The sequence below is a fragment of the Crassostrea angulata genome, chromosome 10, assembly GCF_025612915.1.
Source record: "Crassostrea angulata isolate pt1a10 chromosome 10, ASM2561291v2, whole genome shotgun sequence".
NCBI lineage: Eukaryota > Metazoa > Mollusca > Bivalvia > Ostreida > Ostreidae > Magallana > Magallana angulata.
This window is the reverse complement of record NC_069120.1, coordinates 10,242,981-10,299,673: the sequence shown is the minus strand read 5'-3', so window position 1 is coordinate 10,299,673 and position 56,693 is coordinate 10,242,981. Positions and strand designations below refer to the sequence as shown.

General features: G+C 34.8%; 3 protein-coding genes and 2 pseudogenes across 5 annotated transcripts; all 5 read left to right on the top strand.

The window, feature by feature from the left end:
• Positions 1 to 985: 985 nt before the first annotated feature.
• LOC128167790 (proteoglycan 4-like) lies at positions 986 to 6,343 on the top strand. The gene is made up of 2 exons (XM_052833702.1): positions 986 to 2,664; positions 5,753 to 6,343. Exons 1-2 carry the CDS (start codon positions 1,661 to 1,663, stop codon positions 6,177 to 6,179), a joined length of 1,431 nt encoding a protein of 476 aa, XP_052689662.1. The 5' UTR covers positions 986 to 1,660; the 3' UTR covers positions 6,180 to 6,343.
• An 11,553-nt stretch (positions 6,344 to 17,896) lies between these two features.
• Positions 17,897 to 30,073, top strand: LOC128166637 (suppressor of tumorigenicity 14 protein homolog; annotated as a pseudogene).
• A 539-nt stretch (positions 30,074 to 30,612) lies between these two features.
• LOC128166636 (suppressor of tumorigenicity 14 protein homolog) lies at positions 30,613 to 42,797 on the top strand (annotated as a pseudogene).
• Positions 42,798 to 43,348: 551 nt separating this feature from the next.
• On the top strand, positions 43,349 to 45,801 carry LOC128166638 (uncharacterized). The gene is made up of 3 exons (XM_052831929.1): positions 43,349 to 43,433; positions 44,380 to 44,484; positions 44,584 to 45,801. The coding sequence occupies exons 1-3, from the start codon at positions 43,386 to 43,388 to the stop codon at positions 45,259 to 45,261; spliced, it is 831 nt and encodes a 276-aa protein (XP_052687889.1). The 5' UTR covers positions 43,349 to 43,385; the 3' UTR covers positions 45,262 to 45,801.
• Positions 45,802 to 48,494: 2,693 nt separating this feature from the next.
• On the top strand, positions 48,495 to 55,384 carry LOC128167071 (PDZ and LIM domain protein 3-like). Of its 3 annotated transcripts, XM_052832587.1 has the most exons (9): positions 48,495 to 48,820; positions 49,838 to 49,989; positions 50,309 to 50,447; positions 51,901 to 52,097; positions 52,384 to 52,619; positions 53,251 to 53,359; positions 53,462 to 53,547; positions 53,766 to 53,903; positions 54,042 to 55,384. In XM_052832587.1, exons 1-8 carry the CDS (start codon positions 48,692 to 48,694, stop codon positions 53,864 to 53,866), a joined length of 1,149 nt encoding a protein of 382 aa, XP_052688547.1. In that variant the 5' UTR covers positions 48,495 to 48,691; the 3' UTR covers positions 53,867 to 53,903; positions 54,042 to 55,384. The 3 variants fall into 3 exon arrangements, with proteins under 3 accessions (XP_052688547.1, XP_052688546.1, XP_052688548.1); XM_052832586.1 differs by having other exon boundaries at positions 48,497 to 48,820; positions 53,766 to 55,384; XM_052832588.1 differs by having other exon boundaries at positions 48,499 to 48,820; positions 52,384 to 52,445; positions 53,766 to 55,384.
• Positions 55,385 to 56,693: the final 1,309 nt, after the last annotated feature.

Below are 56,693 nucleotides of genomic sequence, written 5' to 3'. Positions count from 1 at the left end.
TGTCGGAAGTAGAATAAATTTTAACAATGCATCGTAGAGAAGTGTTTCTCACCGAAGCTAGAATTTGTTTTGGTGCTAGTACCACCAATGGAAGAAATGGGATGTAGTGTAACAAAATAAAAGTCTTTCTAAATTATTGAAATATCTGACTTTATTTTCAATATCTTAATGCAAAAAAAATTCCGTCAAAAAAAAAAATACATTCCATGAATTACGGAAGGAAAACGTCACGTTTCACTGGTTGGGGACCAGCGATTTCCTGACTGACAACTCGATTTAAAATACCTTCTTAAGGCATTTGATAAATAGATTTGATAAGTTGTTATATAAATTGATTACAACCATTCTTGTCGAAATTGGATTTCCCCCAGACGTATTACGTCTAAACTATTCCGCGATAACTTCGATTTGCATAAAGAATTGGAAGTTAATTAACGAGACAAATATCTGCAACACTCTCTGGAAGGGAGAACTAATTTTTCACACCCGTTAACTCCAGAATTTTATGGTTTGGAACCAAGTCTATCAAACGCTTTGGTATCTGGTACAACCCAGGACGTACTCTGTGATAATGTTTGTTTTGAGTACACCACTTCGTCGCTCAATAAATCTATACAGCATGCATAATGAACCAGTGGGTTGTAAATGTTTGTGGGCAATATCTACGTTGTCAATTTCACAATTCGTCGGAAGGGTCGATATTGGCCCAATAGAAGAAAAAAAGTGTCCCCCTAATTCCACCGTGTGAAATTCAGCAGTTTTAGTCTGCGAAGGTCAGCCATGAATAACCATTCTTATCTTAGACATTGTCTCCCATTTTACGTTTTGTAAGGGCTTTTGAACTAAAACTTGAATTTTGCCCTATAATTGCACGTCATAAAATCATCTCTGATAATAAGCAAGTGTTACTATCATGAACAATGAGAAATCGATGGCTTTTATCAACGAAACCTGTAGTTTCAATGTATTTTTAAAGAGGCGAAGAGTTAGGATTTCCAGTGAAGGCACACTGCCGTCACCCAGACGTTCGTTCAAATATTGACTTAGTATGGTACTATTAAAATGTATCTTGTATACTTGTTTGTTTCATCGGGTCAGCTCTGGTAAGCCCCGACAGAAATTTAAAAAGACATTATCTTAAATGGATTGCAGTTTCTGTGTAGAACGGCGATAGATCTGTGTAAGTAAAGAGACGGGGTGCATTAAATGGACGGAATTATGTATGGGGCGTCCTTGGTTACAATGTGAAGAAACATACATCGAAAGACCGAACTGAAAAAAAATGAACAATCACGATTGTCCTTGTTTTGGTGAAAAACGTCTAGTTCCAAAACACGGTGTATTCTTTTAACTACAGTGCTTCACAGTTCACGGGAAATAGACTTGTGTTGTGGATTCACGGACTAACGGTCTGAAATAAGCTACAGAATTTCTTTTCAGATTATGGAGTAATCGTTTGATTAATTCCTTTCAAGCGCATAAAAAAGGATCTGTGCGCGCGAACACTGACTGTTTGCTAGTTTAAATAGATTTCTTCTCTGTGCTTATTTGAAAGGTTGCACCCGATAAGCGAGAATGACTTCCGACCAAGGAAGATATCTTGTTTGACATTTCATTGAAAGGCTGGATTCGGTGTTCATCTATAAAAAGGGATCGAATCATGGAATCGGATTCACTTCGCTGGGCCTTGTTCACCAACACTGCGGTTCAGGGACCGGCGAACCTTAGAGACCTCAGAATCACCGCGATGAAATTACAACAGCGGGCCTTGACAGGAAAAGCCCAGGACAGACGGAAAGGCCACCACTCCGACACTACAGTCCAAAAGAGGACATTGAGTAGCTATCCTATGCAACATACTAAAGAGGAATCTATGAAAATGGCCCAATCTCATCAACACTTACGGACACATTTGGACCGAAGAGTGAAGCAGGCTAGGATAGACAGTGGAAATCTTCGAGACTACAGTCAGAAGATGTTCGACTCAGTGATTCAAGCCAAGAAGCAGAATCTCCCGATTCGGCCGAGCACTGCGATTGTGCCAGATCACTTACCGAAGTACCACAACGGTAGTACAGGTCCGTCAAGGAGTGGAAGCATCATGTACAATGCCCGTAGTCAGATGCTAAATTCTATACGACTGCGTCCAAATTCAGAACCTCCCCTGAAATTCAAGCACGAACGTTCGACAGAGATTCGCACGGAAATACGCAAAACCCTCTCTCAGAGCAACAGCGATTTCCGAGTGGTAACTCCATTAACTTCAACTGCCAGATCCTCAACCTCTTCAACCAGCGAGTACCGCCTGATTCCTATGAATGGCAATTTGTCTGAGTTTTCCTCCATCCCTGACCTGGATGATAGCACTGCCCAGGACAGTGTTTTTAGTGACTGTGAATCCAAGAGCAGCACTGTCAAGTCGGAGTTCACCTATACCCGCCCTCATTGTGATGCCTCCGCCATCCGTTTCTATTCTCTAGAGGAAGAATCTTCCATCAGCTCCGTGGATAGCAAAAAGGAGGATTCGGCTCCCCCTCCTCCTGTGGAAGAACCTAAACCAGACCCCCCTCCGGAGCCGGAGAAGAGACCAAAAAGTGGGAAAAGACCAAAGAGTACGGGATCCCGAGGAAAAAGTCCAAAAGCCAGAGGGAAAAGTCCTAAAAAGTTAGTACTACATTGTTTCATATCTGTTAATTAAGATTCAAAAACCGAAGTACAAAAAAAATTAAGGTCTTTTTTTCCGTGATGAGCAAGGTGAAGTGTCACAGACGTGTTAATTTTAGTTCAATTTGCGAAAAAAGAAATGTTTAAAGACAACATTCACACTTTTGAGAGCCTTAAGCTTAAGCAATTCATTTATTCTATTCAAATCTGATTACTCACACAGTTCAAAACATGATCGGATTGTTCTCCCCAGAACTCGTATTGAAGCAAAACAAGTGCTAATGTTTACAGTACCTTATTGGCAATTCATGTCTCATGTTAGATAGTCCTTAATGGATTAATTCGGGGATCTCAAAAGACCTAACACGATCGTATTAAAAAGAAAAAGAGTAAGCCGGCATTAACGGGATAACAGATCGACTTATTAAAGTCCACAAACGGGAAAAGGGGCACATATCGTGCATGTCTAAAATTGTTTCTACAGGTAGACTGATTTTTGTTTTTTGGTACCTCTTTAGTTTTACCTTAGTATTGTTTAACTCTTCTAGTTTACACATTTCTGGGGGTTTTGCTCATTTAACAGTAAACAATCGTACATAAAGCGTAACAATGGTCTTCGAATTTTTTTGTATTTCAATCTTTTATGTATCAATTTAACCGACAGAAAATATTCACAAATAATGACAGCATTCATATTCACCTTAAGATTTTTAACGAGATTTTCAAAGCTTTTTGTGTATTGATAGATGTGACAAGGCCTGTTTATCTTTTCCAAACACATTATAAAACGTTCTTTTCTTCATTTCCCGATAAAAGCTCTCGTCTTGGATAGGTTTACCAGTATATTGCTTCAAGGGATCTCAGGAAACGACCTTGCGTCCCGGAGATCGTTTTTCTTTTATACAAAGAGATATCAATGTGTACATCTAAGAACGTGTTAAGAATTCCGCCAACGTTTCAAAATCTGAATCAACAATGAATCCATTAAAGTTTTTCAAAATTAAACCTGCATATTTGAAGAGGGCTTTTTCTTTTCATTTCGTTTTGTCTTCGAAATCTCCAACTTGTTCAGTTTGAAATTATGTGACGAATATTACCTTTTCTGTGGCTACTACGGTATGCAATATTGGAAATAATTTCAAAACTTCGAGATCCGTATCTGAAGATGAAAGAATTGTCACATATATCAATATGACCTCTTGTTTGTTTTTCTTATCACTGATCTCATTAAAGTGGCATAAAAGGTCCGAATTAAAACTCTGATTTGCACCGTAATTAATAAATAAATCTTAAAATTTGGCCGTAAAGCCTTTTTAAGTTTCTTGATAAGACTCAAATTTAATTTAACCTTTTTTAAACATTTTTGATCGTTCAACCGTGCACAAATTCTGTTCGAAACAGATAAATTATATCCTAAAGAAATAATAAAAAAGCGGCATTTTCATATCTTCTACACGAACTTTATATAAGGCTATTTTTGAATTAGCTCATTAATTGATATCTTCCCAGGAATCTGTCCTCTTGTTTTGTATTATGTTGTCCATCAAGGTGTCAGTGCAATGCCGTTGTATTTATTCTAACACCTGGTTTATTCCAAACATACACAATGACAACTGAATGCATCTTGGGACCACATTTTCTCATCTGTCTTACAAGTTTTACAACAGAAGGTGATAACCCTTTGACACGGACCAATTTGTTGCTCTTTTGTAACAAAGGAATCCAACGCAGATCTCTCGCAAATTCCTTTCTCTCTCGGGGTTTTACTTTTCACCAATTTATAATCATTACAGTTTATTCTTATTTACAGTTGAAACGATGTTTAAAGATATGTTCCGTATGCAAAACTAACAGTTTTTCTTTGAACAGAAAAAAACCTAAACAAAAACCAACAACCCACGTAGTTGTGGGATGTCTGCATGCTTTGTAAATAAACAGAGAATAAAACCAAGTTGATATGACATATCCAAAGAGACACATGAATCAATCGTCGTCTCTGACTTGCAATATGATGATAAATGTATAACAAAAAACAAAAAGGTACAGGCATAACGAAAACCTCCCAAATAGTAAACCTGTTTAATACAATGATAATTATAGTTTTGCTCAACATGGTTACTTACTTTCATTATAGACTTAAGTAGTTCTTAATAAATATGGGTCCAACAATTTTAACCTGCATTTAAAAAATGATATGATCCTTAACCGGAAAATGACCGAGGTTTGGTTTTTCTGAAATACCCTTTAAAGATCGATGAAAACCATTTACCAAATTGATAAATTTTTGCGATATTCATAAAGAATTTAATTTTTTTAAATAGGTCAAGGTATCAACAGTAATGGCTCATATTCTCGAGAGGGAGAAAATCATTTTAAAGGCTGTAGAGTTACCGTTTAATGCATCAGTATTATTATGAACGCACAAAAGCAAAATGCTAATGGTCCATTACATGACATAATGTACTGAATTATTCAAATTCTTCGACCGATTTTACGATGCTAACATGTACATTACCAGGGCATCCTTAAATGTACGGTAACCATATCATGGTGACTTGCAAACAAGTTTAAATTTTAAATGTTTCTACCCATCTGTGATTTCTCAGTACTGGGACTTCAAATCTACAGCGTACTGTTTATTAACATAAAGAACATTATATAAGTGGGTTATATTGAATGAAAACTTCACAAAAAGGACTAAAGATTAACATAGATCTGTTTAACCCAATAATTAATCCATAGTACATGTATACCCTTTCATTACCATCAAATAATCTTACCCACTAAACACAGTTAATATGGAGGTAATGCTATAGTTAATTAGTCACTGTAGATTGGTTCTTTCCCTATGGTTTCTAGCAATTAGTGTCCCAATCTACACCCGAAACTAGGGATAATAAACTTTTAAAGTTTAAATGCACTTAAGAAAGTATTGATGTAATCCTTAGAAAAAATAAGGCATTTTAAATTATGAACAGACTTTATATTTTATCTTCTATATACCTATTTACCGTCCCGAAGAAATATGCATATTGAAAACTCTTGTAGTATTTTCGCGATTGCTTATTTTATTTCTTTTATTTTTCAGGAGTGCAAAAGGAAAAAAGAAGGAGGAACCCGAACCCCCGCCCCCACCACCCCCGGAACCAGAGAAAGAGGAGAAAAAGCCCGAGGTTAAAAAACCCCTGAAGGGTCCACATTGTTGGGTGGACGACATGACGATTACAAGTGAACCGGTGAACGAGCCAGGCGACGACACGCAACAAAACGCAGGGGAGGGAACTCAGTCCCGTCTTAACAGCGCCAAATCAAACGAAAGGAAAACCCCGGGACAGGAAGACAAAGAAAATCTACCCGTTGTCATTACGAATGCGGATGACGTCATAGAGGACCATATAGAATTGCCCAAATTTCTGTGCCCTAGTTCGGAATTAAAATCAAAACAAGCTGCAATAAAGGACTGGTTGGCAAGGACTAATTTCAATCACTCCAGTCGATGTGTGCCATTGATTTAGTCAATCCTAGCTTACTTCATTACACCCCCAGCAATATAACCCTATTATTTAATTATACATGTATATATGATATTACTTTCAGGAGCATGCAAGAAAATTGAATTGTGTGTTCCTATTTACTGAGTGTAGAAAAACTGCCTTTCATAAATGGATACTATATAAAATTTTGAATTTTTTTATTTTTCTGGAAAAAAATTGACCCATATCTTCATCCCACACAATATTAATGTGGTTGTTAATCTTTATAGTGGCATCCATAACTGTCCAAATAAAAATTCTCGAAGGAGGTTTCGTAGAGACCTAACAGAAATCATGTTCGAAGATTTAAAAGAAATGGTGTGGCATTTATGAATGAATATATGCTAGTAGTTAATTATGTTACGCATATAGACATTTCTTTTAAGTAGACCAAAAAACAACAATAATTTTTATGTTCCTTGCTTGCATATCGTAAGAACGGAAAACAAAAGGTTTAAAAGTACGCAGGAGGTGAAAAGAATCCCGACTGGAGAGCAGACGAGGTCCTCCAAGACCAGATGATATGGTTGCCGGTATTTAAATGATAATTCAGGTGATGTAGGTTTTATTAATCTAATTGTTAGCCCAATTTAGATCATCCATAAAGATTAAATGTATGACCATGCATTCAAAGATGAAATGTCCTTGAATACAACACGCCAGATTCACACATTGCCAAGAGTGAGGTGTTAAAGACGCTCATACATGTAGCTTAGCATGACATTGCCACACTAGAAAAATATGATTCAGGGAAAATGGCAGTGTCTACACTTGAGAGATAGGTATGCCTGAGTCTATGACGAGCATAAGATATTATGATCAATAAAACTTACATTTTTAAATAGAAATTAACAAACAAAGCAATTTTAACCCCCCCCCCCCCCCCCCCCCCCCCCGTTGCTAGAAAAAAAGTATGTTGAAGGAAATGAAATGAAAAATTATCTTTAACCATTTCAACAATCATTCCACGAATCGTCTGGTCGTTGAACTTTTTAGACTTTACACAGGGGTATCTTATCTGTATATTAATATAAATAATATTGATGTCAAAGAGAGCAGAGCGATAAGGTGCTCCTGTGGACTTTATTAATCGTCTTGAGCAGAAGAATATATAAAGATCAGGGGAAATATTTAAATTTGTAAAATATGTATATAGGTTTTCTTTACTAAATTATAGTTTACAGTTTTAAAGCTCATATCCAAAATTTAAGGGCTAATTTGTTGAACACCTTGCCCCCTTTAACTGATAACTAATCGACAAAGAGCGATAACTTTTGTTGTGACGTGTTTGAAGAGACCTTGACAGAATGTTTATATCTGCATGATCTAATTTAGAGGCCACTCTCTCGTAACACTGACATACATTTACTTATACGATTCACTCAATGTTTGTTTAACAGATTTTTTAAAATCAAAAATGAATTCAAAAATATAACAAACTACTTGATTGGGAAAAAAAATTGCGAAATGTGGGTCCCTACATAAACTAAGCATTTTTTTGGCTAAAGCGATGGTTTTTTTCTCTTTCTTGAAATCAAACCTTATGTGATAAAAACTCCAAAAACCATATCTTACTACTGACATTTGTACCTTCTCTACAACACATACACTAGTACCCAATTTTTCACAACAGGTTCCAGCCAATTTCCTTTTTTTTTTTTTTGGTGTTTTAAAATCATTCTTCAAGTAAAATACGTTTTAAATATATATAATTTTAAATCAGAGGTACACATTGCAGTTGTTATTTTTATTCATAAGTTGATAAAAAAAATTATGTAGGAATAGATAGTATACCACATGAAAAAAAAAAAGATTATTACAATATTTGAAATAGCTATACTACGGAAACGTATTAGTGCCACATATACACTTCACATTTTTTTATTTTCTACACTTTAAAGTGTAAATTTTACATTTTAATCTGTAAATTTAACACTTTAATCTGTAAAATTCACACTTATATCTGTAAAATTTATACTTTAAAGTGTAAAATTCACACTTTAATCTGTAAAATTTACACTTTAATCTGTATATTTTACACTTTTATCTGTAAAATTTACACTTTAATCTGTAGATTTTACACTTTAATCTGTAAAATTCACACATATGTAAAATTCACACTTTAAAGTGTAAAATTCACACGTTAATCTGTAAAATTCACACTTTAATCTGTAAAATTCACACTTTTAAGTGTAAAATTCACACTGTAATTTGTAAATTTTACACTTTAATCTGTAAATTTTACACTTTAAAGTGTAAAATTCACACTTTAATCTGTAAAATTTACACTTTAAAGTGTAGAATTCACACTTTAATCTGTAACATTTACACTTTAATCTGTAAATTTTACACTTTAATCTGTAGATTTTACAATTTAATCTGTAAAATTTACACTTTAATCTGTAAATTTTACACTTTAATCTGTAAAATTCACACTTTAATCTGTAAAATTCACACTTTAATCTGTAAAATTTACACTTTAATCTGTAAAATTCACACTTTAAAATGTAAAATTCACACTTTAATCTGTAAATTTTACACTTTAATCTCTAAATTTTACACTTTAATCTGTAAATTTTACACTTTAATATGTAAATGTTACACTTTAATGTGTATAATTCACACTTTAATCTGTAAATTTTACACTTTAATCTGTAAATTTTACCCTTTAAAGTGTAAAATTCACACTTTAAAGTGTAAAATTTACACACTATCTTGTAAAATTGGCTCATATATACACATACATTGGAGAGTATTTATCATTTCCGATGGTTTGATCGAAGCATTATGGACTGAAATATTTTAATTAGTTAATATTTCAAACTTTGTCTTCAATACAGTGACATCATTACACAGTGATATTTTTAAAAAACCGTAGATTTTTCAAATAGATATCAGTGGTTTTATGCCTCGGCTTTCTTCCACACTGTTTTATGATGATTTTACAATCAAAATAACAAATAGTGTTGAATTACTGATCATTCAAAGAATATACATTATGTAGCATTCTGTCTAAACCTCGATTTAGCATGTGTACGTTCAGTACTTTGAGTTGTGTACGTACTACAAAAACTTGATTAAATAAAATTGTACTGTATACAAATGAATAAAATTGATGCTTTAAACTAGTAAAAGTCTTGTATACATTTAGCAGGCTTGAAGACTGTGTATTTGCATAAAAGTGAACAAAAAGTCAAAACCCCAAAACATTGTTACAGACAATTCTACATTTTATGTTGCGGCCACCATATAAATATAATTATGTGGTGGCCGGCTGGCCGTCAGATAAATAAGTGGTGATCGCTAGTTTTTAGTCCATTGAATTATCACTTTTTTCAGTTTTTGCGAAACTTTTAATCTGATTGAAAAAGACAAGGGAAACAGCTTGCATTATAGCCCTTAGCGTTGAACATTATTTTGGCCATGTGACACTGATACATTTTGTCTAAGAGAATTTAATTATAACTGTTTCAGTTTTTGAAAAATTGAATACTGTTTATGAGAACTCATTTCTCGATTGCAATGTTTATTATTAAAGCAAAATCAAAGAAATGTCGGACATTTAATTAAAACAACCATGTGGTGTTGACATAGTATTTTACAGATTAATGTGTGATTTTTACAGATTTATGTGTAAAATTTACAGATTAAAGTGTGAAATTTACAGATTAAAGTGTAAAATTTTCAGATTAAAGTGTGAATTTTACACTTTAAAGTGTGAATTTTACACTTTAAAGTGTGAATTTTACAGATGAATGTATGAATTTTACAGATTAAAGTGTAAAAATTACAGATTAAAGTGTAAATTTTACAAATTAAAGTGTAAATTTTACAGATTAAAGTGTAAAATTTACAGATTAAAGGTAGATTTTACAGATTAAAGTGTGAATTTTACAGATTAAAGTGTAAATGTTTCAGATTAAAGTGTGAATTCTACACTTTAAAGTGTAAATTTTACAGATTAAAGTGTGAATTTTACACTTTAAAGTGTAAAATTTACAGATTAAAGTGTAAAATTTACAAATTACAGTGTGAATTTTACACTTAAAAGTGTGAATTTTACAGATTAAAGTGTGAATTTTACAGATTAACGTGTGAATTTTACACTTTAAAGTGTGAATTTTACATATGTGTGAATTTTACAGATTAAAGTGTCACGTGATATGAACACTGAGGGACGTGTTTCTCAGGGCTCCTATCGTTTTGACAATTTTTGGATGTTTACGCCAGTGATAAACCTCCTTTTTTGACTGGATGACTTCGCATATAGATAAGTGTATATATGTTTCTCTTGGATGTGTAAAATATTTCGCTTTTTCACCGTATTATTCATTTTCATACTTTGTGTATATATTTTGAACTGGGTGAATCGGTCACGCATACTTGAACATACGATGGCCACAGGTACTACAGGTAACACAGGTAGTGTGAGCGAAAACTCACAGCCAGTCGACCGTACATTGAAACCGCTTTACCTGAAAAACTCAGATATTCAAACATCTGAAGACAAGAGATTATCAGATTATGATCTTATAGATCCAATTATGCGTGTTATTGGTGATGACCTACATTGTCTACAGTTAGACCGCAATCTGTGGCGCATTTATTTGAAAACATTGGAAAGCCGAAACAAACTGTTAACACAGGGCATAGAAATCAACGACATTTCTGCTTCGTTTTACGACACAAATCCGTACTCTTCGGGAGCGACATCAGTGTCTCAGCAAACACTTAAAATACGCATATGTGGTTTACCATTATCAGTTGACGAATCTGCCGTACATGAAATGTTAAATAAACTGAAAGTCAAACTCACAAGCAAAATACTGTACGAAAAGATTCGTCACCCAGTTACAAATAAAATGACTAGTATTCTCAATGGTACACGTTTCATGTATATTGAGCCTCTACCTGCTGGAGAAAGTCTTCCGAAATTTAATACATGTGCAGGTCTTCGTTGTAAAATATTGCACTTTGGACAGCCAAAGAACAACCACATACTTCAATGCACAAACTGTTGGAAAACAGGTCATACAAAATCAATATGTAAGAACGATTCTTGCTGCAAAGTATGTCAAAAGCCTGGTCATTTACCGGGACAGAAAGAATGTCCACATTATGAAGTCCAGAAGCATATCGCTCCATTCAGCGGATCACAAGACGTTCTGTCTAATTTCTACCCGTGCGAATTGGATATCTACGGCGTCAAACATAAATCCGCCGAACATGCGTTTCAATACACCAAAGCGATTCGTTGTGGTGATTTAGATGCTGCGAGTAAAATAACAGATGCGGAAGACGCTCTCTCAGCTATGCGACTCGGGAAAAAAATTAAAACGAACGAACAATGGAACGCCACTAAGGAGGCAGTGATGGAAGAAATTATTGAAAATAAAAGCGTGCAAGTAAAACTGTTTCAAGAAAAAATACGATCAGCTAAACAATCTACCACGTTCGTGGAAACCACCTACAACGACGAATGGGGCTCCGGTCTGGATAGGACAGGGACCATCAACACAAAACAAGATAAATGGCCTGGTAAGAACACCTTGGGAACGATCATTAAAAAAGTGGCGAAAAAAGTTCGCAAGAGAAAATTAAGTGATAACGCACCAAAAGCACAAAAACAAAACCGCGAACAAGCAAAGCAACGAAACATCGTTGACTTGTTGAAAACATTGCGTGCGGCATCAGACAGTGATGCATCTGGCTGCAATCCCGACTCCGAGAGTTCGGAATCGGAGGGTGAGACCTAGGTCAGTTAATCTGTATTTAAAACTATATATGAAAATAATTGTTATATGTACTGTAGTTTACATAAGAACAAATAGTTGAAAAACGAATGAACTAAAAAAACATGTCAATGTATCGATTATTATTACTATTTGTATTTTTTTTCTTTTTAATATTTTGAATTATGGTATTTATATATAAACACATATAACACAAAGTAATACAAAACCTTTGAGAAATGAATGAATTAAATATACTGTCAGTCAATGTAAGAGGATTAAATTCTAGTGAAAAAAGATATAAGATTTACACATGGTTAAAAGAAAAAAAAGTAGATATAGCTTTTCTTCAAGAAACTCATTTTATTCAAAAATTTGAAAACAAATATAATTTTTATTGGGATGGAACATCTGTGCATGCTTTTTCAAACTCTCAGTTTAGCAGAGGGGTCACTATTCTTTTTCGTAAAGAACTAAACTTGGTTATTCAAAATACCCACCGTTCGGAAGATGGTAGAAAACTTTTAGTAAACGTAAAAATAGATGATAAAAACTTCACGTTTGTAAATATATATGCACCAAATGATGATTCAAAACGTACGGCTTTTTTCGAAAGGATGAAAAGATTTATTACACTACATTCTTTACAAGAAAGCGATAAATATTTATGTGGAGATTTTAATTGTTCCTTTGAAAGAAAAAATGATAAATCGCACAAAAAGTTAGCAGAAATTATTAATTATTTAGATCTTGTAGATATTTGGAAACTAAAAAATTCTAATACAGAGGGATATACTTGGTGTGATTCGGAAAACAACCCAAAAAGCAGAATTGATTTCATATTTACAAGTAAATTAGCCTCTGAACTAGTTGAAAAAATTCAAGTTAAACGCATTCCAGGTACTCATAGTAAAGGAAATAGAATGAGCGATCACCGTTTTTTGAAAATAATTGTAAAAATTGATAAATTAAAAAGAGGCCCAGGGTACTGGAAACTAAATACATCACATCTTGATAACGATGAGTATAGAGAAGGAATAAAAAATATTTTTAAAGATCTAGACAATTCACTAGATGCTTTTTCTAAATGGGAAACTTTTAAACTCAAAGTACGCGACTTCTCAATAAACTTCGCAAAAAAGTCATCAAACAATATAAAATCAAAAATACAAAATTTAGAAAAGAAAATCGATGAAATAGAAACTCTACCAAGTGAAAAGATTAATATGAAAGAAAAACGTGATCTTGAATCAGAACTTGATAAACTACAAAACGAAATTGCAAAAGGCGCGCAAATAAGATCAAAAGAGAGATGGATAAATGAAGGTGAAAAAAATACAAGCTATTTCCTAGGACTAGAAAAGAAAAATCAAACTAACAATACCATTAAAGAATTAAAAGATGTAAATAACAAAATAATCAATACAAACTCAGAAATTATTAAAGAAATATGTAATTTTTACGAAAATCTGTACACGACGAAATCTATCGATTGCAATAAAATCTCTAATTATATTAATGACATTAAATGTCCAACCCTTAATGAACAAGATAAGCTAATATGTGATGCTTTACCAACTTTAGACGAATGCAAAGAAGCGGTGTTTAATATGAAAAACAACAAATCCCCTGGTTTAGACGGACTGCCCTGTGAATTTTATAAATGTTTTTGGGAATATATTTCACCAATATTTTTTGATTTACTCATAAGCGTATATGAAAAAAAAGAGCTAAGTTATACTCAACGATTAGCACTAATCACAGTTCTATTCAAAAGTGGCGACAGAAAAAGTCTAAAAAACTATAGACCTTTAAGTTTAACTAATACTGATTACAAAATTATAGCATTCATATTTGCTAGACGATTACAAAAGGTTATTAATAAATTAATCGGAAACGAGCAATCGGCTTACATTAAGGGTCGTTATATTGGCGTTAATGCGAGATTAATATTGGACATATATGAATATTGTACAGAAAATAATAATGATGGGATTTTATTATTTCTAGACTTTGAAAAAGCTTTCGACTCTGTTGAGTGGAATTTTCTCTTTAATGTCTTAAAAAAATTTAACTTTGGGGATAATTTCATAAACTGGGTTAAGATTTTGTATACAAATCCAGTCTTTAAAGTAAAAAATAATGGATGGATATCCAAGTCATGTAAAATGTCAAGAGGAATAAGACAGGGATGTCCAATTTCAGCAATGCTTTACATTTTTATAGCAGAAATTTTAGCTTTAAAATTAAAAAACAATAATACAATAAATGGTTTTCAATTTAACGATACGCATAAAGAGATTAAATATTTGCAATATGCAGACGATATAACTCTTACTTTAAAAAACACCTCATCTCTAAAAAGGCATTACAGACTGTTGAACTATTTTGCTGCCATGCAGGATCAAAAATTAATTTGAATAAATCCCAATGTATACTCATGGGCAATTTAAAAGATAAACATGAAATTATAGAAGGAGTAAAAGTAACAAACAGTGCAGTGCGATGCTTAGGAATTCACATCGGTCATGATAAAAATAAATGTAATGAGTTAAATTGGATGAAAACTTATAACGACATGGAAAAACTGTTTGAGTCATGGAAAAAGAGAAAACTAACTATATTTGGCAAATCATGTGTTGTTAATAATTTAGCTGTGTCAAAATTAATTTACATTGCATCTATTCTCCCACTTCCCGAAAATGATTTTATTAAGAAAGTCAATAGAGCCATTTTCAATTTTATTTGGAACAAACATGACAGAATTAAACGAAATACATTAATAGGAAAAATAGAAGACGGCGGGATCGGTGTAATAGACATAGAACTCAAGTTAAAAGCACTGAAAGCATCTTGGGTTAATAGATTATCAGAGTCTTGTTTAATTAATGAGGTCATTAATGCTTATTTGAAAAGGGTCAACCTTAATTTGAACTACATATTATCAACGACTGAGAGAAATATGGAAGATTTTACAGTTATTAATCATATTCCTAAATTTTATCAAGAAATATTTTGTTGTTTTAATAGTTGTAAAAAACAAAATAACATTCTTAACATGTCAAACGTAACATTTGTACAACAACCCCTATGGAACAACGAACTATTTAAATATAAAGGCAAAACGATGTGTTTTTTACGATGGATAAAAAGTGGTATATTATATGTAAAAGATCTTTTCAAGAAAGATGGCAAAATGAAAACACTAAATGAATTATCTGATATTTTGTTGAAAAAATGTAATTGGCTATGTGAATATAATATTTTACGAAACGTAATAAGACAACAATGTGTGAATTTTGATATGACATGTAGTCAATACACAAAAAGTAATGTTGAGAAAAGTTATACATTTCATTTAGGATGGCATACAATAACAGACAAAAAATGTAAATTCTTTTATGAAAATTTGTTGACTACTAAGTTCCAAAAACCCATTTATAAATCTTATTATAAGAACATGTTTAACGTTCAAAAGGAAAACTGGAAAAGTATATACATTAATAAAATTAAAAACATATATGATAAGAACATAAGTGAATTTAACTACAAATTATTGAATAATATATTAAGTTGCAATTTATTTTTACATCAATGTAAGTTAAGACCAAGCAGATGTTGTGATTATTGTCAAGACACAACAGAGAACGTTGAACATCTTATTTTTGAATGTGACAATGTCAAAGAAATATGGTCAAAACTGTGTACGACTTTGCATTTAGATATTATGTGGAAACATGTAATCATAGGCTTCTATTATGAAAATAACCTCAAGGTACAATTTTTGAATAATATTATATCTTATGTTGCTTATAGAATTTACAAATTTAAGATGTTATGTAGATTTGAAGAAAAAAATGAAACCTCTAAAAGTCTAAACGAATATGTAAAGAATTACTTAATTAGAGATATGAATTACATTACAAGGTACTTAAAATCATCGAAATATTCATCAAAACTTAAATCATTAATAAATATATTGTGATTACTATTGTATACCCTAGACACTTAGGGTCTGCCTATGTGTATATATGCTACACCCGGGGACCATGTGATGGACTGTATGTAGAAGTGTTTGTCCTCCGGGTTAGCCAGGGTATAACATGTACATTTACTTAATATATTTCTACCTTTTACTATGATAGCTTACTATGTACCAGTTTTTTTATATTTGTGTACACAATTTTTTTTGTGTGTGCACATGTATATTAGACGCAAGTATTGTGAGTCATAGTTATGCATATCTATAGATTATCGACGTACATGTATCTCTAAATACATATTACATAAACAATTATATACCAAAATTAAAAACATTATTTCTATGTATAAATATTTATATATATAAACATGCATTAATATACATGTTTTAAGACAAATAGTTAGATACTTTTAAATGTCTTCTCAATGAAAAATTGTACATTATTTGTAGCATTAATATGAAAAATTAAGGAATTATACAAGATGTCTGTACGCTTATATTTGAAATTTTTGAAGTTTTTGTGAATAATGTTGATAATAAAAAAAAAAAAAAAAAAAAAAAAAAAAAAAAAAAAAAAAGTATAAATTTTACAGATTTTAGTGTGAATTTTACAGATTAAAGTGTAAAATTTACAGATTAAAGTGTAAATTTTACAGATTAAAGTGTAAAATTTACAGATTAAAGTGTAAAATTTACAGATTGAAGTGTAAATTTTACACTTTAAAGTGTGAATTTTACAGATTAAAGTGTAAATTTTACAGGTTAAAGTATAAAATTTACACTTTAAAGTGTAGAAAATAAAAAAATGTGAATACGCTTCCGTACTATACATATTTTTGTAATTTGGTGGTTAATTGGCTTCCTTTTTGCATTTTTAATTTGTGTCTGTTGCACTTGGAAAGCTAAACAAAATATAGGGGATGACACACTTACTTTTTTAACAATTAAAACATGTAAACCCCAATTTCGCTCAATTTACTTGACTTTGGGGAATATATCCTTAGATAATTTTTCTTCCAACATTATCTAGGCTATTTTGTTTGTTTTGAAAAATAGTAAAAATTTTATTTTTAAGGGATAGACCTGTAATAATATTAGTATGTTTGTAAATACATGGATATTATCCCATGTATGTACATGTACAAATACAATATTTTGAAACGGATGGTTCTTGGCGATTGAAACCTTCTAAATATGCGCATTGGGCTGCTACTAATGCAATATTATTAATTTAAGGTATATATTAGAAGTATGTGCTTAATCACAAATGATAAGTACGTTTTTTCTTCAATAAAGTGTATACAGAACTATCATGACGATGACGTCACTCGAGCCACCTTACTATGAAGTCTATTTATTGGGTTTATCATATTCATATTTCGTTGACACTTGACCTCAGACACATGAACATGTCAATCCTTTTTTGAGGACGGTATCTTTTAAATACGTTCTTTCCGGCAGCGCGGCCTTGTTCACATACATTCGGATCATGCTCGCCCTTTTCCGTAACCGATAAAAAAGTTATTTGTGGTTTCGGAAATGGCCGAGAGTTACGATTGGTTCACAGACTGGGTAGTTGGGAGTTGTACACGGATCAGTTTTCAGAATTCAAACTCGCATCTCTTGACATAATTATATTCTAAATAATCCAAAGAGTTATGAATTCATAAGATGTTATCTGGATTGCGTCAACGTTGACTTGCTTCGAGTCGACAGATAACCTGGGCCATATCCTTTTTTTTTTCTTATATTGAGAACATTTTGGACACAAGCAACAAATGTGGCCCTGCGTGCACTTTCATGCACCAATGATTTTTTTTTCCAAAGTCCTATATGATGGATTTCAGAGCAGAGGTCTCCAAAAATATCAGACTAGGTCACAAACCTTACCTATATTCTGTCCACATTATCTAAGAATATTAGTAACATTTCGAAATTTTGCGATATTCGCAAGAATCATGGTCAAGGCTGAGAATCATATCACAAAGAGGCCTCATACACGGACAGTCACGGACGGGTTCCGCGGAAGCACACATATCAAACATGTTCCTCGTTGTGGTAATTTCGTTAATTATTTGTGATGTAGTATTCGCAGGTAAGAAAATGTTGAAATCTGGATTTTTGAAAAAATACTTTTAAAATCAAAAATGAAGGATATACTGATTAGAAAAGAATTCTAAATGCCTATTTTATTTGATCACACGTACTTGTATTATTTCTGGGATATTTGGGTTTTTTTTTTAACTCTGAAGCGCACTACAAACTAAACGATTCTATTCCAATTAGATTCAGGTCATTCTGGGTGTGGTGGCCCAGGTTTTTTAAACCGACACACGGGGGAAATCACATCTCACAATCACTTTAACAACCATAACCATTACCATAGAAACAGCAACTGTCATTGGAGGATCCGAGCTAACGCTGGTCACGTGGTTCGGTTGTCGTCCATCCACTTTGATGTTGAGCCCGATGCAAAGTATTTTTTTTCATCTATTTGTATATATTTTTTTTACCAATGTGTACATCGATACCTTCAGCAAATCCTTAGAACAAATTGTCATAGAACAATTTGAATCTTCATAAAAAAGTAAAATTGATGGAGGTTGGGGGCCAACAAGCTCCCAATAAAATTCTCTTATAAGTTTGTTTAGCCATAAATTATTACTGCGTAAAGAAAACCCATGCATAGGATTAAGGTTAAAAATGAAATATCATCAGATTATTTTCTTACACTCCAACAGATAATCATTTCTTCGTTTTAGGGAGAAAAAATCATCACGACCATCTAACAGTGTTAATGTTTTGACTTTTTCCCTAGTTGTGACTACGACTATTTAAATATCTACGATGGTAGTTCCAATTCCGCTAAGCTAATTGGAAAATTTTGTGGTGGAAGTGACGTAGAAGTTGTTTCGTCATCTCGGTACCTTTACCTTGAGTTCCATTCGGACGACAGCAACGAATTCACTGGCTTCAAATTCAAGTACTCGTTTCAACAGGCTTCGGGTAATTTAGTTTTTGAATTTACTGAATTGAAAGTTCAGGATCAAAAGAACTTTACAGCCTAAGGGTTTCGCTTACATCCAAAATCTTTAATGGCACCTGTATAGTGCGGATAGTCTGGATAGTATATTGCAATTATTATAAAAAACATGAAAAAAAAAAATTGGACACAAAATACGTGTTCATATCATTGTCCAATTTACAAATCAACAAAGTCATAGGTCAGCATCTGCATGTTTGCTTTGAAATAAATATTGCAATGAAAAAAGGGGGACACATCAATACGTGTAGCATGAATGAGTTCCTGAAATTAAAGATGGTTTGAAAAAGGCAATAAAAGAGTTAAATTTTATCTTCTCATATAGCTGGTTGTGGAAACTCTTTCTTTATGTGCAAGAACCACAGATGCATCCAGAAGAGTTTCCTGTGTGACCAAGAAGACGATTGTGGAGATAACTCAGACGAGTCGGCCACCTGCAAAGTCGCTCCTAGTAAGTCAGTCAAGATCACCTGTCAAGTCGCTCCTTGTAAGTCAGTTAAGATCACGTGTCAAGTCGTTCGTAATAAGTCAGACCAGATCACCCGTAAAGTTATTCCTGGTAAATTAGTTTAAATCTCTTGTAAAGTCGCTTCTGGTAAGTCGTCATCCCTGTAAGTCCTTGTAAGTCAGACCAGATCACCCGTAAAGTTTATCTATGTATTTATATTGCCGTTTTATGAACATTGAATGCATAAGATGTGATTGCATGTCAACTCTTTTACACTTTATTATGCCTTTAAGTAATATGCAATGATAGACGTGGATGTTTTTGTATAAAGAGACGGTCAAACTATAAAGTCGTCCCTTGTAAGTCAGTCCAGACCACCTGTAAAGTCGCTCCTAGTAACTCAAGCCAGGTCACATGTCAAGTTATTCCTTGGCAAGTTAAACCAGATCATCAATCTTTAAATGAAATCTAGCCATTGCAACCACCATATTTAGACATTGCCCAAGAATGGTTCGTTGCTTATAGCGGTTTCTGTAGAAATTATTAATTTAAGTCTAAGTTTTTGAGGTGAAACTTTTTTCAATTGTGAAGGTTTAAAGACATTTGAACATGTAATGAACCTCTACATATGTATTTAATTTCATTTCTTGTTTATATTTGTATCCTTTTGACAACATGTAAGCAGGTGTAGTTATTAAATGGCTTTTGATATAGTTTTTGAGGGATTTTTTTGTTTGATATACACTTGGAATTTTTCCTGTCAGGTAATTGTGCAGAAAATGAATACACCTGTGTTGCGGACCAGAAGTGTATATTGAAGACCTGGCTGTGTGACGGTGAACCAGACTGTGCTGGGGGTGATGACGAGGCAGGGTGTGGTTTACAGACAGGTGAGGCTGCCTGTACATGCACGTGTGTGTGTAGGGGGGAAAATGTTATGTGAAATTATACCACTACCGATGTCACGCGTAGCTTGGGTTGAGGACAAGCGTGAAAAGACTACAGAAATGAGATGTTGTCAAAATTTAAATAGTTTTGAAAAAAACCAATGGATTATTGATAATAAATAATAATTGTCATAGCGCATTCACGCATCGTATCAGTAAAACTTTAAGAAAAAAAACGTTACAATAGAACTGCTTTGCAAGGGATATTAATTATGATAACTTCTGTACTGAAAATGGTATGGCTGTAGAAATTATGACCCTCTGAAGTAGTGTCTAAATACATCTGTTTTCATCGCGCAATAGTAGGTTATAAATCTTCTACAAAATCATGTGGTAATGCCATCGCAAATGAATGCACGGAAGCTATACATGTATGTAGCTCATTTCATAGATTTACACGGGTAGTATAGCAAGTATAATAATTTGTAAAAGGGAGATAATCCAAACTACTTTTACGTCTCGTCAGTAAGGGTCCAGCAGTACTTACACTTCTTTTGAATCTTAATAGGGATATCTGGGTGTGGTAGCAGTTCTATGCAGAACGGGACATCAGGAGTCATCAGCTCTATGAACTTCCCCATCGAATACAACAACGACTCCAAGTGTCATTGGGATATCAATGTACCCCCAGGAAAGGTAAAGATGGATAGCTGTGATACTTTAATACTGTCTTACTACCTGTAGCGGAATGATTGAAAGCAAATAAATGTATTTGCAGTACATCAAACTAGAATTCAACAGAACATTTGAGGTTGAGCCCGGAGAGGGGCCTGTTTGTGAATACGATCGTGTCACAGTGTACAGTGGAAGTGGAGGCCGCCATTTTGTCGGTGAGTGCAGGAAAACTGGTTAAACTGGTGTCCAAATTTACATTTATTCCGGTCACGGTCGATTCTTGCACAAAACTCTCCCTGCTTCAGGTGTTTTTATAAATACCAGTGCTAGTTGTAAAGTCAAAAGGAAGATCTATTTATTACAAATTTTCTACACTTTATACAACCATCCCTCACGATAAATTAAAGTCCATGCTTTTAACATTATTGATAGCTGCTTTTTCAATAAAAATGAATCATCTAAATTTGATTACCATGTCATCGGTCATTTGCAAAACTATTTAGTTAAAAACCATTCGGATTGTGTACACAAGTACTCTGAAGTAGATATTTAAAAGATGCTTGAGTTTCTGATAGACATCATCTATGTAGTTTTGGGAAATAAACTTTTTCATTTCAGGAGAATACTGTGGATATCAAGCCCCCGATTCAGTCATCATCCCGGGCTCTCACGGAATAGTGCGCTTTTCATCAGATGAAGGGGAAAGTTTAGCAGGATTTCAAATTAAGTGGACTGCAGTTGATGGTATGATCCAATGGGGTTCTTATCCTTTTACAACTCTCTTCTATGTAAGTAGGGATAAGAAACATCTGTCGAAGGATTAATCCCTAGCCAAGAGGAATATATTGTGCTTTTAACTCTAAATTTCAAGTTCTTTATGGTTAAAACTGTGCTAAAATCCAATTTTCAACATGGTAAGAAAATTGTCAACAGTTGTTAGTGGTATAGTAGTTTTCGGAATCTACGTATTTACGAATCATTGAAACAGTATACAATTATTTAATGCTTGAGCAGTCAATAGACCAGAATATTTTTCCCGAGGTGCAGGGAACAGCTCAGTATGATCTATTGCCTGAGGCCAACGGCCGAGGGCAATAGATCATACTGAGCTGTTCCCTGCACCAAGGGAAAAAATTTCTGGTCTATTGACTGTTCAAGCATTAAATAATTGTTTTATTACCTAATTGATTTTTTAGTTTTCGGGGTTTACAATTTGCATATTGCAGATGGTTTTCGTGCCATTATGCAATATATTAAGATTTTTTTCATCTTTTACATGCACCACACCTGTTGCATGCATTACAACATCTCAATTTAATATTAGTTTACACAAAGAAGGGGGAGTCTTCAACCCATTAGATTTTAAATAGTCTTTTACCTTATATGAGGCTTTAACACTGTTAATTATTTGATACTCCATTTTTATTACATTGAATTTGGTTTCACCAAGTACTAAGAACAGCGTCTATGTAAAGGAATATACATTCCCTGAGAACTATTGAAAGGATGTAACATTAACATACACGCGTTCTGAAATACGTCGCAGTCTATTGACCGGCGGTCCAATAGATCGCAGTCTATTGACCGGCAGTCCAATAGATCGAGATTGGCGGTCTAATAGATCGCAGTCTATTGACCGGAGGTGTCGTATAATTTAAGGTCCGCCCCGTAAAATGGTCCGGCCGGACCTTTAATGTTAACATTTAAGGTCCGGCTTTCCCCTATAAGAAAAGGTCCTACCCGTAGTTATTTGATTTAAATAAATTGATTATTCTCTTTTGCTAATGTACTTGTATCTTAAAGATGTCTTTGTTTACATAATCCAGTCAGCCATTTGCGTATAGTTTATGTATGACCATATTATTTTAATAAATTACTTTGTGGAATATCAAATATTGATAGCGGGTTAGATTTTAACAAATTGTTTAAGAATCTGAAAAAAAGAAAACCAGGAGTGTTTTGTCAATAATTTGCAAACAACATGTAGTCCATTTGTTTTTAAATCTCTTCTGGTGTGTATAATGTATTAGCATATGGTTTCACAACAGGTGAACACGGGGTAAAAGATCTAGAAGCCCTGCAGGTATTCACACCTGTGCTTATCAGAATACACCCCTGAGCTGAGAAAGAAAAAAAATGTCTTCGCTGTATATTGTTCTTCGCAACTAGATCATCTTTTTAGCTTGCGCTTTGTGTAAGAGCGTGAAAAGACAAATGAAATTAATTAGATGATACGTGTAGCTATGATTAAAAAGCATGTTTAATTGACTACCGGTAAAGTGCTTAAAAAAGTAATGAAAGTGATAATGTTGTAATAATCTCTCTCTCTCTCTCTCTCTCTCTCTCTCTCTCTCTCTCTTTTCATAATATGCATGCCATATTGCTAAAAAAAAATATAAGTGTTTATTCCCGACAGTATTTGATCACCTCATTATTTCAAAAAACTTATTCCCTCTTCCTTTAATAAAACCTACAATACTTTTATATGTATATAATATATAGTATATAATATACATGTAATTAAGCAAGGATTTGGTAACAAGTAAGTAAATCCGTTTCCATCGATAAAGTAAACAAATTTCAAATTTTTGAAATGTCCAAGTTAAGATTTTTCTGAAAGCACATTTATGAGAAATTAAAGACAGAACTGATATTTACAAAAATTGCGTTGAGGAAGAAAATAACAACATGTAGGTGCAAGGTGTATAATTTGTAATAAAATTGCTATGTTACAAAGCGCTATAATGCAGAAATATATTTGTAAACTGCCTAAAAAAAACAATATCCTTGCGGTTTCAAGAAAAATATGTATCTTCGTGGAGTGAAATATTGATGTCCTTATCAAAAAGGACAGTGTCTATGAGTCTTGCATTGGTATAGATTAATCTCTCTCTCTCTCTCTCTCTCTCTCTCTCTCTCTCTCTCTCTCTCTCTCTCTCTCTCTCTCTCTCTCTCTCGTTTCAGTGGGTTGGACCCAATAGTATACACTGTACTTAGTAGTTAAAAAAAAATCCGTCCCGTTGAAATACTGAATGCAGATAATTAATTTTCATATTGATACTTGTATTGATTAATCCCGATGATCTTTTATGCTGGGGATAGGACCTTATATTATGGTTCCAGAAAAGGCACGCCTGTTGGAATACCGAATGCAGAAAATTAAAATTCATATTAATACTTGCTTTGATTGACCCCGATGTTCTTTTAATTTAGGGGTAGGACCTATTAATATGCATCAAGAAAAGATCTGCCTGTTGAAATGCTGGATGCAGATAATTGCATTAATTAATATTAATACTTGCTTTGATTTACCCCGATGATCTTATGATTATGGCTGAAGAAAAGGTCCGCTCGTTGAAAAAACCCCAACATGTCAGTACATGTGGTTAAACAAGGAATTAAGTAGGTAAATACATATTGGTAATGTTTTGAGGTTTATCGATAATTTTTTTATTCAGAGGGTAGGACACATTTATCATAGTACAAGAAAAGGTCCGCCCCATTGAAATGCTGTTTGCGAAAAAATTCACAGAATGTTGACCTGATGACCTTTTTTTTCAGAGGTAGGACCCAATATCATAGTTCAATAATAGGTCCGCCTCGTTAAAGAACTGCATAGTCATACATGACATAGGCGTCAGAACCGGGGGGCTTAAACCCCCCCCCCACTTTTTTTGCAAAGTTAAACTTAACCATAAGACACATAGCATCAGGGAGAGGCCACCCCCCCCCCCCCACACACACACACACTTTTTCTCGCAGCAAACATAATTGTTCCTAGATTTATCTTTAAAAGAATGGAATATCAATAGTGATATTGAGAATCGGAGATTATACTAGCCCCCCCCCCCCCCCCCCCCTCCCCCTTCCCCACGGATGATGATTAAGAAATTGGGAATTTCATGATTTGGGAAGAATTTTTTTTTGGTATGTAATTTTTTTTGGAGTTACAACTTTCTCTCTCTCTCTCTCTACCCCCCCCCCCCCCCACTGATAAGGATTTTCATGATATTTGGAATTAGGTGATTTTGTGTCGAGATTTCTGATGATTGGTCTTGCCCCCCCCCCCCCCCCCACAACCACTTTCAATTTGCTTCCGACGCCACTGCATGGATGCAGTGAGTTTGTTATAGATTCTTGTAGTCATATTTTTCAGTTGATGTTGATCTTCTTAATGTTGGAGTGTACAGGAAATTGATTTCAGTGTAGGTTTTATTTTAAAAAATGTATTCAGGGTAGTAAAACATTGTCTATAATAATATTTATATAAATGGTTTTCATCGTAAAATATTTCTATTATTCTTTGTGAAAGAAATAGTTAATGATATATGTGAGGGTACCAGGCAGCCAGAAATCTAGAATAAAATTTTACCGGGATGTGAATATTTGCCTTTTTCACACAAAATATTTTATATTTTCCACAGGTGCTTGAGGACAAGACCCAGCCCCCAAACCCCCCCCCCCCCCCCCATCCAAATCCTCGGTATGGTTGACTTTTTTATAGAGATTTCTTTGAAGTCATGTACACAACATGTCTAATTTTAAATATCTAAAAATTAACGGAAAATAAACGATTCATGTAAAACACCCCAATTGCATTTGAAAAGAGGATCTTTTATATATGCAGGTTGGAGTTGTTTTAAATAAATCGTTTATTTTCAATTAATATTCAGATATTTGATATAGAACATGATGTGTACATAACTCTAAACGAATTTCTATCAAAAAAGTGTCAACTACCCCGGGAGTCTATATCGAGGGGGGTCCTGTCTTCAAGCCACTGTGATATTTTCTTTCTAAGAAGAAAATCCCCTTAAATTCTTTTCCAGATGCAAAATGCACAAACAGCTGAAGGAATATGGCCCTTTACTAATCTTACATGTTTTTAATTTCTTATAAACAAATCAATTTCTTTGGATACCCCCCCCCCTTTGATTATAACAAAGGCAAAGGTCCGATCCAAAAATAAAATTATAGAAAAGAAGAATCGAAAAAATGAACAATTTATCATAAACAATTTCGCAAAACTTACACACAAGCCCTAGTGCAAATGAAAATAGCAATGATAAACCGCTTGCAGGTATCGTAGTAATTGAATTGTAATTGATATTTGATTTTAAAATGGGTAACTTTTTTTTTTATAAAAGCTTGTATCATATTTGAAAGTTGCGCAAAAAGGGGACGTGTGAAATGTCCATTGTTTACATAACAATCTCAAACAGTAAGACACCTGAAGGTGTGAACCCCTCACACCTGCAGGGTGGTGTGTGTATAGAGCACCTGGTTCAAGCCATTGTTTAATTATTGACACCAATCAGTTTCATTTCCTGTTAATATATTAAGATCGACCAGCAAAATTAACGTTGAAATAACTATTGTGATTTATTTGTGTTCATCAAGCTACAAATGCATGCATAATATGTATTTTCATTTATATTCTGTGCTGGATATATACTGACTCACTTCGGGTGGGTACTCCTTAAAAAGAATGACAAAATAATCCCACTTATTTTGCTCCAAAATACTCGAAATTGAAAAAATAAAAATGAAAAATATACCCCGGACCTTTTATGTTAGGCGGACCTTTTCTTATACGGGCCGGACCCTTTTAGAGCAGAGGCGGACCCCAAATGTTAACATTAAAGGTCCGCCCCGGACCATTTTACGTGGCGGACCTTAAATTATACGACACCGGCAGTTCAGAATAGACGCAAATATCTAAAAATTCCTTTGATTAGGTAATAATTATTTTTACTCAATCCAAAAAAATGCTAATATATAAATGAAATCAAAGAACAAGCTTCTCCACTTCTCAAAAGGAATTTGTCAAGATCCAAACATCTTAAAAATAGTACAATCTTGCTTTCACTTCAAGGGGACCCTACCTACGTAAACCCCACAGTTGATCCTGGTCCATTTGGCTGTGACAAAGATATCTATTACAATGGGGCCGGAACCATTCAAACCCCGGGATTTGATCCCAGTGGACACTATAAGGACAACACAACATGCGTCTGGAGAATTTTTGGTCCGGAGGGGTACAACATTAAGCTCCACTTCAATGACTTCGGTACAGAGATGTCTCACCAATGTAAGTACGACAGTTTGAAGATCTATGACGGTCCCAGCGCCTCTGATGAGCTGATAGCTACAATCTGCGGCAACCGTCTGCCTCACGAGGAGTGGTCCAAAACCAACAACATGATGGTTGTCTTCACCAGTGACAAGGTCTACCATGACATCGGATTCAGGGCCGTCTTTACAGCAGTAAAACCTAATGGTAAACCAAATTCTTCATCACCACTACATCTTGTAGCTTGTACGTTGAATTGATGACATCGACATTCACTTTTATTTTTTACAGACCACCAGGTTACGGACATCGCAGCTTGTACTGGTACCCCCGACCGTCCTTACGGCAACGTCTGGAACCATTCTGTCCGATCTTTACGACGGGGTTACAGAATACCCTAATAATCTGAACTGTCAGTGGAAAATCAACGCACCTGTCGGCAAAGTGATCACCTTGTGGTTTAATGTGCGTATTTTCACTATGTGTATAGTTCATCCATTATTCACTCTTTCAATAGACTACATTTACAAAGATGGTTTTCGAATTCTGTAAAGTGACCAAGCCAGATATTATCCGTTTATAAACCGTTAAACTCTCACTGCAATAGGCTTTGCCACGTAGCTGAAGAATACACGTGTATATGATAATACAAATGCATCGTAAAATTGTCTTTTAACTTCCTCTTTTCTAACTAGGCGTTTGAAGCGGAGAGTACGGAGAACTGTAACTATGACTACCTGTCAGTTTACGACGGGAAGAACTCCTACGGCTTGCTGATGGACAAGCTCTGCGGGATGGTGTACCCGGAAAAGATGACGTCAGAGACCAACCACATGTACATCCAATTCATCTCGGACGAAACCGCGGGGGGATTCGGCTTTAATCTGACCTACACCATTGAAGATCCATTACGTCAGTTTTTTCTTCTGTTTTAATTTTTTTAATATGACATAGAGACCCGTTGTTGTCTATTAAATCTAATATTTTCTTAGCACTTCACATATTGATGTAAATTACAACATAGTGAAATAAGCAGCCAAGCAAGTCATAAAGGTGCCATGCAACTGATCTTGGTGTACCATTTTAGCTTCCTGCCAAGACAGCGAGTTCCGTTGCCGGGACACACACTGCATTGCCTACTCCAAGGTCTGTAACGGACACGACGATTGCGGCGATGGATCCGACGAGTTGGTCTGTGGTAAGATTCACATTTTGCTTCTTGGCGCCATCAGCGTCAGTTTAGCAAAGGAATTTGCAGCGACATTTAAAATTGACCAAAGAGAAATTGACACTACGATTCTTATTTTCGATCTTGCAGACTTTGGCAAATTACCAATCTTTTTCAAAATACATGTACATCTTTCATTTCAACTATGTTCTTTGTACATGTTTATTTTTAACTAAAAGTTCGTAACAGAACTCTTGCGTTGTTAAGGTAATGACGGTGTCTGTGGGCGCCCAGCGATTAAACCAATCGAAAGTAACACAAGGATTGTGGGAGGAAGAGAAGCCATCCCTAACAGCTGGCCCTGGCAGATCTCTATGAAGCACTACGGACGTCACAACTGCGGGGGCAGCATCATCCACCCACAATGGGTCGTCACTGCCTCGCACTGCGTGGAGGAGTAAGTTGTCATCGACAAGTCAGATACATATCAGAATATGCCGCCATCTATATAGATAATGGATGAAGTTCCTCGTAAAAGGTCCTTGTTGTTTGTTTGAGATAAGGCTGGTTTGTTGTCAGTAGATTCTTCTCATTATTGTAAAAGGGATGAATACCAGAATATCACACATTTTTTTTCCGATAGGTTGTAGTTCTGAATTCTTTATACATGTACATTCAATAAATCAATGGCGGCTTCTTTTTATCAATTAAAGACTTACTTAGAATCAGGCAAAAAATTTCAAAATCTGTAAAGCTTTGCGTTTTCTTAGCAATCGCAACCTGGACCATCTGACCATAGAGGCGGGCAAGCACCATGAGAAGAAGGACGATCCCCATCAACAGATCCGACGAGTCACCAAGATCCTGATGCACGAGAGTTATGACTCTGACCTCATTGACAATGACATCACTCTTTTTAAACTGGACAAGCCTTTCATTCTGAACGAATACGTCAACATCGTGTGTCTTCCTGAAGTTGTCGTGGCGGATGGCGCCAACTGCATGGTGACAGGGTGGGGAGATACAAAGAGTGAGATATACCTTTTTTTTCTAATATTGGCTCAAAATTATAAGAATCAGACTGAGTAGATCACTGTACTCTCCATTACACATTACAAGATCTCAAGGTATCGAAATAGTTTAACGCCAAAATCTGAATCGCTTTGATTTTACCAGACACGAGTGGCGCCGGTTTACTGAAGCAAGCGTTGTTGCCCATTGTAAACGTAGACAAATGTAACAGCACCGACTATCTGGACGGGGACGCCACAGACAACATGCTTTGTGCTGGCTATGATCAAGGTGGAATCGACTCTTGTCAGGTAATCACGTGCAGACGACAACATCACCAAGTACTGCGATAAAGTTCACGTATTAGTACTATTAGTATATTATTATAACATGTACATGTTTTTATGGCTTTCAGTAAGTGTATGGACGTTTTTCGATCATGATGATCTCAACTACTTGAGTTACGGTTGTAATGATATGTTTTATTCTGATATATAGGGTGACAGTGGCGGTCCGTTTGTCTGTAAGTCTGGAACCAAGTGGGACCTCCAGGGAATAGTCTCATGGGGAAATGGGTGTGCCGGTGGGTATATCAGCAACACGTTTCTCAATCAGTCAAATTATAAGATACGTGTACAGGTATCTTCTTTTTCCAATGGGACATAAATATAAGGATACAATTTATTCATTTATCGATTTATTTGTTAACAGAGGAGAAGAGTCCTGGCGCTTATACCAAAGTTATTAACTACATCCAATGGATTCAAGAGATGGTAGCGTCACACCCTTGACATCGTATTAACGAAGCTCATGCAATGTAGGAAGAACAAATGAAATTAAATGAAATTATAAAACTATTTCTCTTATTCATGCCTTCGATTATCTTTGCCAAAACAAAACAAAAATTGTAGATTTGAATACGAAAATTATCTTTGATGACAAAATGGTTAATAAAGTGTTCCTTGACAAGACTATTACTGGTAAATCCTGAAATTGTAACCGACAAATTTGTCCAGCAGTTATCATTTCAGGTTTCATCTTTAAAAAAAAAATCTCATTCTGGTTTATTTTGAATTCATAAGATGTTATCTGGATTGCGTCAACGTTGACTTGCTTCGAGTCGACAGATAACCTGGGCCATATCCTTTTTTTTTTCTTATATTGAGAACATTTTGGACACAAGCAACAAATGTGGCCCTGCGTGCACTTTCATGCACCAATGATTTTTTTTTCCAAAGTCCTATATGATGGATTTCAGAGCAGAGGTCTCCAAAAATATCAGACTAGGTCACAAACCTTACCTATATTCTGTCCACATTATCTAAGAATATTAGTAACATTTCGAAATTTTGCGATATTCGCAAGAATCATGGTCAAGGCTGAGAATCATATCACAAAGAGGCCTCATACACGGACAGTCACGGACGGGTTCCGCGGAAGCACACATATCAAACATGTTCCTCGTTGTGGTAATTTCGTTAATTATTTGTGATGTAGTATTCGCAGGTAAGAAAATGTTGAAATCTGGATTTTTGAAAAAATACTTTTAAAATCAAAAATGAAGGATATACTGATTAGAAAAGAATTCTAAATGCCTATTTTATTTGATCACACGTACTTGTATTATTTCTGGGATATTTGGGGTTTTTTTTTTAACTCTGAAGCGCACTACAAACTAAACGATTCTATTCCAATTAGATTCAGGTCATTCTGGGTGTGGTGGCCCAGGTTTTTTAAACCGACACACGGGGGAAATCACATCTCACAATCACTTTAACAACCATAACCATTACCATAGAAACAGCAACTGTCATTGGAGGATCCGAGCTAACGCTGGTCACGTGGTTCGGTTGTCGTCCATCCACTTTGATGTTGAGCCCGATGCAAAGTATTTTTTTTCATCTATTTGTATATATTTTTTTTACCAATGTGTACATCGATACCTTCAGCAAATCCTTAGAACAAATTGTCATAGAACAATTTGAATCTTCATAAAAAAGTAAAATTGATGGAGGTTGGGGGCCAACAAGCTCCCAATAAAATTCTCTTATAAGTTTGTTTAGCCATAAATTATTACTGCGTAAAGAAAACCCATGCATAGGATTAAGGTTAAAAATGAAATATCATCAGATTATTTTCTTACACTCCAACAGATAATCATTTCTTCGTTTTAGGGAGAAAAAATCATCACGACCATCTAACAGTGTTAATGTTTTGACTTTTTCCCTAGTTGTGACTACGACTATTTAAATATCTACGATGGTAGTTCCAATTCCGCTAAGCTAATTGGAAAATTTTGTGGTGGAAGTGACGTAGAAGTTGTTTCGTCATCTCGGTACCTTTACCTTGAGTTCCATTCGGACGACAGCAACGAATTCACTGGCTTCAAATTCAAGTACTCGTTTCAACAGGCTTCGGGTAATTTAGTTTTTGAATTTACTGAATTGAAAGTTCAGGATCAAAAGAACTTTACAGCCTAAGGGTTTCGCTTACATCCAAAATCTTTAATGGCACCTGTATAGTGCGGATAGTCTGGATAGTATATTGCAATTATTATAAAAAACATGAAAAAAAAAAATTGGACACAAAATACGTGTTCATATCATTGTCCAATTTACAAATCAACAAAGTCATAGGTCAGCATCTGCATGTTTGCTTTGAAATAAATATTGCAATGAAAAAAGGGGGACACATCAATACGTGTAGCATGAATGAGTTCCTGAAATTAAAGATGGTTTGAAAAAGGCAATAAAAGAGTTAAATTTTATCTTCTCATATAGCTGGTTGTGGAAACTCTTTCTTTATGTGCAAGAACCACAGATGCATCCAGAAGAGTTTCCTGTGTGACCAAGAAGACGATTGTGGAGATAACTCAGACGAGTCGGCCACCTGCAAAGTCGCTCCTAGTAAGTCAGTCAAGATCACCTGTCAAGTCGCTCCTTGTAAGTCAGTTAAGATCACGTGTCAAGTCGTTCGTAATAAGTCAGACCAGATCACCCGTAAAGTTATTCCTGGTAAATTAGTTTAAATCTCTTGTAAAGTCGCTTCTGGTAAGTCGTCATCCCTGTAAGTCCTTGTAAGTCAGACCAGATCACCCGTAAAGTTTATCTATGTATTTATATTGCCGTTTTATGAACATTGAATGCATAAGATGTGATTGCATGTCAACTCTTTTACACTTTATTATGCCTTTAAGTAATATGCAATGATAGACGTGGATGTTTTTGTATAAAGAGACGGTCAAACTATAAAGTCGTCCCTTGTAAGTCAGTCCAGACCACCTGTAAAGTCGCTCCTAGTAACTCAAGCCAGGTCACATGTCAAGTTATTCCTTGGCAAGTTAAACCAGATCATCAATCTTTAAATGAAATCTAGCCATTGCAACCACCATATTTAGACATTGCCCAAGAATGGTTCGTTGCTTATAGCGGTTTCTGTAGAAATTATTAATTTAAGTCTAAGTTTTTGAGGTGAAACTTTTTTTCAATTGTGAAGGTTTAAAGACATTTGAACATGTAATGAACCTCTACATATGTATTTAATTTCATTTCTTGTTTATATTTGTATCCTTTTGACAACATGTAAGCAGGTGTAGTTATTAAATGGCTTTTGATATAGTTTTTGAGGGATTTTTTTGTTTGATATACACTTGGAATTTTTCCTGTCAGGTAATTGTGCAGAAAATGAATACACCTGTGTTGCGGACCAGAAGTGTATATTGAAGACCTGGCTGTGTGACGGTGAACCAGACTGTGCTGGGGGTGATGACGAGGCAGGGTGTGGTTTACAGACAGGTGAGGCTGCCTGTACATGCACGTGTGTGTGTAGGGGGGAAAATGTTATGTGAAATTATACCACTACCGATGTCACGCGTAGCTTGGGTTGAGGACAAGCGTGAAAAGACTACAGAAATGAGATGTTGTCAAAATTTAAATAGTTTTGAAAAAAACCAATGGATTATTGATAATAAATAATAATTGTCATAGCGCATTCACGCATCGTATCAGTAAAACTTTAAGAAAAAAAACGTTACAATAGAACTGCTTTGCAAGGGATATTAATTATGATAACTTCTGTACTGAAAATGGTATGGCTGTAGAAATTATGACCCTCTGAAGTAGTGTCTAAATACATCTGTTTTCATCGCGCAATAGTAGGTTATAAATCTTCTACAAAATCATGTGGTAATGCCATCGCAAATGAATGCACGGAAGCTATACATGTATGTAGCTCATTTCATAGATTTACACGGGTAGTATAGCAAGTATAATAATTTGTAAAAGGGAGATAATCCAAACTACTTTTACGTCTCGTCAGTAAGGGTCCAGCAGTACTTACACTTCTTTTGAATCTTAATAGGGATATCTGGGTGTGGTAGCAGTTCTATGCAGAACGGGACATCAGGAGTCATCAGCTCTATGAACTTCCCCATCGAATACAACAACGACTCCAAGTGTCATTGGGATATCAATGTACCCCCAGGAAAGGTAAAGATGGATAGCTGTGATACTTTAATACTGTCTTACTACCTGTAGCGGAATGATTGAAAGCAAATAAATGTATTTGCAGTACATCAAACTAGAATTCAACAGAACATTTGAGGTTGAGCCCGGAGAGGGGCCTGTTTGTGAATACGATCGTGTCACAGTGTACAGTGGAAGTGGAGGCCGCCATTTTGTCGGTGAGTGCAGGAAAACTGGTTAAACTGGTGTCCAAATTTACATTTATTCCGGTCACGGTCGATTCTTGCACAAAACTCTCCCTGCTTCAGGTGTTTTTATAAATACCAGTGCTAGTTGTAAAGTCAAAAGGAAGATCTATTTATTACAAATTTTCTACACTTTATACAACCATCCCTCACGATAAATTAAAGTCCATGCTTTTAACATTATTGATAGCTGCTTTTTCAATAAAAATGAATCATCTAAATTTGATTACCATGTCATCGGTCATTTGCAAAACTATTTAGTTAAAAACCATTCGGATTGTGTACACAAGTACTCTGAAGTAGATATTTAAAAGATGCTTGAGTTTCTGATAGACATCATCTATGTAGTTTTGGGAAATAAACTTTTTCATTTCAGGAGAATACTGTGGATATCAAGCCCCCGATTCAGTCATCATCCCGGGCTCTCACGGAATAGTGCGCTTTTCATCAGATGAAGGGGAAAGTTTAGCAGGATTTCAAATTAAGTGGACTGCAGTTGATGGTATGATCCAATGGGGTTCTTATCCTTTTACAACTCTCTTCTATGTAAGTAGGGATAAGAAACATCTGTCGAAGGATTAATCCCTAGCCAAGAGGAATATATTGTGCTTTTAACTCTAAATTTCAAGTTCTTTATGGTTAAAACTGTGCTAAAATCCAATTTTCAACATGGTAAGAAAATTGTCAACAGTTGTTAGTGGTATAGTAGTTTTCGGAATCTACGTATTTACGAATCATTGAAACAGTATACAATTATTTAATGCTTGAGCAGTCAATAGACCAGAATATTTTTCCCGAGGTGCAGGGAACAGCTCAGTATGATCTATTGCCTGAGGCCAACGGCCGAGGGCAATAGATCATACTGAGCTGTTCCCTGCACCAAGGGAAAAAATTTCTGGTCTATTGACTGTTCAAGCATTAAATAATTGTTTTATTACCTAATTGATTTTTTAGTTTTCGGGGTTTACAATTTGCATATTGCAGATGGTTTTCGTGCCATTATGCAATATATTAAGATTTTTTTCATCTTTTACATGCACCACACCTGTTGCATGCATTACAACATCTCAATTTAATATTAGTTTACACAAAGAAGGGGGAGTCTTCAACCCATTAGATTTTAAATAGTCTTTTACCTTATATGAGGCTTTAACACTGTTAATTATTTGATACTCCATTTTTATTACATTGAATTTGGTTTCACCAAGTACTAAGAACAGCGTCTATGTAAAGGAATATACATTCCCTGAGAACTATTGAAAGGATGTAACATTAACATACACGCGTTCTGAAATACGTCGCAGTCTATTGACCGGCGGTCCAATAGATCGCAGTCTATTGACCGGCAGTCCAATAGATCGAGATTGGCGGTCTAATAGATCGCAGTCTATTGACCGGAGGTGTCGTATAATTTAAGGTCCGCCCCGTAAAATGGTCCGGCCGGACCTTTAATGTTAACATTTAAGGTCCGGCTTTCCCCTATAAGAAAAGGTCCTACCCGTAGTTATTTGATTTAAATAAATTGATTATTCTCTTTTGCTAATGTACTTGTATCTTAAAGATGTCTTTGTTTACATAATCCAGTCAGCCATTTGCGTATAGTTTATGTATGACCATATTATTTTAATAAATTACTTTGTGGAATATCAAATATTGATAGCGGGTTAGATTTTAACAAATTGTTTAAGAATCTGAAAAAAAGAAAACCAGGAGTGTTTTGTCAATAATTTGCAAACAACATGTAGTCCATTTGTTTTTAAATCTCTTCTGGTGTGTATAATGTATTAGCATATGGTTTCACAACAGGTGAACACGGGGTAAAAGATCTAGAAGCCCTGCAGGTATTCACACCTGTGCTTATCAGAATACACCCCTGAGCTGAGAAAGAAAAAAAATGTCTTCGCTGTATATTGTTCTTCGCAACTAGATCATCTTTTTAGCTTGCGCTTTGTGTAAGAGCGTGAAAAGACAAATGAAATTAATTAGATGATACGTGTAGCTATGATTAAAAAGCATGTTTAATTGACTACCGGTAAAGTGCTTAAAAAAGTAATGAAAGTGATAATGTTGTAATAATCTCTCTCTCTCTCTCTCTCTCTCTCTCTCTCTCTCTCTCTCTCTCTCTCTCTCTCTCTCTTTTCATAATATGCATGCCATATTGCTAAAAAAAAATATAAGTGTTTATTCCCGACAGTATTTGATCACCTCATTATTTCAAAAAACTTATTCCCTCTTCCTTTAATAAAACCTACAATACTTTTATATGTATATAATATATAGTATATAATATACATGTAATTAAGCAAGGATTTGGTAACAAGTAAGTAAATCCGTTTCCATCGATAAAGTAAACAAATTTCAAATTTTTGAAATGTCCAAGTTAAGATTTTTCTGAAAGCACATTTATGAGAAATTAAAGACAGAACTGATATTTACAAAAATTGCGTTGAGGAAGAAAATAACAACATGTAGGTGCAAGGTGTATAATTTGTAATAAAATTGCTATGTTACAAAGCGCTATAATGCAGAAATATATTTGTAAACTGCCTAAAAAAAACAATATCCTTGCGGTTTCAAGAAAAATATGTATCTTCGTGGAGTGAAATATTGATGTCCTTATCAAAAAGGACAGTGTCTATGAGTCTTGCATTGGTATAGATTAATCTCTCTCTCTCTCTCTCTCTCTCTCTCTCTCTCTCTCTCTCTCTCTCTCTCTCTCTCTCTCTCGTTTCAGTGGGTTGGACCCAATAGTATACACTGTACTTAGTAGTTAAAAAAAAATCCGTCCCGTTGAAATACTGAATGCAGATAATTAATTTTCATATTGATACTTGTATTGATTAATCCCGATGATCTTTTATGCTGGGGATAGGACCTTATATTATGGTTCCAGAAAAGGCACGCCTGTTGGAATACCGAATGCAGAAAATTAAAATTCATATTAATACTTGCTTTGATTGACCCCGATGTTCTTTTAATTTAGGGGTAGGACCTATTAATATGCATCAAGAAAAGATCTGCCTGTTGAAATGCTGGATGCAGATAATTGCATTAATTAATATTAATACTTGCTTTGATTTACCCCGATGATCTTATGATTATGGCTGAAGAAAAGGTCCGCTCGTTGAAAAAACCCCAACATGTCAGTACATGTGGTTAAACAAGGAATTAAGTAGGTAAATACATATTGGTAATGTTTTGAGGTTTATCGATAATTTTTTTATTCAGAGGGTAGGACACATTTATCATAGTACAAGAAAAGGTCCGCCCCATTGAAATGCTGTTTGCGAAAAAATTCACAGAATGTTGACCTGATGACCTTTTTTTTCAGAGGTAGGACCCAATATCATAGTTCAATAATAGGTCCGCCTCGTTAAAGAACTGCATAGTCATACATGACATAGGCGTCAGAACCGGGGGGCTTAAACCCCCCCCCCCCACTTTTTTTGCAAAGTTAAACTTAACCATAAGACACATAGCATCAGGGAGAGGCCACCCCCCCCCCCCCACACACACACACACTTTTTCTCGCAGCAAACATAATTGTTCCTAGATTTATCTTTAAAAGAATGGAATATCAATAGTGATATTGAGAATCGGAGATTATACTAGCCCCCCCCCCCTCCCCCTTCCCCACGGATGATGATTAAGAAATTGGGAATTTCATGATTTGGGAAGAATTTTTTTTTGGTATGTAATTTTTTTTGGAGTTACAACTTTCTCTCTCTCTCTCTCTACCCCCCCCCCCCCCCCCCACTGATAAGGATTTTCATGATATTTGGAATTAGGTGATTTTGTGTCGAGATTTCTGATGATTGGTCTTGCCCCCCCCCCCCCCCCCCACAACCACTTTCAATTTGCTTCCGACGCCACTGCATGGATGCAGTGAGTTTGTTATAGATTCTTGTAGTCATATTTTTCAGTTGATGTTGATCTTCTTAATGTTGGAGTGTACAGGAAATTGATTTCAGTGTAGGTTTTATTTTAAAAAATGTATTCAGGGTAGTAAAACATTGTCTATAATAATATTTATATAAATGGTTTTCATCGTAAAATATTTCTATTATTCTTTGTGAAAGAAATAGTTAATGATATATGTGAGGGTACCAGGCAGCCAGAAATCTAGAATAAAATTTTACCGGGATGTGAATATTTGCCTTTTTCACACAAAATATTTTATATTTTCCACAGGTGCTTGAGGACAAGACCCAGCCCCCAAACCCCCCCCCCCCATCCAAATCCTCGGTATGGTTGACTTTTTTATAGAGATTTCTTTGAAGTCATGTACACAACATGTCTAATTTTAAATATCTAAAAATTAACGGAAAATAAACGATTCATGTAAAACACCCCAATTGCATTTGAAAAGAGGATCTTTTATATATGCAGGTTGGAGTTGTTTTAAATAAATCGTTTATTTTCAATTAATATTCAGATATTTGATATAGAACATGATGTGTACATAACTCTAAACGAATTTCTATCAAAAAAGTGTCAACTACCCCGGGAGTCTATATCGAGGGGGGTCCTGTCTTCAAGCCACTGTGATATTTTCTTTCTAAGAAGAAAATCCCCTTAAATTCTTTTCCAGATGCAAAATGCACAAACAGCTGAAGGAATATGGCCCTTTACTAATCTTACATGTTTTTAATTTCTTATAAACAAATCAATTTCTTTGGATACCCCCCCCCCCCTTTGATTATAACAAAGGCAAAGGTCCGATCCAAAAATAAAATTATAGAAAAGAAGAATCGAAAAAATGAACAATTTATCATAAACAATTTCGCAAAACTTACACACAAGCCCTAGTGCAAATGAAAATAGCAATGATAAACCGCTTGCAGGTATCGTAGTAATTGAATTGTAATTGATATTTGATTTTAAAATGGGTAACTTTTTTTTTTATAAAAGCTTGTATCATATTTGAAAGTTGCGCAAAAAGGGGACGTGTGAAATGTCCATTGTTTACATAACAATCTCAAACAGTAAGACACCTGAAGGTGTGAACCCCTCACACCTGCAGGGTGGTGTGTGTATAGAGCACCTGGTTCAAGCCATTGTTTAATTATTGACACCAATCAGTTTCATTTCCTGTTAATATATTAAGATCGACCAGCAAAATTAACGTTGAAATAACTATTGTGATTTATTTGTGTTCATCAAGCTACAAATGCATGCATAATATGTATTTTCATTTATATTCTGTGCTGGATATATACTGACTCACTTCGGGTGGGTACTCCTTAAAAAGAATGACAAAATAATCCCACTTATTTTGCTCCAAAATACTCGAAATTGAAAAAATAAAAATGAAAAATATACCCCGGACCTTTTATGTTAGGCGGACCTTTTCTTATACGGGCCGGACCCTTTTAGAGCAGAGGCGGACCCCAAATGTTAACATTAAAGGTCCGCCCCGGACCATTTTACGTGGCGGACCTTAAATTATACGACACCGGCAGTTCAGAATAGACGCAAATATCTAAAAATTCCTTTGATTAGGTAATAATTATTTTTACTCAATCCAAAAAAATGCTAATATATAAATGAAATCAAAGAACAAGCTTCTCCACTTCTCAAAAGGAATTTGTCAAGATCCAAACATCTTAAAAATAGTACAATCTTGCTTTCACTTCAAGGGGACCCTACCTACGTAAACCCCACAGTTGATCCTGGTCCATTTGGCTGTGACAAAGATATCTATTACAATGGGGCCGGAACCATTCAAACCCCGGGATTTGATCCCAGTGGACACTATAAGGACAACACAACATGCGTCTGGAGAATTTTTGGTCCGGAGGGGTACAACATTAAGCTCCACTTCAATGACTTCGGTACAGAGATGTCTCACCAATGTAAGTACGACAGTTTGAAGATCTATGACGGTCCCAGCGCCTCTGATGAGCTGATAGCTACAATCTGCGGCAACCGTCTGCCTCACGAGGAGTGGTCCAAAACCAACAACATGATGGTTGTCTTCACCAGTGACAAGGTCTACCATGACATCGGATTCAGGGCCGTCTTTACAGCAGTAAAACCTAATGGTAAACCAAATTCTTCATCACCACTACATCTTGTAGCTTGTACGTTGAATTGATGACATCGACATTCACTTTTATTTTTTACAGACCACCAGGTTACGGACATCGCAGCTTGTACTGGTACCCCCGACCGTCCTTACGGCAACGTCTGGAACCATTCTGTCCGATCTTTACGACGGGGTTACAGAATACCCTAATAATCTGAACTGTCAGTGGAAAATCAACGCACCTGTCGGCAAAGTGATCACCTTGTGGTTTAATGTGCGTATTTTCACTATGTGTATAGTTCATCCATTATTCACTCTTTCAATAGACTACATTTACAAAGATGGTTTTCGAATTCTGTAAAGTGACCAAGCCAGATATTATCCGTTTATAAACCGTTAAACTCTCACTGCAATAGGCTTTGCCACGTAGCTGAAGAATACACGTGTATATGATAATACAAATGCATCGTAAAATTGTCTTTTAACTTCCTCTTTTCTAACTAGGCGTTTGAAGCGGAGAGTACGGAGAACTGTAACTATGACTACCTGTCAGTTTACGACGGGAAGAACTCCTACGGCTTGCTGATGGACAAGCTCTGCGGGATGGTGTACCCGGAAAAGATGACGTCAGAGACCAACCACATGTACATCCAATTCATCTCGGACGAAACCGCGGGGGGATTCGGCTTTAATCTGACCTACACCATTGAAGATCCATTACGTCAGTTTTTTCTTCTGTTTTAATTTTTTTAATATGACATAGAGACCCGTTGTTGTCTATTAAATCTAATATTTTCTTAGCACTTCACATATTGATGTAAATTACAACATAGTGAAATAAGCAGCCAAGCAAGTCATAAAGGTGCCATGCAACTGATCTTGGTGTACCATTTTAGCTTCCTGCCAAGACAGCGAGTTCCGTTGCCGGGACACACACTGCATTGCCTACTCCAAGGTCTGTAACGGACACGACGATTGCGGCGATGGATCCGACGAGTTGGTCTGTGGTAAGATTCACATTTTGCTTCTTGGCGCCATCAGCGTCAGTTTAGCAAAGGAATTTGCAGCGACATTTAAAATTGACCAAAGAGAAATTGACACTACGATTCTTATTTTCGATCTTGCAGACTTTGGCAAATTACCAATCTTTTTCAAAATACATGTACATCTTTCATTTCAACTATGTTCTTTGTACATGTTTATTTTTAACTAAAAGTTCGTAACAGAACTCTTGCGTTGTTAAGGTAATGACGGTGTCTGTGGGCGCCCAGCGATTAAACCAATCGAAAGTAACACAAGGATTGTGGGAGGAAGAGAAGCCATCCCTAACAGCTGGCCCTGGCAGATCTCTATGAAGCACTACGGACGTCACAACTGCGGGGGCAGCATCATCCACCCACAATGGGTCGTCACTGCCTCGCACTGCGTGGAGGAGTAAGTTGTCATCGACAAGTCAGATACATATCAGAATATGCCGCCATCTATATAGATAATGGATGAAGTTCCTCGTAAAAGGTCCTTGTTGTTTGTTTGAGATAAGGCTGGTTTGTTGTCAGTAGATTCTTCTCATTATTGTAAAAGGGATGAATACCAGAATATCACACATTTTTTTTCCGATAGGTTGTAGTTCTGAATTCTTTATACATGTACATTCAATAAATCAATGGCGGCTTCTTTTTATCAATTAAAGACTTACTTAGAATCAGGCAAAAAATTTCAAAATCTGTAAAGCTTTGCGTTTTCTTAGCAATCGCAACCTGGACCATCTGACCATAGAGGCGGGCAAGCACCATGAGAAGAAGGACGATCCCCATCAACAGATCCGACGAGTCACCAAGATCCTGATGCACGAGAGTTATGACTCTGACCTCATTGACAATGACATCACTCTTTTTAAACTGGACAAGCCTTTCATTCTGAACGAATACGTCAACATCGTGTGTCTTCCTGAAGTTGTCGTGGCGGATGGCGCCAACTGCATGGTGACAGGGTGGGGAGATACAAAGAGTGAGATATACCTTTTTTTTCTAATATTGGCTCAAAATTATAAGAATCAGACTGAGTAGATCACTGTACTCTCCATTACACATTACAAGATCTCAAGGTATCGAAATAGTTTAACGCCAAAATCTGAATCGCTTTGATTTTACCAGACACGAGTGGCGCCGGTTTACTGAAGCAAGCGTTGTTGCCCATTGTAAACGTAGACAAATGTAACAGCACCGACTATCTGGACGGGGACGCCACAGACAACATGCTTTGTGCTGGCTATGATCAAGGTGGAATCGACTCTTGTCAGGTAATCACGTGCAGACGACAACATCACCAAGTACTGCGATAAAGTTCACGTATTAGTACTATTAGTATATTATTATAACATGTACATGTTTTTATGGCTTTCAGTAAGTGTATGGACGTTTTTCGATCATGATGATCTCAACTACTTGAGTTACGGTTGTAATGATATGTTTTATTCTGATATATAGGGTGACAGTGGCGGTCCGTTTGTCTGTAAGTCTGGAACCAAGTGGGACCTCCAGGGAATAGTCTCATGGGGAAATGGGTGTGCCGGTGGGTATATCAGCAACACGTTTCTCAATCAGTCAAATTATAAGATACGTGTACAGGTATCTTCTTTTTCCAATGGGACATAAATATAAGGATACAATTTATTCATTTATCGATTTATTTGTTAACAGAGGAGAAGAGTCCTGGCGCTTATACCAAAGTTATTAACTACATCCAATGGATTCAAGAGATGGTAGCGTCACACCCTTGACATCGTATTAACGAAGCTCATGCAATGTAGGAAGAACAAATGAAATTAAATGAAATTATAAAACTATTTCTCTTATTCATGCCTTCGATTATCTTTGCCAAAAACAAAACAAAAATTGTAGATTTGAATACGAAAATTATCTTTGATGACAAAATGGTTAATAAAGTGTTCCTTGACAAGACTATTACTGGTAAATCCTGAAATTGTAACCGACAAATTTGTCCAGCAGTTATCATTTCAGGTTTCATCTTTAAAAAAAAAATCTCATTCTGGTTTATTTTGTTTTAAAGCAATTGAAAATGCTAATGCAAACTGAGTTTAGTGTATTTGAGAGGTGCAAGGGGTCGTCTGACTGGCTAAGATAAAAAACAATACAAGTTAACAAGTTAACAATTTACCGATCATATTTGTTTTTAAGTTGAAAAAGAAAATACACTATTTATTATTGAGGCCCAATGTACACATTTTAAAAACCAACAATCACTTCTTGGAATGACAAACACAGCGGTTCTTTAGATATATTGAATTTAAAAAGTCAACGTAATTCTAACAAAGTTTTCGCGTAAAGTCATTACATTTTAAAACGTTTTATAAATGACGTTACGTTTTTCGCCATGGTTACATCGGTAAACTAGCGGCCATCCAAGAAAGAAAATGAAAAGAAAGAGTCCAACTAAGAAAAGTTCTGAGGATCCCAATACGGTAATAATGGTGGTTATTATGAACGCATGATGTAATGCACAGATTGGTTCAACTATTGTTTTATTATCGTGTACACACAGTCTAATGCAATGATCGATTCTACGACTGTTCTTTTACTATGTACGCATAATGTAATGCATAATCATATCGTTTCAACAATTGTCATGTACAATTACTGAAAACCGCTATGTGATGATCTGCAAACAAACTTGTACTATCATCATACTGTAATGCACCTGGTGCTGCTTCATTCAGTTCTTATTCATTGTAAGTGTAAGTTATAGCCTATAAAATAAAAACTAATACGTATGGACCTTTATACAAAATATCGTCTCCAAAAATTAATTGCTAGTCAGTCAAAGAGAAAGACAGTGCTAAGTTTTTGAGAGCGCTTATTTACCTCTTTTTACGGTACGTCTGTTTCACAATGGGAAATTTACGTTATGTCAATGCGCAGTTGCGTATTGACAATATTTTGAGGCCTTTTTGGGTTCAGATGCTGTTTTTGTTTAATTTTGTCTATTTATTTGCCCTATTTTTGTTTGTGCTTCTTCTACTGCACAGTAAATCCGTCAGAACGTCTTAAAAAACACCCACGCGTGTATATACATGGGTACATCTGCCAGACTTCTCCTTACATACAGACTTATCGCTGATTTAATTGTCATAACACACCGACATATTCACGCGCTAACAAGTCAGACACTATTTCTTGACTTTTCTGGAGCGATTGCGGCGCTTGATGACACAAATCTTAGGACGTTCATAACTTCATACCCTATCAAGAAAAGTTTATGATAAAGTACAGTACATTTCCATTATCCGATAAAAATACACGTAAATCTTATTAAAAAAATTATATGCTACATAAGTAATAACAAACTGTATTTTTGTAAGTAAATAAAATTTTTTTCACAAATAAGTCATTACATAATGTATTTTACAGATAAGGGATGTAGTTGACATGATCAATGACGTCCCTGTGGACTGGAAAGGATTCAAGATACCGAAAAAATCGACCAATCAAAATCCAAACATTACAAAGAACCAAGTATGTCTGTCTGTCTGTCGTTCTGTCGCTCTTTATGTATCGATTATCATAGTTTACTTTCATGTGATTTTAATGATGACTGACATTCTGCTTTAACAGAGAATCGAGCCAGATGACCGGGCGAACATACGGGAAAATTGTCTGGAGAACGAAGAATGGAACAGACCCAAAAATCAGACACATCCGCATCCAACAGAGAGGTTAAAGTCAGTCAAGCAACATTCTTTCGAAAAGAAAATACTTAAGAAATCTCATGAAAAGAAGGAAAGGATCTGTAATTCAGAACAGTTAGACTCAAATTCAGAAGAGAAGGAAAGTAAGCAAAAATCATTGAGTAGAGGACATAGAGATGACTTTGAAATAAGCAAGCAAGATAAAGTCGAAATACGTAGAAAAATGTTCGAGGAGAAATACTGGAAGACGCAGATACAAAGGAGGTATGGGGTGGACCAGAACCCCTATCATCACTTACTAACTCATCAAGAACACAGTGCAGACCCTAGACTGCAAAAGTGTGCATCATCACCCCTACCCACCCCCATACCCGCCCAGCCTTCGCCTTCACCATCACCAAAGCACGACTCCCAGGAACCCAAGGGCACGGATCATACGATGGGCAAGGCTCGAAGGGAGCTGTTTACCAATGACACTGCGAAGCAGAGACGTGAGCGCGAGTATGAGGAACGGTTACAGAGAGAATTCGAGCGGAGTAGAGAGGAGAAGAAGGGCGGGCCCAACAAAGCACCGCGTGTGTGGTTCTATGGAACAACTTATTAGTTATTGCTGTCGTTTGGTTTTTTCACCCACAAATCAATGGCCATCTGCTTTTGCTTCATAACACGTCTCTTTCATGTTGAATCATGTATACATGATTGGCATGGTACATGTATTTTGAATTCTTGTAAATAAAATTCTGAAATTTGTGAGGGCTTTTTCGCGTGATCGCGAATTTGTAAGATATCCTTTGTATGATAATTTATGATAATATCTTAATTTTATTTTAATAACTGGAAATGTTGAATTGATAATTGATAATTTTTTCTAAAGATATGAACAACATATAATCGATTTTTTGCTGTCTTTCATTCACACATGTTATACATCTAACAGTTAAAAAAATCTCACGACAACAACAATAATTATTCATTTCCTAAATTAAAATTATTGGAGTATTTGTTTGTAGTGGCTCCATGTTTTGAAAAATGAAATACTGTACTCTTTTTGGTTTGAACCTATTTTATTTTAATATAATTACGATGGGATTGGGCACAAAGTCTAAAACTTCTGTAGACCTCTTCCAATACAAAAATTGACATATATATATAAACAATTTCACACATGCAATTTTTTTTGTATACTATACTTTTGTTGCATTTTAAAGATCAAATTAGAATAAAACAATATGGCTGGCTTTTTCTTTATTGATGGCGGGTTCGATGATATTTTTTTTAATTGCATTTTTTTCATATTTGATGTCTTGATTGCACTTCCTACAATCGTCATATAGTTTATAACTTAGAAAATAGAATGGTTAATATTTGATAACAAAAATCAAAAACAAATTAAAAACGATTTCATATCGTTGGGGCGGGTGGGGACGGTTAAGAGTCATACAAGTGTTTGTCATCCGACATCGATAAATAAATAACACATTTAAAAAGTCATAACACTTTGTACATTCTTTGTAATTAATTAAATGGTTTTCTGAATAAACAACGGAAATACAGGTTAGTTACAGTATAAGAAGACTAAATACCTGATAATTTATAGGACATGATTTAAACTCAATTTTTTCAAAATTTATTTCTCCATTTTTAATATCTAGAATGGTCAATATGGATGATTTTGATGTTTTGTCAAAAATATCAATTATATTCGTACACAAATACCATAATGAAATTGCACAGTATAGTTCTTAACTACACTGTACCACAATTTAGTTTAGTATGTAGGTACACTGACGCAGCTTCTGACATAGATAGATCTACAAGTCAGATGTCGGAAATGTCGGACAAATCAGTCGGCGTTTATTAAGGACGACCCATCAGGCCGTGTTTTGTATATCGTGTAGTGAGGGTAAAAAGGTCATAGATTCCTCCGCTAGGCTATTAGTGCCTTTAATCTGGGTTTTATGATATTTTGATATGATGATTTTCTGAGATTTATTGAAAAGTAAATTTTACTGTAAAACTTATCGATTTCTGTGAAAAAGATTTAGCCCATATAGAGAAATGGGTTATCTAAATATAACTATGTACATGTATGTGTAAACATTTTGAGACAGAATAAAAAATAAATTCTTCGAATCGATTACTTCCCTTTGGACTCCTAAAAAGCCCTTCTTCTCGATTTAAGATTTATTCGTATCTAATAATGATTTTTTGGTCTTTTTATATCATTGAAAAAAATTAACAGAAGTTAAAAAGTTTTATTACAGGTACAGTAAATATTGATAAATTAATTGTTTATACAAATACAAATACAAATACAAATATTTTATTGGCACAAACACAATTACAATAATTGGCAAAGGCCCAATGAATATATAAGAACATCATTGTATGTTTACAATAGTTTCATGGACAGTATATATATTTTTACTGATCTATATAGATCAGTTTAACATTTCCTTAGACTAATTGACATCTGTGTTCAAAGCAGTCATTAATGAATTTAACAGTAATATTTAAAATAGTATGTATTTCACTATTTAAACATACATGTAAAATGTATCTTTCTTTGTCCAAGTTATTGGCAATATTTATTTTACTTATCTTATAAAAATTACTAAAATAGCTGTTCCTTAGATGAGAATAGGCTTTACATTGAAAAAGAAAATGAGTTTCATCTTCAATTGCACCAGTTTTACAAGCATTACAATATCTTTCATTCCTAATTGTGGCATTATATCTACCACTTTCTATTGCAAGTTTATGTGCACTTAATCTTATTCTACTAATAGAGGATCTCTCAGATCTTTTCCCGAGTATATCAACATAAGGACTTCTTTTTCTCATATATAATTTTTGAACAAATGAAAGTTTTTCTGAACTAAAAATTTTTGATGATTGCTCTTGGATACATTGGTCAATGATTCTTTGCTTTATGTTTGGTAAAAAGTGTTGAATTGTGCTTTTATAATTACTAATGTTTGAGAATCCCAAATTGTCTAGGATGCCATAAATTTTCTTAGTCCAGGAATTGGAATTGATCGTTCCCTGATATAATTTAAATGCCAAAGAATTAGATGTTATCAAGTGATTCCAATATTTAATGCTTGAGAATGAGATTTTAGACCAAAGTGGTAACCTGTTTAATTCTGCCAAACAACCAGCATTAGATGCTTTGCAATGTAATCCAAGTATATCTTTAAGAAATTTTACATGAAATTTTTCGATAACTGAAATATCTTTCAATGAGAGATCCACTCCCCATATTTCACAACAATAAAGAAGTACAGGAAGTACAATAGAATCAAAAAGTTTTTCTAAGAGCTTACATGGATTATCAATACCAATTATACCAATTATATATGCTACATGTATTATATGCATGTATTTACCTCCACTATAAGTATTTTCTCCTTTATTTCTTAATAAGACAATCGATTGTGATTCACATAGAAACTGATTTAAGCCCGGCCATTTCACAACCATGTTTTGTTTCTGTTATGCTTTCTAACTTCATTCCCGCACGAAGCACCAAAGATTGAATATGTTACATACATGTATAATAAAATGTAGATATATACAAGGTAGTTATATATAGAATTCAAGATGCATCGCAGAAAATTCCAAGGCATTTAATCAATCACAAAAATTGTTATATTTATTGTTCAATTTAGTGTATATCGAGTTTCACGGGGGCAACATTTTTGAGGAGGTAAACGGTTGATCTATTCTACCTATATGATACGTCACATTACTGCATATCAATATTCAGCACTCGCTGACTAAACCCCGCCCATTACACCGGCGCTCTTTAAAACTGGTGTGTGTATTCCAGTTTCTCTTGAATAATCGTAAGACACATCGGAATGTATGACCCGCCCACAGCAGGCTCTCACAACATGACGTCTGGTGTAAATAACAACAAAAGGAACGTGTGCAAAAAATGAACCATACATCAGTTAAACAGTACCAGATGCCCTCGGTAGAGAGAAAGTGATACCCAGTCCCAAGACGCTCACAGACAGACAAACGGCAGGATGTCCAACTTAGAGTACCAGCCGGCGGAGACCCTAACCGTACAGCTCTACCGCCCCGACCCTAGTGTCTCCTGGGGATTTCGACTCCAGGGCGGGGTAGACTTTAGCACCCCCCTCTCCATACAATCGGTAAGTGCAAGTCTTACACAGGTGTCTCTGAAAAAAGTGTTTCCTAATCGTTTGATAGTTCGAGAAATAAATCGCGGTTCATTGGCAGTATTTAAAGGTTACTTAAAGTTCTGCTGAAAATAAACATAAGGCGCTTTTTTTAATACCGAGTTTCGCAGTAGTCTGTAGAATGTTGCTCTCTGCTATATTTGGTTTGCCGCTCAGTGGCATGAAAGAAGATACTTCCTATCGCCGGCGTAATGCGCGGATCAAATATTTCAATGCCTTATTGATTTGATCAAAGATTCGAATTGTCAACTTATGCCAAATCTCTGTGAAACTCTTGGATGTTATATTTATTTCAGCAATAAATTTTTTTGTAAGGCTAATGCATGGAGGCAAAAATGAAAACACACTATTAATTAAAAATCAAATTCAATTTTTATAGAATAGGAATACTTTTGTTTTTTGCAATTCTGTGTTCTGCAATAATTGTGGGTTGATGTATTCCAGGAATTTCAAGGGTAGAAGGGAATGGAATTTTCATACAATTAGAATATATTATTACACATTGTAGCTCCTACCATGATTTAACCAAGCATTTTATAATCAAAACCATTTGTGTTAATCAAAATGAATAGATAATAAAGCCTTTTCTGTATTTGAATGGTAAATATACTAGCTTTGATACTGTAAACATTGTGTTTTGTTTGCTATGAACCATTTATCATTTGTCCAAATTGTCCACATTTAACCTCAGTGAGGTGTCCCCAGGGATCATAAACAGGGACATTGGTTATTGTTATCTCAGTCTGGCCCTCTTTGTCCCTGCCTTTCTGTGACTTTGACCTTGACCCCATTCTTTTCATGCAGTTGCCTTTGGTTTTGATACAGTAAAAGTCAGATACTTATCTTGGTCAGTAGACATATAATCTGATTTGTTACAAACATTTCTGGTCAAACATGTTTATTCTTTTGGAATTTGTGGAGCATTGCTCAGTGGGTCCATCCAATGAAATAATCTAGAGCTGTTTGTAGGTGAACCCAGGGAGTGTGGCCGAGCGCAGTGGATTATTTGCAGGGGATGGAATCCTTTGCATTAACGATACCAATGCTGATGATCTCTCACACGAACAGGCCAAAATGTGTATCATCCGGGCAGGGAATACCATCACCATGACAGTTCAAAGGTTAATGCTGCTGTAGTAGTTATAACATATCTGTTATCATTATTTTTTTTTACAAAGCATGTACATGAATCAATTTGGAGATGGTGCCTGTGCAGTATACATGTGTATGAATTTGCAGTTGGCTATAGATAATGCATTTTCATTTTGCTAAAAGCATTTATATATAAATATTAAAAAATTGGTGGCTGATAGCAGGTGACTTAAATTTAAAACTTCTCTAAAATAGGGTTACAAAAAATATGCCATTTTCTGTCTACTAATATGATTTTTCATTGGGGATGATGATGGTTAATATGGTTATGAACGAATTTCTTAAAAGAGGTGCAGTCAAAATTTGGAAACCCAAAGTGACTCCTATGTCGGACCTTCGACCTGCCCAGATGAACACCATCAAAACAGCCACAGGAGATGAGGTGCAAACTGTCCAGAAAACATCACTGACTCGTGAAAATCAACCAGTAAGTCTTCAATATAATAAAGAGACTTGCAAGTAAATTTTCAAGTGTTATATTCAATAAAGCATCTTGCAAGTCAATAGTCAGAGTGTTAGATTAAAAGCATCTTGTAAGTCAATAAATTGCTAAGAGATTTAAAAAATGATGTAGTTTGTAAGTCAATAGATGAGGTGCGACAATAATTCAACTTGTATGGCATTAGGTGAAGTGCTAGATTCAATAAAACTATTTCTAAGTCAACAATCAAATCATTATGGATTTAATAAAACAATTTGTAAGTCATTAGTTGAAGTACCAAGTCAACAAAGAGTCTATAAAGTAACTTATAGGTCAAAAGTCATATTGTATAATTCAATAAAGCAACTCGTAAGTCAATTGGCTAAATTAAGGATTTGCTAGATTCAATAAAACTTGTAGCTTGTAAGTACCGGTACATGTAAATACGGTAGATGAAGTGCCAATTAACTTCTAAGTTAACAGTTTAAATGCTAGATTCAATAAGGCAATTTGTAAGCAACACATAAGTCAAAAAGAACTCTTAAGACACCAGATTGCTTATTTTCAATAAATTCTTTCAATTATTCTTAAAGCTACAAAATTTACATCAAAGCAATTTACAGATTTGCTTGATTTGGATCCAGTTACATAGCCCCATCAATATTTCTTATACTTTCTTTAGTAAGTGTAAATTTGATTTTAAAGAAAGATATTGGCCTTTCTGTTGTTTAGAATTTATAGCCTGTATGTATATTTGATTTTGAAATGATTGTTACATTCTCCCCGAGAATTGATATCTTTTGGAGACCTCTCTCTTTACTTCATTGACTCATGCTGTCTGTATTTCAGACCTTTCATTCTCTGTATAATGAACCTTAATTTTTAAATACTTGCTTTACTCTTTGTTTTACAGTGTGTTCTGTTGATGATTCACTGTAAGTTTCATCAATTTAGATGCATTAAGTTTTTTTAAACCCCAAAATCTTAATGCCTTACTCATTTGAACTATTTCCTTAAAGTTCCGTTTACAAATTCATGCAAAGACATTTAAATTTTCCTTTTCAAAATGACGAACGTATGGGAGATACCTCACCTGTCACAACCTGTAAATCACATTGGAATGCACATGCACAAACCAATCTCAATCACAGATTCTAGGCAATACATGCTCATAACATGGAAAAGAAGAATCCTTCCTCAATGTTGTACTGTTATTTAATGAAGGCTAGTGGATCGTTAAACCTGATTTCAGTGACCCCTGAGCGATTTAAAAAGTTCTGATTTTTCACCTTACTCACTTTTTCATCTTTGCTCCCAAAAGAGCACCCCTTCTGCATTGGTCTATATTTCATGTTTTAAAATTTTGATCCCTCCACAACTTTTCTGAATTTTACACTGGATTATTTTCTTTTTTGTTACTTTAGACATAAGTCACTTTAATTGACTGCTTTTCCTGTAGGAACCTTTGAACATTGGTAGCAGCTACAATAGATCAGGCAAGCCTTTTGCAGCACAGCGCCAGGTCCAGTCTCCAAAGCAGGCTGTGCCCAATGTTGTCCATGCCCAATTTAACTCGCCCATTGGTCTGTACTCAGCCAATAATATTGCTGACACATACGCAGCCCAGACGGCAGGAATTCAACAACAAATGCAAGAGTAAGGTTATACTTGATTAAAACAAACCAAGCTGTGGTGAATCATTGCAACCACAAAATGTTTCATAATATGTTACAAAGTGTGTTGAAATTCTCATGGTCAAGTCAAAGCATACACTTTGCCGTAATTGCTAACCAGGTGTTTGGAAAAAAAATTGATAGATCACTTCTCCTAACCTTTTGGTTGTGTTTAGCATATGTAAAATCTAGCTAATGTGAAAAAAAGATAATCAAGTTGTGATTAAGCATGCAGTGGAGCATTACAAATTGCAATATTTACTTTTCAGTTTAGATGTAACTCAGAGTCCTGTTGGGGCCAAGATGAGTGGCACCTATCAACCTCTGGAAGGTGAAGAGACAACTGATGATGCTGTGCCTGTTGTGAACTCTGATGATGCTGATGTGACCCCTGTGACCTCTGATAATCAACTGTCATGTGACTCCCAAAATTCATCTTCTAACCAACCAGAATCAACCTCACAAATTGATACTAATTCGCATGATGCAAATGAATCTAAGCTCAGTATGTTGTGGTTTTTCAATTTGTTTTAAAAACAAGATTGTGAGTGGTGTGTTAAACAATTAAAAGTGGTAATCAGCTGGTAATGGAACATGTACAATAAATTATTTGGTTTGCATGGTCATGTAATGGAAAATAATTTGTATAACAATTTTTAAAATAAAAAACAATTATTTAAGGAAAATATGTTAATGCTTAAATTTGAGATACCAGTATTGCTATATAGTTAAAACACTTTTGTGATAATCTAAAATCATTTTTAAAATTTAATTATATTGATTTTCATTTACCACATGGCAAGCTAGAATGATTGGTTTTCTATAGTGATCAGTACAAACTTTAAGTATCCACTTTGGTTTAGTTTTTGTGTTTTTACTGGGTGTTTTGACAAGTGTGAATCTTCAGATCATTAACTCTCTCATTGGTGTTGTATTTGTTTTGCTCTAAATAATTCTAGGAATGAAACTTAACTTTTACTTGAATAATTCTGATTTGCTTTTTGAATGTCTCTGAACTTGAAAACATTTTGAGTGTAAATTTATATTTTATAGTAATAAGTATATGAATCAATCAATTTCCAACTGACCCTCTGTTTGCATTAGTCGATGAAAGGAGTCTCCTCTCTTACTTACAGACAAACCCTCAGGGTTCCGGTCAGTGAGGGCTCCTGATGCTGTGGATCCATCCCAGTCCAAACCTGCCCAGGAAAATATGCATTGTGGGGACTGCAACATGCTTGTCACGTAGGTACTTTTACAATTGGAGCACTTAAAGTGCAGAGAAGTAATAAGAGCCTGTTAAGGAGCAGTAATTTCTGAATCTGGCATATGTGTTTTTGCTTGTAGGGGAGTTTTTGTGAGGGTGAAAGGTGTACCATATCACCCACAATGTTTTAAATGTACTTCCTGTGGGGTAAACTTGAAGCAAAAAGGTAAGGTTTATATAAGTTGTTGAATTAAAATATACAATATCCCAAGTCTCTGTTTTTATTGTACTCTAAAGTGAAAAACTTTATTTTTACTAAGGAAAAAGATGTGTAATTTTTCAAAAACCAGTTATACATTTGTATTCAAAATTTTTCATTGTAAATGCTCTGACATATGAAGAAATTGATACATATGTTTGCTAAATGAGTTTTTGGCTTTTCAGGCTACTTTGTCGTTGATGGACGATTATACTGTGAAGTACATGCCAAACAAATTGCCCAGCCCCCTGGTCCAAACATGAAGGCTGTTCCTGTGTACCGCTGAAAGAAATTAGTCCCCCATGAGTTAACTATGATACTGTGTTAGTACCTTCAGTTGATGATGATTGTATTATCACACTAACTCAACATCAGTGTGTTAATTTATTATACAATAAGGTGGGATCTAGTTCCATATGTATGATTTATATTTATGCATGATTTTTTATTGACTTCAACAGAAATCCAGAGAATTATCTGCTCAAATGTACCTGAACTTTACCATTATGGACGATATTGGATAGAATTCATGCATATGAAACTTTATCCCTGTAGAGTGTGTGTTGAACCTTGAATGAAAATGTATTTGTGTGTCATTATTATCCCAATATATTTATACACTAGTGTATGCCCCTGAGATTCAGGATAAACTGAATATTTTACATCTCCCACGGGTTTATAGTCAATAGATCTAAGTCATTGTTTGTGTTTATCGGGAGTTTTTTCCTACTGGTCATGTAAAATGCACAGCCATCTTCATTTTCTTTGACATTTTAGAACTCTTTTCAACAATTGTGCAATCCCTTGATTCAATTAAACAAGTTGAATTAACTAACCATTCAATGACTGCTGAAAATACAAAACATGTACATTAAAATCCCCAATATACTATTGCTTATTTATTGTATATCCTCAATGATTATGCTATATAGTCTTCCAGAATTTACTTGTATATTTACAAAAGCTGCACTCTATTGTTTGTTTTTTTACCTACATATTTTGTGTGTTCTAGTTTATTATTTATAGCATGAATTATACATACCTTCTATAGTTTACATTTACATGTAGTTGCTGTAGGGTGAGATAGGAGTCTGCCAGTCTCTTACCATTGTGTACACTCACTGTTAAAAAGAGCACCTGTTTCTGAATTACTTCCCCTGATAAAAAGATCGTTCTTAGGCCCCTGTTCTAAAAGAGTTGATTTGGTTGTACTATTTTTTCATTATAATAACTTTTAGTTCCATCTATGAATCTTGCATTTGGCTCCCTTGGTTGGAGTAAGACTATAGCTAAAATATGACTATAGAAAATGTCTTTTAAGGGGTGGGTTTGGGAATGGGCATGCAGAGTTTTGGGCTCATTATATATTTGGTCAGATCTAGATGCAATATTTATTTGATAGAAAGTGGAAGATAGGGCATTACAGTTTCCTTCCACATTTCTATATGACACAAACTTGGTCTTTTAAACTCCAAATTTGACTCGTCTCATTCAATTGGTTGCATCCTTTAATGTTGATAACAGGGTTTTTTATGATATTATTGTCCTTAAAACTGTTGTGAATTGTGATACATTGTGTTGAGCATAATAAGATTACAATGAACCTTTATATGTGTACTGTGTGGTCAGTTGTTATTTAATTAAAAAGTTTATCACCGCTTTATTATTGCAGTTTTTCTGTTAAACATGTTTATAATGAGATATGCTTTTATATATTACAGATGCTTTGAAATCTGTTCAATAGAATATTTTCAAAAAAAAAAATTGTTGCTTGTTATTTAGTACATAGTATCAACCCCCCCCCCCCCCCCAAAAAAAAAATATTTTATTTTGTCTCAAAATTGAATAAGTATTATGATTTATGATGTAAATTTGGATCTGTGATTAAATTGTTTGGTTACAGATGATTTACTATATTTTTTACCTGAATATTATTTTATAATAGGAAGCTTGCAATAAGTCAGAGAGTCAGTAATCAAACAGGTCATTTTGTATGGCCTTCATCTTTTGTCCAAAAAAATAATCCGTATTTAAAATCTTTCAAAAGTTAAAAGTCTGGTATCTACCTTTTGCGATATGTTGGGTGACTTTTAGGGCCTTCACCACAGTTTCAAACCCCCGTATTTGGTGTTTTTAAATGCCCGTGTATCTTGGCAGGAAAAGAAGATTAGTAAAATTTAATGTCTGAATACATAACAGACATGGAGAGTGGTAGACCTGGCCTCATGTTGGAAGGTTTAAACACTGAACCGGCTACTGCTAACATAAACACAGTTATCTTCAGAGGGGTTTGATTAAATTGGAGTTTCTTAATCGGGCATTTCACATTTCTCAGTCCCGATTACCTGAAGTAGTAAGGGGTTAAAGCAACAAAACACACGTGTACGTAAAATGAACATGGCGCATTATTAAGTATAGTCCAAAAATTTAGATACTAATGGTAAAATGTGGATCATCTTTAAACCATTATGTCATAATTTCGTAAATATATTGATATCATGAAAATTTAATTTTAAATTTTTTATAACATTAAAAATGCCTAACGAATAGTTGACATTTCAATAAATGTGTTAGAATAGTTTAATAACGTATGTTGTAATCTATACAGTTTTGTCGCAATTTTAACTGTCATCAAGTTTCATTATGACAAAATTTTTAGTTAGACTAGTTCCGAGATCTGCTAGAATTTCAACTATAAACACGCTGTTTTGGATACGGCCAAAATCGGCGCATGAAATGATGTACATGCATTATTATACTCTATGCGACTGGTCTGTTAATAAAAACAATGTTATTTCTTCAAATACTTCGCTTTTTTATGTTTCAAAAGCCATGAATTAATGTCCAAAGTGTAAGCTTTATAATAATATTTAAAGTAATTTTTACAGTACATTAGAATCACATTTCTACAAATAATGGTCAACATTTCCCTCCAAATTTAATTAAAAATGTCCTTGTCGGAATTTCTGGGCGTATCAATCGTGGTATCTTATCAGATAAAAAAATAAAATCATATCAAACAGGAAAAAACGATAACTGATTTTCCATAGTATTCTTGTATAGGGAAAAACTAACGCTACTGCAAATTAATTGAAGTGTTTTATTTACAGATC

Bases quoted from the DNA above. Each gene is read 5' to 3' on its own strand.
- LOC128167790 (XM_052833702.1), top strand. From the start codon at position 1,661: ATGGAATCGGATTCACTTCGCTGGGCCTTGTTCACCAACACTGCGGTT. The intron at 2,665-5,752 runs GTTAGTACTACA...TTTATTTTTCAG, and splicing joins AGAGGGAAAAGTCCTAAAAA to GAGTGCAAAAGGAAAAAAGA.
- LOC128166638 (XM_052831929.1), top strand. From the start codon at position 43,386: ATGAAAAGAAAGAGTCCAACTAAGAAAAGTTCTGAGGATCCCAATACG. The intron at 43,434-44,379 runs GTAATAATGGTG...TGTATTTTACAG, and splicing joins GTTCTGAGGATCCCAATACG to ATAAGGGATGTAGTTGACAT. The intron at 44,485-44,583 runs GTATGTCTGTCT...CTGCTTTAACAG, and splicing joins CAAACATTACAAAGAACCAA to AGAATCGAGCCAGATGACCG.
- LOC128167071 (XM_052832587.1), top strand. From the start codon at position 48,692: ATGTCCAACTTAGAGTACCAGCCGGCGGAGACCCTAACCGTACAGCTC. The intron at 50,448-51,900 runs GTAAGTCTTCAA...CTTTTCCTGTAG, and splicing joins TGACTCGTGAAAATCAACCA to GAACCTTTGAACATTGGTAG. The intron at 52,620-53,250 runs GTATGTTGTGGT...TCTTACTTACAG, and splicing joins TGCAAATGAATCTAAGCTCA to ACAAACCCTCAGGGTTCCGG.